Source organism: Hypanus sabinus, chromosome 1 (genome assembly GCF_030144855.1).
Source record: "Hypanus sabinus isolate sHypSab1 chromosome 1, sHypSab1.hap1, whole genome shotgun sequence".
Taxonomy (NCBI): Eukaryota; Metazoa; Chordata; class Chondrichthyes; order Myliobatiformes; family Dasyatidae; genus Hypanus; species Hypanus sabinus.
The window spans coordinates 53,008,651-53,080,739 of record NC_082706.1 but is presented as its reverse complement, the minus strand read 5'-3'; positions in this window follow the sequence as shown (position 1 = coordinate 53,080,739).

Here is a 72,089-nt window from a genome sequence, read left to right as displayed (position 1 = left end):
GCAGTGACAGAGATTAGTCCTGGAGGAACACACGGCGACACAGTGACAAAGATTAGTCCTGGAGTAACACACGGGGACACGGAGACAGAGATTAGTCCTGGAGTAACACACTGGGACACAGCGACAGAGATTACTTCTGGAGCAACACACAGTGGCAGCAACGGAGATTAGTCCTGGATGACTCACTGGGTCATTTTGACAGAGATTAGTCCTGGATAACACACAGGGAAACGGTGACAGAGATAAGTCCTCTAGTAACACATGGGGACACAGTGACAGAGATCAGTCCTGGAGTAAAACACAGGGACACAGTGATAGAGATTAGTCCGGGTGTAACACACGGGGAAAGTGACTGACTTTAGTCCTGGAGTAACACACGGGGACACAGTGAAAGAGAATAGTCCTGGAGTAACACACGGGGACACAGTGACAGAGATTACTCCAGGAGTAACACACGGGGACACAGTGACAGAGTTTAGTCCTGGAGTAACACACTGGGACACAGTGACAGAGATTAGTCCTGGAGTAACACACGGGGACACAGTGAAAGAGATTACTCCTGGAGTAACACTCAGGGACACAGTGACAGAGATTAGTCCTGGTGTAACACACGGCGTCACAGTGAAAGAATTTAGTCCTGGAGTATCTCACAGGGACACAGTGACAGAGATTAGTCCTGTATTAACACACAGGGTCTCAGTGATAGAGATTAGTCGTTGAGTAACACACGGGGACACAGTGACAGAGATTAGTCCAGGAGTAATACACGGGGTCACAGTGACAGAGATTAGTCCTGGAGTAATACACGGGGTCACAGTGACGGAGATTAGACCTGGATTAACACACAGGGACACAGTGACAGACATTAGTCCTGGAGTAACACACGAGGACACAGTGACATATTCCTGGAGTAACACACTTGGACACAGTGACAGAGATTACTCCTGATGTAACACACAGGGAAACAGTGACAGAGATTAGTCCTGGAGTAACACATGGGGACACAGTGACAGAGATTAGAGCTGGAGTATCACACAGGGACACAGTGACTGTGATTAGTCCTAGATTAACACACGGGGAAACAGTGGCAGAGTTTATTCCCGGAGTAACACACAGGGATGCAGTGACAGAGATTATTTCTGGAGCAACGCACAGGGGCAGCAACGGAGATTAGTCCTGTATGACACACGGGGACATTGTGACAGAGATTAGTCCTGGAGTAACACATGGGGACACAGTGACAGAGATTAGTCCTGGAGTAACACACGGGGACGCGGAGACAGAGATTAGTCCTGGAGTAACAGACAGGGACACAGCGACAGAGATTATTTCTGGAGGAACACACTGTGTCAGCAACGGAGATTAGTCCTGCATGACACACTGGGACATTGTAACAGAGATTAGTCCTGGAGTAACACACAGGGACACAGTGACAGAGATTAGTCCTGGAGCAACACTCAGTGGCGGCAACGGAGATTAGTCCTGCATGACACACTGGGACATGTTGACAGAGATTAGTTCTGGATTAACTCACAGGGAAACAGTGACAGAGATTAGTCCTGGAGTAACACACAGGACACAGTGACAAAGATTAGTCCTGGAGTAACACACGGGGACACAGTGACAGAGATTAGTCCTGGAGTAACACACAGGGACACAGTGACAGAGATTAGTCCTGGAGTAACACACCGGGATACAGTGACAGAGATTCGTCCTAGATTAACACACAGCGACACAGTGACAGAGATTAGACCTGGAGTAACACACAGGGACACCGTGACTGTGATTAGTCCTAGATTAACACACGGGGAAACAGTGGCAGGGTTTATTCCTGGAGTAACACACAGGGACGCAGTGACAGAGATTACTCCAGGAGTAACACACGGGGACACAGTGACAGAGTTTAGTCCTGGAGTAACACACAGGGCCACAGTGACAGAGATTAGTCCTGGATTAACACACAGAGACACAATGACAGAGATTTATCCTGGAGTAACACACGGGGACACAGTGAAAGAGATTAGTCCTGTAGTAACACACAGGGACACAGTGACAGAGATTAGTCCTGGAGTAACACACCGGGATATAGTGACAGAGATTAGTCCTATATTAACACACAGGGACACAGTGACAGAGATTAGTCCTGGAGTAACACACGGCAAAACAGTGGCAGAGTTTAGTCCTGGAGTAACACACAGGGACACAGTGACATAGTCCTGGAGTAACACACTGGGACACAGTGACAGAGATTAGTCCTGGAGTAACACACGGGGACACAGTGAAAGAGATTACTCCTGGAGCAACACACAGGGATACAGTGACAGAGATTAGTCCTGGATTAACACACCGGGACACAGTGACAGAGATCAGTCCTGGAGGAACACACGGGGACACAGTGACATAGTACTGGAGTAACACACTGGGAGACAGTGACAGAGATTAGTCCTGGAGTAACACACAGGGACACAGTGACAGAGAATAGTCCTGGTGTAACACACGGCGTCACAGTGAAAGAATTTAGTCCTGGAGTATCTCACAGGGACACAGTGACAGAGATTAGTCCTGTATTAACACACAGGGTCTCAGTGATAGAGATTAGTCGTTGAGTAACACACGGGGACACAGTGACAGAGATTAGTCCTGGAGTAATACACGGGGTCACAGTGACAGAGATTAGACCTGGAGTAACACACGGGGACACAGTGACAGAGATTAGTCCTGGAGTAATACACGGGGTCACAGTGACGGAGAGTAGACCTGGATTAACACACAGGGACACTGTGACAGACATTAGTCCTGGAGTAACACACGAGGACACAGTGACATATTCCTGGAGTAACACACTTGGACACAGTGACAGAGATTACTCCTGATGTAACACACAGGGAAACAGTGACAGAGATTAGTCCTGGAGTAACACATGGGGACACAGTGACAGAGATTAGACCTGGAGTAACACACTGGGACACAGTGACTGTGATTAGTCCTAGATTAACACACGGGGAAACAGTGGCAGAGTTTATTCCCGGAGTAACACACAGGGATGCAGTGACAGAGATTATTTCTGGAGCAACGCACAGGGGCAGCAACGGAGATTAGTCCTGTATGACACACGGGGACATTGTGACAGAGATTAGTCCTGGAGTAACACATGGGGACACAGTGACAGAGATTTGTCCTGGAGTAACACACGGGGACACATTGACAGAGATTAGTCCTGGAGTAACACACGGGGACGCGGAGACAGAGATTAGTCCTGGAGTAACAGACAGGGACACAGCGACAGAGATTATTTCTGGAGGAACACACTGTGTCAGCAACGGAGATTAGTCCTGCATGACACACTGGGACATTGTAACAGAGATTAGTCCTGGAGTAACACACAGGGACACAGTGACAGAGATTAGTCCTGGAGCAACAATCAGTGGCGGCAACGGAGATTAGTCCTGCATGACACACTGGGACATGGTGACAGAGATTAGTTCTGGATTAACTCACAGGGAAACAGTGACAGAGATTAGTCCTGGAGTAACACACGGGTTCACAGTGACAGAGATTAGTCCTGGATTAACACACAGGACACAGTGACAGAGATTAGACCTGGAGTAACACACGGGGACACAGTGACAGAGATTAGTCCTGGAGTAACACACGGGGACACAGTGACAGAGATTAGTCCTGGATTAACACACAGGGACACAGTGAAAGAGATTAGTACTGGAGTAACACACCGGGATACAGTGACTGTGATTAGTCCTAGATTAACACACGGGGAAACAGTGGCAGAGTTTATTCCTGGAGTAACACACAGGGACGCAGTGACAGAGATTATTTCTGGAGCAACACAGAGGGGCAGCAACGGAGATTAGTCCTGTATGACACACTGGGACATTGTGACAGAGATTAGTCCTGGATTAACTGACAGGGACACAGTGACAGAGATTAGTCCTGGAGTAACACACGGGGACACAGTGACAGAGATTAGTCCTGGAGTAACACACTGGGACACAGTAATAGAGATTAGTCCTGGAGTAACACACGGGGACACAGTGACAGAGATTAGTCCTGGAGTAACACACAGGGACACAGTGACAGAGATTAGTCCTGGATTAACACACAGGGACACAGTGACAGAGATTAGACCTGGAGTAACACACACGGACACAGTGACTGTAATTAGTCCTGGATTAACACACGGGGAAACAGTGGCAGAGTTTAGTCCTGGATTAACACACAGGGACACAGTGACAGAGATTAGACCTGGAGTAACACACGGGGACACAGTGACTGTGATTACTCCTGGATTAACACACGGGGAAACAGTGGCAGCGTTTAGTCCTGGAGTAACACACGGGGACACAGTCACATAGTCCTGGAGTAACACCCTGGGACAAAGTGACAGAGATTAGTCCTGGTGTAACACACGGGGACACAGTGACAGAGATTAGTCCTGTAGTAACACACAGGGACACAGTGACAGAGATTAGACCTGGATTAACACAGAGACACACAGTGACAGAGATTAGTCCGGGAGTAACACACGGGGACAGTCACTAAGTTTAGTTCTGGAGTATCACACGGGGACACAGTGACAGAGATTACTCCAGGAGTAACACACTGGGACACTGTGATAGTTTTTAGTTCTGGAGTAACACACAGGAACACAGTAACAAAGATTAGTCCTGGATTAACACACAGAGACACAGTGACAGAGATTAGTCCTGGATTAACACACCGGGACACAGTGACAGAGATTTGTCCTGGAGTAACACACGGGGACACAGTGAAAGAGATTACTCCTGTAGTAACACACAGGGACACAGTGACAGAGATTTGTCCTGGAGTAACACACAGGGACACAGTGATAGAGATTAGTCCTGGAGTAACACACGGGGACACAGTGACAGAGATTAGTCCTGGAGTAACACACGGGGACACAGTGACCGTGATTAGTACTGGAGTAATACACGGGGTCGCAGTGATAGAGATTAGTCCATTAGGAATACACGGCGACACAGTGACAGAAGATTAGTCCTGGAGTAACACACGGGGACACAGTGACCGTGATTAGTACTGGAATAACACACGGGGTCGCAGTGATAGAGATTAGTCCTGGAGGAACAAACGGCGACACAGTGACAAAGATTAGTCCTGGAGTAACACGCGGGGACACGGAGACAGAGATTAGTCCTGGAGTAACACACAGGGACACAGCGACAGAGATTATTTCTGGAGCAACACACAGTGGCAGCAACAGAGATTAGTCCTGGATAACACACAGGGAAACGGTGACAGAGATAAGTACTCTAGTAACACACCGGGATACAGTGACAGAGATTAGTCCTAGATTAACACACAGGGACACAGTGACAGAGATTAGACCTGGAGTAACACCAGGGACACAGTGACTGTGATTAGTCCTAGATTAACACACGGGGAAACAGTGGCAGAGTTTATTCCTGGAGTAACACACAGGGACGCAGTGACAGAGATTATTTCTGGAGCAACACACAGGGGCAGCAATGGAGATTAGTCCTGTAGGACACACTGGGACATTGTGACAGAGATTAGTCCTGGATTAACAGACAGGGACACAGTGACAGAGCTTAGTCCTGGAGTAATACACGGGGTCACAGTGACAGAGATTAGACCTGGATTAACACACAGGGCCACAGTGACAGAGGTTAGTCCTGGATTAACAGACAGGGACACAGTGACAGAGATTAGTCCTGGAGTAACACACCGGGATATAGTGACAGAGATTAGTCCTAGATTAACACACAGGAACACAGTGACAGAGATTAGTCCTGGAGGAACACACGGGGACACAGTGACATAGTACTGGAGTAACACACTGGGAGACAGTGACAGAGATTAGTCCTGGAGTAACACACAGGGACACAGTGACAGAGATTAGACCTGGTGTAACACACGGCGTCACAGTGAAAGAGTTTAGTCCTGGAGTATCTCTCTGCGACACAGTGACAGAGATTAGTCCTGCATTAACACACAGGGTCTCCGTGATAGAGACTAGTCGTTGAGTAACACACGGGCACACAGTGACAGAGATTAGTCCTGGAGTAATACATGGGGTCACAGTGACAGAGATTAGACCTGGAGTAACACACGGGGACACAGTGACAGAGATTAGTCCTGGAGTAATACACGGGGTCACAGTGACAGAGATTAGACCTGGATTAACACACAGGGACACAGTGACAAACATTAGTCCTGGAGTAACACACGAGGACACAGTGACATAGTCCTGGAGTAACACACTTGGACACAGTGACAGAGATTACTCCTGGTGTAACACACAGGGACACAGTGACAGAGATTAGTCCTGGAGTAACACACGGGGACACGGAGACAGATATTAGTCCTGGAGTAACAGACAGGGACACAGCGACAGAGATTATTTCTGGAGGAACACACTGTGTCAGCAACGGAGATTAGTCCTGCATGACACACTGGGACATTGTAACAGAGATTAGTCCTGGAGTAACACACAGGGACACAGTGTTAGAGATTAGTCCTGGAGCAGCACACGGGGACACAGTGTCAGAGATAAATCCAGGATTAACACATGGGGACACAGTGACAGAGATTAGTCCTGGAGCAACACTCAGTGGCGGCAACGGAGATTAGTCCTGCATGACACACTGGGACATGGTGACAGATATTAGTCCAGGAGTAACACACAGGGTTGGTGACAAAGATTAGTCCTGGAGTGACTCTTGGAGACATGGTGACAGAGCTTAGTTCTGTAGTGAGACACTGCGGCACAGTGACAGGGCTTAGACCTGGTGTAACACATAGGGAAACTGTGACAGAGCTTAGTCCTGGAGTAACACGTAGGGATCTGTGACAGTGATTAGTACTGGAGTAACATATGGGGACAGAGTGACAGAGATTAGTCCTGGAGTAACATATGGGGACACAGTGATAGAAATTAGTCCTGGAGAATCATATGGAGATACAGTGACAGCGATTAGACCCAGAGTAACACAGGGACACAGTGACAGAGATTAGTCTTGAAGTAACACTGAGTTATACAGTGACTGGGATTAGCCCTGGAGTAACACACAGGGACACAGTGACAGAGATTAGTCCTGGACTAACACACACGGACACAGTGATAGAGATTAGTCGTGGAGTAACACACTGGGACACTGTGACAGAGCTTAGTCCTGGAGTAACATATTGGGAAATAGTGACTGTGATTAATCCTGGAATTACACACGGGGACACAGAGACAGATATTAATCATGGAGCAACACACAGGGACACAGTGACAGTGCTTAGTTCTGGAGTAACACTCTGGGACACAGTGACAGAGCTTAGTCCTGGAGTAACATATTGGGAAATAGTGACAGTGAGTAGTCCTGGAGTTACACACGGGTACACAGTGACAGATATTAGTCCTGGAGTAACACACTTGGACACAGTGACAGAGATTAGTCCTGGAGTAACACACAGGGACAGTGACAGAGATTAGTCCTGGAGTAACACACTGGGACAGAGTGACAGAGGTTAGTCTTGGAGTAACAAATGGGGACACAGTTACAGAGATTAGTCCAGGTGTAACACACAGGGACAGTGACAGAGTATAGTTCTGGTGAAACAGTTGTAGACACGGTGACACAGATTAGTCCTGGAGTAACAGATGTGGACACAGTGACAGAGAATAGTCATGGAGTAACACATGGGGACACAGTGACAGAGATTAGTCCTGGAGTAACACATTTGGACACAGTGACATTGACTAGTCCAGGAGTAACACACAGTGCCAGAGAACGGTCTGGAGTAACACACAGGTACAGTGACAGAGATTAGTGCTGGAGTAACACACAGGGACACAGTGACAGAGCTTAGTCTTGGAGTAACACACAGGGACACAGTGACAGAGCTTAGTCCTGGATTAACACACGGGGACAAAGTGACAGATATTAGTCCTGGAGTAACATGCAGGGGGACAGTGCCAAAGATTAGTCCTGAAGTAACACATGGGGCACATTGACAGAGGGTAGTCCTGGACTAACACACACGGACACAGTGATAGAGATTAGTCATGGAGTAACACACAGGGACACAGTGAAAGAGATTAGACCTGGAGTAACATACAGGGACAATGACAGAGATTTGCCCTGGAGTAACATACAGGGGGACAGTGACGAAGATCAGTCCTGAAGTAACACATGGGGCACAGTGACAGAGATTAGTCCTGGACTAACACACACGGACACAGTGATAGAGATTAGTCGTGGAGTTACACACGGGGACACAGAGACAGATATTAGTCCTGGAGTAACACACAGGGACACAGTGACAGTGCTTAGTCCTGGAGTAACACACTTGGACACAGTGACATTGACTAGTCCAGGAGTAACACACAGTGCCAGAGAAGGGTCTGGAGTAACCCACAGGGACAGTGACAGAGATTAGTCCTGGAGTAACACACAGGGACACAGTGACAGAGCTTAGTCCTGGAGTAACACACGTGGACACAGTGACAGATATTAGTCCTGGAGTAACATGCAGTGAGACAGTGCCAAATATTAGTCCTGAAGTAACACATGGGGGACAGTGACAGAGATTATTCATGGAGTAACATACAGGGACAGTGACAGATATTAGTCATGGAGTAACACACAGGGACACAGTGACAGTGATTAGTTCTGTAGTAACACACTGGGACACAGTGACAGAGCTTAGTCCTGGAGTAACATATTGGGAAATAGTGACAGTGATTAATCCTGGAGTTACACACGGGGACACAGAGACAGATATTAGTCATGGAGTAACACACAGGGACACAGTGACAGTGCTTAGTTCTGGAGTAACACACTGGGACACAGTGACAGAGCTTAGTCCTGGAGTAACATATTGGGAAATAGTGACAGTGAGTAGTCCTGGAGTTATACACGGGTACACAGTGACAGATATTAGTCCTGGAGTTATACACGGGTACACAGTGACAGATATTAGTCCTGGAGTAACACACTTGGACACAGTGACAGAGATTAGTCCTGGAGTAACACACAGGGACAGTGACAGAGATTAGTCCTGGAGTAACACACTGGGACAGAGTGACAGAGCTTAGTCCTGGAGTAACATATTGGGAAATAGTGACTGTGATTAATCCTGGAATTACACACGGGGACACAGAGACAGATATTAATCATGGAGCAACACACAGGGACACAGTGACAGTGCTTAGTTCTGGCGTAACACTCTGGGACACAGTGACAGAGCTTAGTCCTGGAGTAACATATTGGGAAATAGTGACAGTGAGTAGTCCTGGAGTTACACACGGGTACACAGTGACAGATATTAGTCCTGGAGTAACACACTTGGACACAGTGACAGAGATTAGTCCTGGATTAACACACGGGGACAAAGTGACAGATATTAGTCCTGGAGTAACATGCAGGGGGACAGTGCCAAAGATTAGTCCTGAAGTAACACATGGGGCACATTGACAGAGGGTAGTCCTGGACTAACACACACGGACACAGTGATAGAGATTAGTCATGGAGTAACACACAGGGACACAGTGAAAGAGATTAGACCTGGAGTAACATACAGGGACAATGACAGAGATTTGCCCTGGAGTAACATACAGGGGGACAGTGACGAAGATCAGACCTGAAGTAACACATGGGGCACAGTGACAGAGATTAGTCCTGGACTAACACACACGGACACAGTGATAGAGATTAGTCGTGGAGTTACACACGGGGACACAGAGACAGATATTAGTCCTGGAGTAACACACAGGGACACAGTGACAGTGCTTAGTCCTGGAGTAACACACTTGGACACAGTGACATTGACTAGTCCAGGAGTAACACACAGGGACAGTGACAGAGATTAGTCCTGGAGTAACACACTGGGACAGAGTGACAGAGGTTAGTCTTGGAGTAACAAATGGGGACACAGTTACAGAGATTAGTCCAGGTGTAACACACAGGGACAGTGACAGAGTATAGTTCTGGTGAAACAGTTGTAGACACGGTGACACAGATTAGTCCTGGAGTAACAGATGTGGACACAGTGACAGAGAATAGTCATGGAGTAACACATGGGGACACAGTGACAGAGATTAGTCCTGGAGTAACACATTTGGACACAGTGACATTGACTAGTCCAGGAGTAACACACAGTGCCAGAGAAGGGTCTGGAGTAACACACAGGTACAGTGACAGAGATTAGTGCTGGAGTAACACACAGGGACACAGTGACAGAGCTTAGTCTTGGAGTAACACACAGGGACACAGTGACAGAGCTTAGTCCTGGATTAACACACGGGGACAAAGTGACAGATATTAGTCCTGGAGTAACATGCAGGGGGACAGTGCCAAAGATTAGTCCTGAAGTAACACATGGGGCACAGTGACAGAGGGTAGTCCTGGACTAACACACACGGACACAGTGATAGAGATTAGTCATGGAGTAACACACAGGGACACAGTGAAAGAGATTAGACCTGGAGTAACATACAGGGACAATGACAGCGATTTGCCCTGGAGTAACATACAGGGGGACAGTGACGAAGATCAGTCCTGGAGTAACACACAGGGACACAGTGACAGTGCTTAGTCCTGGAGTAACACTCTTGGACACAGTGACATTGACTAGTCCAGGAATAACACACAGTGCCAGAGAAGGGTCTGGAGTAACCCACAGGGACAGTGACAGAGATTAGTCCTGGAGTAACACACAGGGACACAGTGACAGAGCTTAGTCCTGGAGTAACACACGTGGACACAGTGACAGATATTAGTCCTGGAGTAACATGCAGTGAGACAGTGCCAAAGATTAGTCCTGAAGTAACACATGGGGGACAGTGACAGAGATTATTCATGGAGTAACATACAGGGACAGTGACAGATATTAGTCATGGAGTAACACACAGGGACACAGTGACAGTGATTAGTTCTGGAGTAACACACTGGGACACAGTGACAGAGCTTAGTCCTGGAGTAACACATTGGGAAATAGTGACAGTGATTAATCCTGGAGTTACACACGGGGACACAGAGACAGATATTAGTCATGGAGTAACACACAGGGACACAGTGACAGTGCTTAGTTCTGGAGTAACACACTGGGACACAGTGACAGAGCTTAGTCCTGGAGTAACATATTGGGAAATAGTGACAGTGAGTAGTCCTGGAGTTATACACGGGTACACAGTGACAGATATTAGTCCTGGAGTTATACACGGGTACACAGTGACAGATATTAGTCCTGGAGTAACACACTTGGACACAGTGACAGAGATTAGTCCTGGAGTAACACACAGGGACAGTGACAGAGATTAGTCCTGGAGTAACACACTGGGACAGAGTGACAGAGTTTAGTCTAGGAGTAAAAAACGGGGACACAGTTACAGAGATTATTCCAGGTGTAACACACAGGGACAGTGACAGAGTATAGTTCTGGTGTAACAGTTGTAGACACGGTGACACAGATTAGTCCTGGAGTAACAGATGTGGACACAGTGACAGAGAATAGTCATGGAGTAACACACAGGGACACAGTGAAAGAGATTAGTCCGGGCGTAACACTCGGGGACTGTGACTGAGTTTAGTCCTGGAGTAACACACGGGGACACAGTGACAGAGATTAGTCCTGGAGTATCACACGGGGACACAGTGACAGAGATTACTCCAGGAGTAACAAACGGGGACACAGTGATAGTTTTTAGTCCTGGAGTAACACACAGGGACACAGTGAAAGAGATTAGTCCTTGGGTATCTCACAGGGACACAGTGACAGAGATTAGTCCTGGATTAAAAATCAGGGACACAGTGATAGAGATTAGTCGTGGAGTAACACATGGGGACACAGTGACAGAGATTAGTCCTGGAGTAACACACAGGGACACAGTGATAGAGATTAGTCCGGGTGTAACACACGGGGAAAGTGACTGACTTTAGTCCTGGAGTTACACACGGGGACACAGAGACAGATATTAGTCATGGAGAAACACACAGGGACACAGTGACAGTGCTTAGTTCTGGAGTTACACACTGGGACACAGTGACAGAGCTTAGTCCTGGAGTAACATATTGAGAAATAGTGACAGTGAGTAGTCCTGGAGTTATACACGGGTACACAGTGACAGATATTAGTCCTGGAGTAACACACTGGGACAGAGTGACAGAGCTTAGTCTTGGAGTAACAAATGGGGACACAGTTACAGAGATTAGTCCAGGTGTAACACACAGGGACAGTGACAGAGTATAGTACTGGTGAAACAGTTGTAGACACGGTGACACAGATTAGTCCTGGAGTATCAGATGTGGACACAGTGACAGAGAATAGTCATGGCGTAACACATGGGGACACAGTGACAGAGATTAGTCCTGGAGTAACACACTTGGACACAGTGACATTGACTAGTCCAGGAGTAACACACAGTGCCAGAGAAGGGTCTGGAGTAACACACAGGGACAGTGACAGAGATTAGTCCTGAAGTAACACATGGGGCACAGTGACAGAGGGTAGTCCTGGAGTAACACACGGGGACACAGTGACAGAGATTAGTCCTGGAGTAACACACGGGGACACAGTGACAGAGATTAGTCCTGGAGTAACACACAGGGACACAGTGATAGAGATTAGTCCTGGAGTAACACAAGGGGACACAGTGACAGAAATTAGTGCTGGAGTAACACACGGGGACACAGTGACCGTGATTAGTACTGGAGTAACACACGGGGTCGCAGTGATAGAGATTAGTCCTGGAGGAACACACGGCGACACAGTGACAGAGATTAGTCCTGGAGTAACACACGGGGACACAGTGACCGTGATTAGTACTGGAATAACACACGGGGTCGCAGTGATAGAGATTAGTCCTGGAGGAACACACGGCGACACAGTGACAAAGATTAGTCCTGGAGTAACACACGGGGACACGGAGACAGAGAATAGTCCTGGAGTAACACACAGGGACACAGCGACAGAGATTATTTCTGGAGCAATACACAGTGGCAGCAACGGAGATTAGTCCTGGATGACTCACTGGGACATTTTGACAGAGATTAGTCCTGGATAACACACAGGGAAACGGTGACAGAGATAAGACCTCTAGTAACACACGGGGACACAGTGACAGACATCAGTCCTGGAGTAAAACACAGGGACACAGTGATCGAGATTAGTCCGGGTGTAACACACGGGGAAAGTGACTGACTTTAGTCCTGGAGTTACACACGGGGACACAGAGACAGATATTAGTCATGGAGAAACACACAGGGACACAGTGACAGTGCTTAGTTCTGGAGTTACACACTGGGACACAGTGACAGAGCTTAGTCCTGGAGTAACATATTGAGAAATAGTGACAGTGAGTAGTCCTGGAGTTATACACGGGTACACAGTGACAGATATTAGTCCTGGAGTAACACACTGGGACAGAGTGACAGAGCTTAGTCTTGGAGTAACAAATGGGGACACAGTTACAGAGATTAGTCCAGGTGTAACACACAGGGACAGTGACAGAGTATAGTTCTGGTGAAACAGTTGTAGACACGGTGACACAGATTAGTCCTGGAGTAACAGATGTGGACACAGTGACAGAGAATAGTCATGGAGTAACACATGGGGACACTGTGACAGAGATTAGTCCTGGAGTAACACACTTGGACACAGTGACATTGACTAGTCCAGGAGTAACACACAGTGCCAGAGAAGGGTCTGGAGTAACACACAGGGACAGTGACAGAGATTAGTCCTGAAGTAACACATGGGGCACAGTGACAGAGGGTAGTCCTGGACTAACACACACGGACACAGTGATAGAGATTAGTCATGGAGTAACACACAGGGACACAGTGAAAGACATTAGACCTGGAGTAACAAACAGGGACAATGACAGAGATTTGCCCTGGAGTAACATACAGGGGGACAGTGACGAAGATCAGTCCTGAAGTAACACATGGGGCACAGTGACAGAGATTAGTCCTGGACTAACACACACGGACACAGTGATAGAGATTAGTCGTGGAGTTACACACGGGGACACAGAGACAGATATTATTCCTGGAGTAACACACAGGGACACAGTGACTGTGCTTAGTCCAGGAGTAACACACTTGGACACAGTGACATTGACTAGTCCAGGAGTAACACACAGTGCCAGAGAAGGGTCTGGAGTAACACACAGGGACAGTGACAGAGATTAGTCCTGGAGTAACACACAGGGACACAGTGACAGATATTAGTGTTGGAGTAACATGCAGTGAGACAGTGACAAAGATTAGTCCTGAAGTAACACATGGGGGACAGTGACAGAGATTATTCATGGAGTAACATACAGGGACAGTGACAGAGATTTGTCCTGGAGTAACATACAGGGACACAGTGACAGTGCTTAGTCCTGTAGTAACATACAGGGGGACAGTGACGAAGATCAGTCCTGAATTAACACATGGGGCACAGTGACAGAGATTAGTCCTGGACTAACACACACGGACACAGTGATAGAGATTAGTCGTGGAGTAACACACTGGGACACAGTGACAGAGCTTAGTCCTGTAGTAACATATTGGGAAATAGTGACAGTGATTAATCCTGGAGTTACAAACGGGGACACAGAGACAGATATTAGTCATGGAGTAACACACAGGGACACAGTGACAGTGCTTAGTTCTGGAGTAACACACTGGGACACAGTGACAGAGCTTAGTCCTGGAGTAACATATTGGGAAATAGTGACAGTGATTAATCCTGGAGTTACACACGGGGACACAGAGACAGATATTAGTCATGGAGTAACACACAGGGACACAGTGACAGTGCTTAGTTCTGGAGTAACACACTTGGACACAGTGACAGAGATTAGTCCTGGAGTAACACACAGGGACAGTGACAGAGATTAGTCCTGGAGTAACACACTGGGACAGAGTGACAGAGCTTAGTCTAGGAGTAACAAATGGGGACACAGTTACAGAGATTATTCCAGGTGTAACACACAGGGACAGTGACAGAGTATAGTTCTGGTGTAACAGTTGTAGACACGGTGACACAGATTAGTCCTGGAGTAACAGATGTGGACACAGTGACAGAGAATAGTCATGGAGTAACACACAGGGACACAGTGAAAGAGATTAGTCCGGGCGTAACACTCGGGGACAGTGACTGAGTTTAGTCCTGGAGTAACACACGGGGACACAGTGACAGAGATTAGTCCTGGAGTATCACACGGGGACACAGTGACAGAGATTAGTCCTGGATTAAAAATCAGGGACACAGTGAATGAGATTAGTCGTGTAGTAACACATGGGGACACAGTGACAGAGATTAGTCCTGGAGTAACACACAGGGACACAGTGATAGAGATTAGTCCTGGAGTAACACAAGGGGACACAGTGACAGAAATTAGTCCTGGAGTTACACACGGGGACACAGAGACAGATATTAGTCATGGAGTAACACACAGGGACACAGTGACAGTGCTTAGTTCTGGAGTTACACACTGGGACACAGTGACAGAGCTTAGTCCTGGAGTAACATATTGGGAAATAGTGACAGTGAGTAGTCCTGGAGTTATACACGGGTACACAGTGACAGATATTAGTCCTGGAGTAACACACTGGGACAGAGTGACAGAGCTTAGTCTTGGAGTAACAAATGGGGACACAGTTACAGAGATTAGTCCAGGTGTAACACACAGGGACAGTGACAGAGTATAGTTCTGGTGAAACAGTTGTAGACACGGTGACACAGATTAGTCCTGGAGTAACAGATGTGGACACAGTGACAGAGAATAGTCATGGAGTAACACATGGGGACACAGTGACACAAGATTAGTCCTGGAGTAACACACTGGGACAGAGTGACAGAACTTAGTCTAGGAGTAACAAATGGGGACACAGTTACAGAGATTATTCCAGGTGTAACACACAGGGACAGTGACAGAGTATAGTTCTGGTGAAACAGTTGTAGACTCGGTGACACAGATTAGTCCTGGAGTAACAGATGTGGACACAGTGACAGAGAATAGTCATGGAGTAACACATGGGGACACAGTGACAGAGATTAGTCCTGGAGTAACACACTGGGACAGAGTGACAGAGCTTAGTCTAGGAGTAACAAATGGGGACTCAGTTACAGAGATTATTCCAGGTGTAACACACAGGGACAGTGACAGAGTATAGTTCTGGTGTATCAGTTGTAGACACGGTGACACAGATTAGTCCTGGAGTAACAGATGTGGACAAAGTGACAGAGAATAGTCATGGAGTAACACACAGGGACACAGTGAAAGAGATTAGTACGGGCGTAACACTCGGGGACAGTGACTGAGTTTAGTCCTGGAGTAACACACGGGGACACAGTGACAGAGATTAGTCCTGGAGTATCACTCGGGGACACAGTGACAGAGATTAGTCCTGGATTAAAAATCAGGGACACAGTGATAGAGATTAGTCGTGGAGTAACACATGGGGACACAGTGACAGAGATTAGTCCTGGAGTAACACACAGGGACACAGTGATAGAGATTAGTCCTGGAGTAACACAAGGGGACACAGTGACAGAAATTAGTGCTGGAGTAACACACGGGGACACAGCGACCGTGATTAGTACTGGAGTAACACACGGGGTCGCAGTGATAGAGATTAGTCCTGGAGGAACACACGGCGACACAGTGACAGAGATTAGTCCTGGAGTAACACACGGGGACACAGTGACCGTGATTAGTACTGGAATAACACACGGGGTCGCAGTGATAGAGATTAGTCCTGGAGGAACACACGGCGACACAGTGACAAAGATTAGTCCTGGAGTAACACACGGGGACACGGAGACAGAGAATAGTCCTGGAGTAACACACAGGGACACAGCGACAGAGATTATTTCTGGAGCAATACACAGTGGCAGCAACGGAGATTAGTCCTGGATGACTCACTGGGACATTTTGACAGAGATTAGTCCTGGATAACACACAGGGAAACGGTGACAGAGATAAGACCTCTAGTAACACACGGGGACACAGTGACAGACATCAGTCCTGGAGTAAAACACAGGGACACAGTGATCGAGATTAGTCCGGGTGTAACACACGGGGAAAGTGACTGACTTTAGTCCTGGAGTTACACACGGGGACACAGAGACAGATATTAGTCATGGAGAAACACACAGGGACACAGTGACAGTGCTTAGTTCTGGAGTTACACACTGGGACACCGTGACAGAGCTTAGTCCTGGAGTAACATATTGAGAAATAGTGACAGTGAGTAGTCCTGGAGTTATACACGGGTACACAGTGACAGATATTAGTCCTGGAGTAACACACTGGGACAGAGTGACAGAGCTTAGTCTTGGAGTAACAAATGGGGACACAGTTACAGAGATTAGTCCAGGTGTAACACACAGGGACAGTGACAGAGTATAGTTCTGGTGAAACAGTTGTAGACACGGTGACACAGATTAGTCCTGGAGTAACAGATGTGGACACAGTGACAGAGAATAGTCATGGAGTAACACATGGGGACACAGTGACAGAGATTAGTCCTGGAGTAACACACTGGGACAGAGTGACAGAACTTAGTCTAGGAGTAACAAATGGGGACACAGTTACAGAGATTATTCCAGGTGTAACACACAGGGACAGTGACAGAGTATAGTTCTGGTGAAACAGTTGTAGACACGGTGACACAGATTAGTCCTGGAGTAACAGATGTGGACACAGTGACAGAGAATAGTCATGGAGTAACACACAGGGACACAGTGAAAGAGATTAGTCCGGGCGTAACACTCGGGGACAGTGACTGAGTTTAGTCCTGGAGTAACACACGGGGACACAGTGACAGAGATTAGTCCTGGAGTATCACACAGGGAGACAGTGACAGAGATTAGTCCTGGATTAACACACAGGGCCACAGTGACAGAGATTAGTCCTGGATTAACACACAGAGACACAATGACAGAGATTTGTCCTGGAGTAACACACAGGGACACAGTGAAAGAGATTAGTCCTGTAGTAACACACAGGGACACACTGACAGAGATTAGTCCTGGAGTAACACACCGGGATATAGTGACAGAGATTAGTCCTAGATTAACACACAGGGACACAGTGACAGAGATTAATCCTGGAGTAACACACGGCAAAACAGTGGCAGAGTTTAGTCCTGGAGTAACACACAGGCACACAGTGACATAGTCCTGGAGTAACACACTGGGACACAGTGAAAGAGATTACTCCTGGAACAACACACAGGGATACAGTGACAGAGATTAGACCTGGATTAACACACAGGGACACAGTGACAGAGATTAATCCTGGAGGAACACATGGGGACACAGTGACAGAGATTAGTCCTGGTGTAACACACGGCGTCACAGTGAAAGAATTTAGTCTTGGAGTATCTCACAGGGACACAGTGACAGAGATTAGTCCTGTATTAACACACAGGGTCTCAGTGATAGAGATTAGTCGTTGAGTAACACACGGGGACACAGTGACAGAGATTAGTCCTGGAGTAATACACGGGGTCACAGTGACAGAGATTAGACCTGGAGTAACACACGGGGACACAGTGACAGAGATTAGGCCTGGAGTAATACACGGGGTCACAGTGACGGAGAATAGACCTGGATTAACACACAGGGACACAGTGACAGACATTAGTCCTGGAGTAACACACGAGGACACAGTGACATATTCCTGGAGTAACACACTTGGACACAGTGACAGAGATTACTCCTGGTGTAACACACAGGGAAACAGTGACAGAGATTAGTCCTGGAGTAACACATGGGGACACAGTGACAGAGATTAGAGCTGGAGTATCACACAGGGACACAGTGACTGTGATTAGTCCTAGATTAACACAGGGAAACAGTGGCAGAGTTTATTCCCGGAGTAACACACAGGGAGGCAGTGACAGAGATTATTTCTGGAGCAACGCACAGAGGCAGCAACGGAGATTAGTCCTGTATGACACACGGGGACATTGTGACAGAGATTAGTCCTGGAGTAACACACGGGGACATTGTGAAGAGATTAGTCCTGGAGTAACACATGGGGACACAGTGACAGAGATTTGTCCTGGAGTAACACACGGGGACGCGGAGACAGAGATTAGTCCTGGAGTAACAGACAGGGACACAGCGACAGAGATTATTTCTGGAGGAACACACTGTGTCAGCAACGGAGATTAGTCCTGCATGACACACTGGGACATTGTGACAGAGATTAGTCCTGGAGTAACACACAGGGACACAGTGACAGAGATTAGTCCTGGAGTAACACACGGGGACACAGTGACAGAGATTAGTCCTGGAGTAACACACGGGGTCACAGTGACAGTGGTTAGTCCTGGATTATCACACAGGGACAGAGTGACTGAGATTAGTCCTGGATTAACATAAAGGGAAACAGTGACAGAGATTAGTCCTGGAGTAACACACAGGGACACAGTGACAGAGATTAGACCTGGAGTAACACACGGGGACACAGTGACTGTGATTAGTCCTGGATTAACACACGGGGAAACAGTGGCAGAGTTTAGTCCTGGAGTAACACACGGGGACACAGTCACATAGTCCTGGAGTAACACCCTGGGACAAAGTGACAGAGATTAGTCCTGGTGTAACACACGGGGACACAGTGACAGAGATTAGTCCTGTAGTAACACACAGGGACACAGTGACAGAGATTAGACCTGGATTAACACAGAGACACACAGTGACAGAGATTAGTCCTGGAGTAACACACAGGGACACAGTGACAGAGATTAGTCCTGGAGTAACACATGGGGACACAGTGACAGAGATTAGTCCTGGAGCAACACTCAGTGGCGGCAACGGAGATTAGTCCTGCATGACACACTGGGACATGAAGACAGAGATTATTTCTGGATTAACTCACAGGGAAACAGTGACAGAGATTAGTCCTGGAGTAACACACGGGTTCACAGTGACAGAGATTAGTCCTGGATTAACACAGACACAGTGACAGAGATTAGTCCTGGAGTAACACACAGGGACACAGTGAAAGAGATTAGTCCTGGAATAACACACCGGGATACAGTGACAGAGATTAGTCCTAGATTAACACACAGCGACACAGTGACAGAGATTAGACCTGGAGTAACACACAGGGACACAGTGACTGTGATTAGTCCTAGATTAACACACGGGGAAACAGTGGCAGAGTTTATTCCTGGAGTAACACACTGGGACACAGTAATAGAGATTAGTCCTGGAGTAACACACGGGGACACAGTCACATAGTCCTGGAGTAACACCCTGGGACAAAGTGACAGAGATTAGTCCTGGTGTAACACACGGGGACACAGTGACAGAGATTAGTCCTGTAGTAACACACAGGGACACAGTGACAGAGATTAGACCTGGATTAACACAGAGACACACAGTGACAGAGATTAGTCCTGGAGTAACACACAGGAACAGAGTGACAGAGATTAGTCCTGGAGTAACACATGGGGACACAGTGACAGAGATTAGTCCTGGAGCAACACTCAGTGGCGGCAACGGAGATTAGTCCTGCATGACACACTGGGACATGGTGACAGAGATTAGTTCTGGATTAACTCACAGGGAAACAGTGACAGAGATTAGTCCTGGAGTAACACACGGGTTCACAGTGACAGAGATTAGTCCTGGATTAACACACAGGACACAGTGACAGAGATTAGTCCTGGAGTAACACACGGGGACACAGTGACAGAGATTAGTCCTGGAGTAACACACGGGGAGACAGTGAAAGAGATTAGTCCTGTAGTAACACACAGGGACACAGTGACAGAGATTAGTCCTGGATTTACACACAGGGACACAGTGAAAGAGATTAGTCCTGGAGTAACACACCGGGATACAGTGACAGAGATTAGTCCTAGATTAACACACAGCGACACAGTGACAGAGATTAGACCTGGAGTAACACACGGGGACACAGTGACTGTGATTAGTCCTGGATTAACACACGGGGAAACAGTGGCAGAGTTTAGTCCTGGAGTAACACACGGGGACACAGTGACTGTAATTAGTCCTGGATTAACACACGGGGAAACAGTGGCAGAGTTTAGTCCTGGAGGAACACACGGCGACACAGTGACAAAGATTAGACCTGGAGTAACACACGGGGACACAGTGACTGTGATTAGCCCTGGATTAACACACGGGGAAACAGTGGCAGAGTTTAGTCCTGGAGTAACACACGGGGACACAGTCACATAGTCCTGGAGTAACACCCTGGGACAAAGTGACAGAGATTAGTCCTGGTGTAACACACGGGGACACAGTGACAGAGATTAGTCCTTTAGTAACACACAGGGACACAGTGACAGAGATTAGACCTGGATTAACACAGAGACACACAGTGACAGAGTTTAGTCCTGGAGTAACACACAGGAACACAGTGACAGAGATTAGTCCTGGAGTAACACATGGGGACACAGTGACAGAGATTAGTCCTGGAGCAACACTTAGTGGCGGCAACGGAGATTAGTCCTGCATGACACACTGGGACATGGTGACAGAGATTAGTCCTGGAGTAACACACAGGGACGCAGTGACAGAGATTATTTCCGGTGCAACACACAGGGGCAGCAACGGAGATTAGTCCTGTATGACACACTGGGACATTGTGACAGATATTAGTCCTGGATTAACTGACAGGGACACAGTGACAGAGATTAGTCCTGGAGTAACTCACGGGGTCACAGTGACAGAGGTTAGTTCTGGATTAACACACAGGGACACAGTGACAGAGATTAGTCCTGGATTAACCTACAGTGAAACAGTGACAGAGATTAGTCCTGGAATAACACACTGGGACACAGTAATAGAGATTAGTCCTGGAGTAACACAAGGGGACACAGTGACAGAGATTAGTCCTGGAGTAACACACAGGGACACAGTGACAGAGATTAGTCCTGGATTAACACACAGGGACACAGTGAAAGAGATTAGTCCTGGAGTAACACACCGGGATACAGTGACAGAGATTAGTCCTAGATTAACACACAGGGACACAGTGACAGAGAATAGACCTGGAGTAACACACGCGGACACAGTGACTGTATTTAGTCCTGGATTAACACACGGGGAAACAGTGGCAGAGTTTAGTCCTGGATTAACACACAGGGACACAGTGACAGAGATTAGACCTGGAGTAACACACGGGGACACAGTGACTGTGATTAGTCCTGGATTAACACACGGGGAAACAGTGGCAGAGTTTAGTCCTGGAGTAACACAAGGGGACACAGTCACATAGTCCTGGAGTAACACCCTGGGACAAAGTGACAGAGATTAGTCCTGGTGTAAAACACGGGGACACAGTGACAGAGATTAGTCCTGTAGTAACACACAGGGACACAGTGACAGAGATTAGACCTGGATTAACACAGAGACACACAGTGACAGAGATTAGGCCTGGAGTAACACACAGGGACACAGTGACAGAGATTAGTCCTGGAGTAACACATGGGGACACAGTGACAGAGATTAGTCCTGGAGCAACACTCAGTGGCGGCAACGGAGATTAGTCCTGCATGACACACTGGGACATGGTGACAGAGATTAGTTCTGGATTAACTCACAGGGAAACAGTGACAGAGATTAGTCCTGGAGTAACACACGGGTTCACAGTGACAGAGATTATTCCTGGATTAACACACAGGACACAGTGACAGAGATTAGTCCTGGAGTAACACACGGTGACACAGTGACAGAGATTAGTCCTGTAGTAACACACAGGGACACAGTGACAGAGATTAGACCTGGATTAACACAGAGACACACAGTGACAGAGATTAGTCCTGGAGTAACACACAGGGACACAGTGACAGAGATTAGTCCTGGAGTAACACATGGGGACACAGTGACAGAGATTAGACCTGGAGCAACACTCAGTGGCGGCAACGGAGATTAGTCCTGCATGACACACTGGGACATGATGACAGAGATTCGTTCTGGATTAACTCACAGGGAAACAGTGACAGAGATTAGTCCTTGAGTAACACACGGGTTCACAGTGACAGAGATTAGTCCTGGATTAACACACAGGACACAGTGACAGAGATTAGTCCTGGAGTAACACAGGGGGACACAGTGACAGAGATTAGTCCTGGAGTAACACACGGGGACACAGTGAAAGAGATGAGTCCTGTAGTAACACACAGGGACACAGTGACAGAGATTAGTCCTGGATTAACACACAGGGACACAGTGAAAGAGATTAGTCCTGGAGTAACACACCGGGATACAGTGACAGAGATTAGTCCTAGATTAACACACAGCGACACAGTGACAGAGATTAGACCTGGAGTAACACACAGGGACACAGTGACTGTGATTAGTCCTAGATTAACACACGGGGAAACAGTGACAGAGATTATTTCTGGAGCAATACACAGGGGCAGCAACGGAGATTAGTCCTGTATGACACACTGGGACATTGTGACAGAGATTAGTCCTGGATTAACTGACAGGGACACAGTGACGGAGATTAGTCCTGGAGTAACTCACGGGGTCACAGTGACAGAGGTTAGTCCTGGATTAACACACAGGGACACAGTGACAGAGATTTGTCCTGGATTAACCTACAGTGAAACAGTGACAGAGATTAGTCCTGGAGTAACACACCGGGATACAGTGACAGAGATTAGTCCTAGATTAACACACAGCGACACAGTGACAGAGATTAGACCTGGAGTAACACACAGGGACACAGTGACTGTGATTAGTCCTAGATTAACACACGGGGAAACAGTGGCAGAATTTATTCCTGGAGTAACACAGAGGGACGCAGTGACAGAGATTATTTCTGGAGCAATACACAGGGGCAGCAACGGAGATTAGTCCTGTATGACACACTGGGACATTGTGACAGAGATTAGTCCTGGATTAACTGCCAGGGACACAGTGACAGAGATTAGTCCTGGAGTAACACACGAGGACACAGTGACATATTCCTGGAGTAACACACTTGGACACAGTGACAGAGATTACTCCTGGTGTAACACACAGGGAAACAGTGACAGAGATTAGTCCTGGAGTAACACACAGGGACACAGTGACAGAGATTAGTCCTGGATTAACACACAGGGACACAGTGAAAGAGATTAGTCCTGGAGTAACACACCGGGATACAGTGACAGAGATTAGTCCTAGATTAACACACAGGGACACAGTGACAGAGATTAGACCAGGAGTAACACACGCGGACACAGTGACTGTAATTAGTCCTGGATTAACACACGGGGAAACAGTGGCAGAGTTTTGTCCTGGATTAACACACAGGGACACAGTGACAGAGATTAGACCTGGAGTAACACACGGGGACACAGTGACTGTGATTAGTCCTGGATTAACACACGGGGAAACAGTGGCAGAGTTTAGTCCTGGAGTAACACACGGGGACACAGTGACTGTAATTAGTCCTGGATTAACACACGGGGAAACAGTGGCAGAGTTTAGTCCTGGAGGAACACACGGCGACACAGTGACAAAGATTGGACCTGGAGTAACACACGGGGACACAGTGACTGTGATTAGCCCTGGATTAACACACGGGGAAACAGTGGCAGAGTTTAGTCCTGGAGTAACACACGGGGACACAGTCACATAGTCCTGGAGTAACACCCTGGGACAAAGTGACAGAGATTAGTCCTGGTGTAACACACGGGGACACAGTGACAGAGATTAGTCCTTTAGTAACACACAGGGACACAGTGACAGAGATTAGACCTGGATTAACACAGAGACACACAGTGACAGAGTTTAGTCCTGGAGTAACACACAGGGACACAGTGACAGAGATTAGTCCTGGAGTAACACATGGGGACACAGTGACAGAGATTAGTCCTGGAGCAACACTCAGTGGCGGCAACGGAGATTAGTCCTGCATGACACACTGGGACATGGTGACAGAGATTAGTCCTGGAGTAACACACAGGGACGCAGTGACAGAGATTATTTCCGGTGCAACACACAGGGGCAGCAACGGAGATTAGTCCTGTATGACACACTGGGACATTGTGACAGATATTAGTCCTGGATTAACTGACAGGGACACAGTGACAGAGATTAGTCCTGGAGTAACTCACGGGGTCACAGTGACAGAGGTTAGTTCTGGATTAACACACAGGGACACAGTGACAGAGATTAGTCCTGGATTAACCTACAGTGAAACAGTGACAGAGATTAGTCCTGGAGTAACACACTGGGACACAGTAATAGAGATTAGTCCTGGAGTAACACACGGGGACACAGTGACAGAGATTAGTCCTGGAGTAACACACAGGGACACAGTGACAGAGATTAGTCCTGGATTAACACACAGGGACACAGTGAAAGAGATTAGTCCTGGAGTAACACACCGGGATACAGTGACAGAGATTAGTCCTAGATTAACACACAGGGACACAGTGACAGAGAATAGACCTGGAGTAACACACGCGGACACAGTGACTGTATTTAGTCCTGGATTAACACACGGGGAAACAGTGGCAGAGTTTAGTCCTGGATTAACACACAGGGACACAGTGACAGAGATTAGACCTGGAGTAACACACGGGGACACAGTGACTGTGATTAGTCCTGGATTAACACACGGGGAAACAGTGGCAGAGTTTAGTCCTGGAGTAACACACGGGGACACAGTCACATAGTCCTGGAGTAACACCCTGGGACAAAGTGACAGAGATTAGTCCTGGTGTAACACACGGGGACACAGTGACAGAGATTAGTCCTGTAGTAACACACAGGGACACAGTGACAGAGATTAGACCTGGATTAACACAGAGACACACAGTGACAGAGATTAGGCCTGGAGTAACACACAGGGACACAGTGACAGAGATTAGTCCTGGAGTAACACATGGGGACACAGTGACAGAGATTAGTCCTGGAGCAACACTCAGTGGCGGCAACGGAGATTAGTCCTGCATGACACACTGGGACATGGTGACAGAGATTAGTTCTGGATTAACTCACAGGGAAACAGTGACAGAGATTAGTCCTGGAGTAACACACGGGTTCACAGTGACAGAGATTATTCCTGGATTAACACACAGGACACAGTGACAGAGATTAGTCCTGGAGTAACACACGGTGACACAGTGACAGAGATTAGTCCTGTAGTAACACACAGGGACACATTGACAGAGATTAGACCTGGATTAACACAGAGACACACAGTGACAGAGATTAGTCCTGGAGTAACACACAGGGACACAGTGACAGAGATTAGTCCTGGAGTAACACATGGGGACACAGTGACAGAGATTAGTCCTGGAGCAACACTCAGTGGCGGCAACGGAGATTAGTCCTGCATGACACACTGGGACATGATGACAGAGATTAGTTCTGGATTAACTCACAGGGAAACAGTGACAGAGATTAGTCCTGGAGTAACACACGGGTTCACAGTGACAGAGATTAGTCCTGGATTAACACACAGGACACAGTGACAGAGATTAGTCCTGGAGTAACACAGGGGGACACAGTGACAGAGATTAGTCCTGGAGTAACACACGGGTTCACAGTGACAGAGATTAGTCCTGGATTAACACACAGGACACAGTGACAGAGATTAGTCCTGGAGTAACACACGGGGACACAGTGAAAGAGATTAGTCCTGGATTAACACACGGTGACACAGTGACAGAGATGAGTCCTGTAGTAACACACAGGGACACAGTGACAGAGATTAGTCCTGGATTAACACACAGGGACACAGTGAAAGAGATTAGTCCTGGAGTAACACACCGGGATACAGTGACAGAGATTAGTCCTAGATTAACACACAGCGACACAGTGACAGAGATTAGACCTGGAGTAACACACAGGGACACAGTGACTGTGATTAGTCCTAGATTAACACACGGGGAAACAGTGACAGAGATTATTTCTGGAGCAATACACAGGGGCAGGAACGGAGATTAGTCCTGTATGACACACTGGGACATTGTGACAGAGATTAGTCCTGGATTAACTGACAGGGACACAGTGACAGAGATTAGTCCTGGAGTAACTCACGGGGTCACAGTGACAGAGGTTAGTCCTGGATTAACACACAGGGACACAGTGACAGAGATTTGTCCTGGATTAACCTACAGTGAAACAGTGACAGAGATTAGTCCTGGAGTAACACACCGGGATACAGTGACAGAGATTAGTCCTAGATTAACACACAGCGACACAGTGACAGAGATTAGACCTGGAGTAACACACAGGGACACAGTGACTGTGATTAGTCCTAGATTAACACACGGGGAAACAGTGGCAGAGTTTATTCCTGCAGTAACACACAGGGACGCAGTGACAGAGATTATTTCTGGAGCAATACACAGGGGCAGCAACGGAGATTAGTCCTGTATGACACACTGGGACATTGTGACAGAGATTAGTCCTGGATTAACTGACAGGGACACAGTGACAGAGATTAGACCTGGAGTAACACACGAGGACACAGTGACATATTCCTGGAGTAACACACTTGGACACAGTGACAGAGATTACTCCTGGTGTAACACACAGGGAAACAGTGACAGAGATTAGTCCTGGAGTAACACACAGGGACACAGTGACAGAGATTAGTCCTGGATTAACACACAGGGACACAGTGACAGAGATTAGTCCTAGATTAACACACAGGGACACAGTGACAGAGATTAGACCAGGAGTAACACACGCGGACACAGTGACTGTAATTAGTCCTGGATTAACACACGGGGAAACAGTGGCAGAGTTTTGTCCTGGATTAACACACAGGGACAGAGTGACAGAGATTAGACCTGGAGTAACACACGGGGACACAGTGACTGTGATTAGTCCTGGATTAACACACGGGGAAACAGTGGCAGAGTTTAGTCCTGGAGTAACACACGGGGACACAGTCACATAGTCCTGGAGTAACACCCTGGGACAAAGTGACAGAGATTAGTCCTGGTGTAACACACGGGGACACAGTGACAGAGATTAGTCCTGTAGTAACACACAGGGACACAGTGACAGAGATTAGACCTGGATTAACACAGAGACACACAGTGACAGAGATTAGGCCTGGAGTAACACACAGGGACACAGTGACAGAGATTAGTCCTGGAGTAACACATGGGGACACAGTGACAGAGATTAGTCCTGGAGCAACACTCAGTGGCGGCAACGGAGATTAGTCCTGCATGACACACTGGGACATGGTGACAGAGATTAGTTCTGGATTAACTCACAGGGAAACAGTGACAGAGATTAGTCCTGGAGTAACACACGGGTTCACAGTGACAGAGATTATTCCTGGATTAACACACAGGACACAGTGACAGAGATTAGTCCTGGAGTAACACACGGTGACACAGTGACAGAGATTAGTCCTGTAGTAACACACAGGGACACAGTGACAGAGATTAGACCTGGATTAACACAGAGACACACAGTGACAGAGATTAGTCCTGGAGTAACACACAGGGACACAGTGACAGAGATTAGTCCTGGAGTAACACATGGGGACACAGTGACAGAGATTAGTCCTGGAGCAACACTCAGTGGCGGCAACGGAGATTAGTCCTGCATGACACACTGGGACATGATGACAGAGATTAGTTCTGGATTAACTCACAGGGAAACAGTGACAGAGATTAGTCCTGGAGTAACACACGGGTTCACAGTGACAGAGATTAGTCCTGGATTAACACACAGGACACAGTGACAGAGATTAGTCCTGGAGTAACACAGGGGGACACAGTGACAGAGATTAGTCCTGGAGTAACACACGGGGACACAGTGAAAGAGATGAGTCCTGTAGTAACACACAGGGACACAGTGACAGAGATTAGTCCTGGATTAACACACAGGGACACAGTGAAAGAGATTAGTCCTGGAGTAACACACCGGGATACAGTGACAGAGATTAGTCCTAGATTAACACACAGCGACACAGTGACAGAGATTAGACCTGGAGTAACACACAGGGACACAGTGACTGTGATTAGTCCTAGATTAACACACGGGGAAACAGTGACAGAGATTATTTCTGGAGCAATACACAGGGGCAGGAACGGAGATTAGTCCTGTATGACACACTGGGACATTGTGACAGAGATTAGTCCTGGATTAACTGACAGGGACACAGTGACAGAGATTAGTCCTGGAGTAACTCACGGGGTCACAGTGACAGAGGTTAGTCCTGGATTAACACACAGGGACACAGTGACAGAGATTTGTCCTGGATTAACCTACAGTGAAACAGTGACAGAGATTAGTCCTGGAGTAACACACCGGGATACAGTGACAGAGATTAGTCCTAGATTAACACACAGCGACACAGTGACAGAGATTAGACCTGGAGTAACACACAGGGACACAGTGACTGTGATTAGTCCTAGATTAACACACGGGGAAACAGTGGCAGAGTTTATTCCTGGAGTAACACACAGGGACGCAGTGACAGAGATTATTTCTGGAGCAATACACAGGGGCAGCAACGGAGATTAGTCCTGTATGACACACTGGGACATTGTGACAGAGATTAGTCCTGGATTAACTGACAGGGACACAGTGACAGAGATTAGTCCTGGAGTAACACACGAGGACACAGTGACATATTCCTGGAGTAACACACTTGGACACAGTGACAGAGATTACTCCTGGTGTAACACACAGGGAAACAGTGACAGAGATTAGTCCTGGAGTAACACACAGGGACACAGTGACAGAGATTAGTCCTGGATTAACACACAGGGACACAGTGACAGAGATTAGTCCTAGATTAACACACAGGGACACAGTGACAGAGATTAGACCAGGAGTAACACACGCGGACACAGTGACTGTAATTAGTCCTGGATTAACACACGGGGAAACAGTGGCAGAGTTTTGTCCTGGATTAACACACAGGGACAGAGTGACAGAGATTAGACCTGGAGTAACACACGGGGACACAGTGACTGTGATTAGTCCTGGATTAACACACGGGGAAACAGTGGCAGAGTTTAGTCCTGGAGTAACACACGGGGACACAGTCACATAGTCCTGGAGTAACACCCTGGGACAAAGTGACAGAGATTAGTCCTGGTGTAACACACGGGGACACAGTGACAGAGATTAGTCCTGTAGTAACACACAGGGACACAGTGACAGAGATTAGACCTGGATTAACACAGAGACACACAGTGACAGAGATTAGTCCTGGAGTAACACACAGGAACACAGTGACAGAGATTAGTCCTGGAGTAACACTTGGGGACATGGTGACAGATGTTAGTCCTGGAGTAACACACAGCGAAACAGTGACAGAGATTAGTCCTGGAGCAACACTCAGTGGCGGCAACGGAGATTAGTCCTGCATGACACACTGGGACATGGTGACAGAGATTAGTTCTGGATTAACTCACAGGGAAACAGTGACAGAGATTAGTCCTGGAGTAACACACGGGTTCACAGTGACAGAGATTAGTCCTGGATTAACTCACAGGACACAGTGACAGAGATTAGTCCTGGAGTAACACACGGGGACACAGTGACAGAGATTAGTCCTGGAGTAACACACAGGGACACAGTGAAAGAGATTAGTCCTGGAGTAACACACAGGGACACAGTGACAGAGATTAGTCCTGGAGGAACACACGGCGACACAGTGACAAAGATTAGACCTGGAGTAACACACGGGGACACAGTGACTGTGATTAGTCCTGGATTAACACACAGGGACACAGTGACAGAGATTAGACCTGGATTAACACAGAGACAGACAGTGACAGAGATTAGTCCTGGAGTAACACACAGGGAAACAGTGACAGAGATTAGTCCTGGAGTAACACACGGGTTCACAGTGACAGAGATTAGTCCTGGATTAACACACAGGACACAGTGACAGAGATTAGTCCTGGAGTAACACACGGGGACACAGTGACAGAGATTAGTCCTGGAGTAACACACAGGGACACAGTGAAAGAGATTAGTCCTGGAGTAACACACCGGGATACAGTGACAGAGATTAGTCCTAGATTAACACACAGCGATACAGTGACAGAGATTAGACCTGGAGTAACACACAGGGTCACAGTGACTGTGATTAGTCCTAGATTAACACACGGGGAAACAGTGGCAGAGTTTATTCCTGGAGTAACACACAGGGACGCAGTGACAGAGATTATTTCCGGTGCAACACACAGGGGCAGCAACGGAGATTAGTCCTGTATGACACACTGGGACATTGTGACAGAGATTAGTCCTGGATTAACTGACAGGGACACAGTGACAGAGATTAGTCCTGGAGTAACTCACGGGGTCACAGTGACAGAGGTTAGTTCTGGATTAACACACAGGGACACAGTGACAGAGATTAGTCCTGGATTAACCTACAGTGAAACAGTGACAGAGATTAGTCCTGGAGTAACACACTGGGACACAGTAATAGAGATTAGTCCTGGAGTAACACACGGGGACACAGTGACAGAGATTAGTCCTGGAGTAACACACAGGGACACAGTGACAGAGATTAGTCCTGGATTAACACACAGGAACACAGTGAAAGAGATTAGTCCTGGAGTAACACACCGGGATACAGTGACAGAGATTAGTCCTAGATTAACACACAGGGACACAGTGACAGAGAATAGACCTGGAGTAACACACTCGGACACAGTGACTGTAATTAGTCCTGGATTAACACACGGGGAAACAGTGGCAGAGTTTAGTCCTGGAGTAACACACGGGGACACAGTCACATAGTCCTGGAGTAACACCCTGGGACAAAGTGACAGAGATTAGTCCTGGTGTAACACACGGGGACACAGTGACAGAGATTAGTCCTGGTGTAACACACAGGGACACAGTGACAGAGATTAGACCTGGATTAACACAGAGACACACAGTGACAGAGATTAGTCCTGGAGTAACACACAGGGACACAGTGACAGAGATTAGTCCTGGAGTAACACATGGGGACACAGTGACAGAGATTAGTCCTGGAGCAACACTCAGTGGCGGCAACGGAGATTAGTCCTGCATGACACACTGGGACATTGTGACAGAGATTAGTCCTGGATTAACACACAGGACAGAGTGACAGAGATTAGTCCTGGAGTAACACACGGGGACACAGTGACAGAGGTTAGTCCTGGAGTAACACACGGGGACACAGTGAAAGAGATGAGTCCTGTAGTAACACACAGGGACACAGTGACAGAGATTAGTCCTGGATTAACACACAGGGACACAGTGAAAGAGATTAGTCCTGGAGTAACACAACGGGATACAGTGACAGAGATTAGTCCTAGATTAACACACAGCGACACAGTGACAGAGATTAGACCTGGAGTAACACACGGGGACACAGTGACTGTGATTAGTCCTGGATTAACACACGGGGAAACAGTGGCAGAGTTTAGTCCTGGAGTAACACACGGGGACACAATCACATAGTCCTGGAGTAACACCCTGGGACAAAGTGACAGAGATTAGTCCTGGTGTAACACACGGGGACACAGTGACAGAGATTAGTCCTGTAGTAACACACAGCGACACAGTGACAGAGATTAGACCTGGATTAACACAGAGACACACAGTGACAGAGATTAGTCCTGGAGTAACACACAGGGACACAGTGACAGAGATTAGTTCTGGTGTAACACACGGCGTCACAGTGAAAGAATTTAGTCCTGGAGCATCTCACAGGGACACAGTGACAAAGATTAGTCCTGTATTAACACACAGGGTCTCAGTGATAGAGATTAGTAGTTGAGTAACACACGGGGACACAGTGACAGAGATTAGTCCTGGAGTAATACACGGTGTCACAGTGACAGAGATTAGACCTGGAGTAACACACGGGGACACAGTGACAGAGATTAGTACTGGAGTAATACACGGTGTCACAGTGACGGAGATTAGACCTGAATTAACACACAGGGACACAGTGACAGACATTAGTCCTGGAGTAACACACGAGGACACAGTGACATATTCCTGGAGTAACACACTTGGACACAGTGACAGAGATTACTCCTGGTGTAACACACAGGGAAACAGTGACAGAGATTAGACCTGGAGTAACACATGGGGACACAGTGACAGAGATTTGTCCTGGAGTAACACACGGGGACACATTGAAAGAGATTAGTACTGGAGTAACACACGGGGACGCGGAGACAGAGATTAGTCCTGGAGTAACAGACAGGGACACAGCGACAGAGATTATTTCTGGAGGAACACACTGTGTCAGCAACGGAGATTAGTCCTGCATGACACACTGGGACATTGTAACAGAGATTAGTCCTGGAATAAAACACAGGGACACAGTGATAGAGATTAGTCCTGGAGCAACACACGGGGACACAGTGTCAGAGAAAAATCCGGGATTAACACATGGGGACACAGTGTCAGAGATTAGTCCTGGAGCAACACTCAGTGGCGGCAACGGAGATTAGTCCTGCATGACACACTGGGACATGGTGACAGAGATTAGTTCTGGATTAACTTACAGGGAAACAGTGACAGAGATTAGTCCTGGAGTAACACACGGGTTCACAGAGATAGAGATTCTCCTGGAGAAACACACGGCGACACAGTGACAGAAGATTAGTCCTGGAGTAACACACGGGGACACAGTGACCGTGATTAGTACTGGAATAACACACGGGGTCGCAGTGATAGAGATTAGTCCTGGAGGAACACACGGCGACTCAGTGACAAAGATTAGTCCTGGAGTAACACACGGGGACACGGAGACAGAGATTAGTCCTGGAGTAACACACAGGGACACAGCGACAGAGATTATTTCTGGAGCAACACACAGTGGCAGCAACGGAGATTAGTCCTGGATGACTCACTGGGACATTTTGACAGAGATTAGACCTGGAGTAACACACGGGGACACAGTGACAGAGATTAGTACTGGAGTAATACACGGTGTCACAGTGACGGAGATTAGACCTGAATTAACACACAGGGACACAGTGACAGACATTAGTCCTGGAGTAACACACGAGGACACAGTGACATATTCCTGGAGTAACACACTTGGACACAGTGACAGAGATTACTCCTGGTGTAACACACAGGGAAACAGTGACAGAGATTAGTCCTGGAGTAACACATGGGGACACAGTGACAGAGATTTGTCCTGGAGTAACACACGGGGACACATTGAAAGAGATTAGTACTGGAGTAACACACGGGGACGCGGAGACAGAGATTAGTCCTGGAGTAACAGACAGGGACACAGCGACAGAGATTATTTCTGGAGGAACACACTGTGTCAGCAACGGAGATTAGTCCTGCATGACACACTGGGACATTGTAACAGAGATTAGTCCTGGAATAACACACAGGGACACAGTGATAGAGATTAGTCCTGGAGCAACACACGGGGACAGAGTGTCAGAGAAAAATCCGGGATTAACACATGGGGACACAGTGTCAGAGATTAGTCCTGGAGCAACACTCAGTGGCGGCAACGGAGATTAGTCCTGCATGACACACTGGGACATGGTGACAGAGATTAGTTCTGGATTAACTCACAGGGAAACAGTGACAGAGATTAGTCCTGGAGGAACACACGGGTTCACAGTGACAGAGATTAGTCCTGGATTAACACACAGGACACAGTGACAGAGATTAGTCCTGGAGTAACACACAGAGACACAGTGACAGAGATTAGTCCTGGAGTAACACACGGGGACACAGTGAAAGAGATGAGTCCTGTAGTAACACACAGGGACACAGTGACAGAGATTAGTCCTGGATTAACACACAGGGACACAGTGACAGAGATTAGTCCTGGATTAACACACAGGGACACAGTGAAAGAGATTAGTCCTGGAGTAACACACCGGGATACAGTGACAGAGATTAGTCCTAGATTAATACACAGCGACACAGTGACAGAGATTAGACCTGGAGTAACACACAGGGACACAGTGACTGTGATTAGTCCTAGATTAACACACGGGCAAACAGTGGCAGAGTTTATTCCTGGAGTAACACACAGGGACGCAGTGACAGAGATTATTTCTGGAGCAACACACAGGGGCAGCAACGGAGATTAGTCCTGTATGACACACTGGGACATTGTGACAGAGATTAGTCCTGGATTAACTGACAGGGAAACAGTGACAGAGATTAGTTCTGGATTAACACACAGGGACACAGTGACAGAGATTAGTCCTGGATTAACCTACAGTGAAACAGTGACAGAGATTAGTCCTGGAGTAACACACTGGGACACAGTAATAGAGATTAGTCCTGGAGTAACACACGGGGACACAGTGACAGAGATTAGTCCTGGAGTAACACACAGGGACACAGTGACAGAGATTAATCCTGGATTAATACACAGGGACACAGTGAAAGAGATTAGTCCTGGAGTAACACACCGAGATACAGTGACAGAGATTAGTCCTAGATTAAAACACAGGGACACAGTGACAGAGATTAGTCCTGGAGTAACACACAGGGACACAGTGAAAGAGATTAGTCCTGGATTAACACACGGGGAAACAGTGGCAGAGTTTTGTCCTGGATTAACACACGGGGAAACAGTGGCAGAGTTTAGTCCTGGAGTAACACACGGGGACACAGTCACATAGTCCTGGAGTAACACCCTGGGACAAAGTGACAGAGATTAGTCCTGGTGTAACACACAGGGACACAGTGACAGAGATTCGACCTGGATTAACACAGAGACACACAGTGACAGAGATTAGACCTGGATTAACACAGAGACACACAGTGACAGAGATTAGTCCTGGAGTAACACACAGGGACACAGTGACAGAGATTAGTCCTGGAGTAACACACAGGGACACAGTGAAAGAGATTAGTCCTGGAGTAACACAACGGGATACAGTGACAGAGATTAGTCCTGGTGTAACACACAGGGACACAGTGACAGAGATTCGACCTGGATTAACACAGAGACACACAGTGACAGAGATTAGTCCGGGAGTAAGACACGGGGACAGTGACTGAGTTTAGTCCTGGAGTATCACACGGGGACACAGTGACAGAGATTACTCCAGGCGTACCACACGGGGACACTGTGATAGTTTTTAGTCCTGGAGTAACACACAGGAACACAGTAACAAAGATTAGTCCTGGATTAACACACAGAGACACAGTGACAGAGATTAGTCCTGGATTAACACACCGGGGCACAGTGACAGAGATTTGTCCTGGAGTAACACACGGGGACACAGTGAAAGAGATTAGTCCTGGAGTAACACACAGGGACACAGTGATAGAGATTAGACCTGGAGTAACACACGGGGACACAGTGACAGAGATTAGTCCTGGAGTAACACACGGGGACACAGTGACCGTGATTAGTACTGGAGTAACACACGGGGTCGCAGTGATAGAGATTAGTCCTGGAGGAACACACGGCGACTCAGTGACAAAGATTAGTCCTGGAGTAACACACGGGGACACGGAGACAGAGATTAGTCCTGGAGTAACACACAGGGACACAGCGACAGAGATTATTTCTGGAGCAACACACAGTGGCAGCAACGGAGATTAGTCCTGGATGACTCACTGGGACATTTTGACAGAGATTAGTCCTGGATAACACACGGGGACACAGTGACAGAGATTAGTCCTGGAGTAACACACGGGGACACAGTGAAAGAGATGAGTCCTGTAGTAACACACAGGGACACAGCGACAGAGATTAGTCCTGGATTAACTCAAAGGGACACAGTGAAAGAGATTAGTCCTGGAGTAACACAACGGGATACAGTGACAGAGATTAGTCCTAGATTAACACACAGCGACACAGTGACAGAGATTAGACCTGGAGTAACACACGGGGACACAGTGACTGTGATTAGTCCTGGATTAACACACGGGGAAACAGTGGCAGAGTTTAGTCCTGGAGTAACACACGGGGACACAATCACATAGTCCTGGAGTAACACCCTGGGACAAAGTGACAGAGATTAGTCCTGGTGTAACACACAGGGACACAGTGACAGAGATTAGACCTGGATTAACACAGAGACACACAGTGACAGAGATTAGTCCTGGAGTAACACACAGGGACACAGTGACAGAGATTAGTCCTGGTGTAACACACGGCGTCACAGTGAAAGAATTTAGTCCTGGAGCATCTCACAGGGACACAGTGACAAAGATTAGTCCTGTATTAACACACAGGGTCTCAGTGATAGAGATTAGTAGTTGAGTAACACACGGGGCACAGTGACAGAGATTAGTCCTGGAGTAATACACGGTGTCACAGTGACAGAGATTAGACCTGGAGTAACACACGGGGACACAGTGACAGAGATTAGTACTGGAGTAATACACGGTGTCACAGTGACGGAGATTAGACCTGAATTAACACACAGGGACACAGAGACAGACATTAGTCCTGGAGTAACACACGAGGACACAGTGACATATTCCTGGAGTAACACACTTGGACACAGTGACAGAGATTACTCCTGGTGTAACACACAGGGAAACAGTGACAGAGATTAGTCCTGGAGTAACACATGGGGACACAGTGACAGAGATTTGTCCTGGAGTAACACACGGGGACACATTGAAAGAGATTAGTACTGGAGTAACACACGGGGACGCGGAGACAGAGATTAGTCCTGGAGTAACAGACAGGGACACAGCGACAGAGATTATTTCTGGAGGAACACACTGTGTCAGCAACGGAGATTAGTCCTGCATGACACACTGGGACATTGTAACAGAGATTAGTCCTGGAATAACACACAGGGACACAGTGATAGAGATTAGTCCTGGAGCAACACACGGGGACACAGTGTCAGAGAAAAATCCGGGATTAACACATGGGGACACAGTGACAGAGATTAGTCCTGGAGCAACGCACCGGGACACAGTGTCAGAGAAAAATCCGGGATTAACACATGGGGACACAGTGTCAGAGATTAGTCCTGGAGCAACACTCAGTGGCGGCAACGGAAATTAGTCCTGCATGACACACTGGGACATGGTGACAGAGATTTGTTCTGGATTAACTCACAGGGAAACAGTGACAGATATTAGTCCTGGAGTAACACACGGGTTCACAGAGATAGAGATTAGTCCTGGAGGAACACACGGCGACACAGTGACAGAAGATTAGTCCTGGAGTAACACACGGGGACACAGTGACCGTGATTAGTACTGGAATAACACACGGGGTCGCAGTGATAGAGATTAGTCCTGGAGGAACACACGGCGACTCAGTGACAAAGATTAGTCCTGGAGTAACACACGGGGACACGGAGACAGAGATTAGTCCTGGAGTAACACACAGGGACACAGCGACAGAGATTATTTCTGGAGCAACACACAGTGGCAGCAACGGAGATTAGTCCTGGATGACTCACTGGGACATTTTGACAGAGATTAGACCTGGAGTAACACACGGGGACACAGTGACAGAGATTAGTACTGGAGTAATACACGGTGTCACAGTGACGGAGATTAGACCTGAATTAACACACAGGGACACAGTGACAGACATTAGTCCTGGAGTAACACACGAGGACACAGTGACATATTCCTGGAGTAACACACTTGGACACAGTGACAGAGATTACTCCTGGTGTAACACACAGGGAAACAGTGACAGAGATTAGTCCTGGAGTAACACATGGGGACACAGTGACAGAGATTTGTCCTGGAGTAACACACGGGGACACATTGAAAGAGATTAGTACTGGAGTAACACACGGGGACGCGGAGACAGAGATTAGTCCTGGAGTAACAGACAGGGACACAGCGACAGAGATTATTTCTGGAGGAACACACTGTGTCAGCAACGGAGATTAGTCCTGCATGACACACTGGGACATTGTAACAGAGATTAGTCCTGGAATAACACACAGGGACACAGTGATAGAGATTAGTCCTGGAGCAACACACGGGGACAGAGTGTCAGAGAAAAATCCGGGATTAACACATGGGGACACAGTGTCAGAGATTAGTCCTGGAGCAACACTCAGTGGCGGCAACGGAGATTAGTCCTGCATGACACACTGGGACATGGTGACAGAGATTAGTTCTGGATTAACTCACAGGGAAACAGTGACAGAGATTAGTCCTGGAGTAACACACGGGTTCACAGTGACAGAGATTAGTCCTGGATTAACACACAGGACACAGTGACAGAGATTAGTCCTGGAGTAACACACGGGGACACAGTGACAGAGATTAGCCCTGGAGTAACACACGGGGACACAGTGAAAGAGATGAGTCCTGTAGTAACACACAGGGACACAGTGACAGAGATTAGTCCTGGATTAACACACAGGGACACAGTGAAAGAGATTAGTCCTGGAGTAACACACCGGGATACAGTGACAGAGATTAGTCCTAGATTAATACACAGCGACACAGTGACAGAGATTAGACCTGGAGTAACACACAGGGACACAGTGACTGTGATTAGTCCTAGATTAACACACGGGCAAACAGTGGCAGAGTTTATTCCTGGAGTAACACACAGGGACGCAGTGACAGAGATTATTTCTGGAGCAACACACAGGGGCAGCAACGGAGATTAGTCCTGTATGACACACTGGGACATTGTGACAGAGATTAGTCCTGGATTAACTGACAGGGACACAGTGACAGAGATTAGTTCTGGATTAACACACAGGGACACAGTGACAGAGATTAGTCCTGGATTAACCTACAGTGAAACAGTGACAGAGATTAGTCCTGGAGTAACACACTGGGACACAGTAATAGAGATTAGTCCTGGAGTAACACACGGGGACACAGTGACAGAGATTAGTCCTGGAGTAACACACAGGGACACAGTGACAGAGATTAATCCTGGATTAACACACAGGGACACAGTGAAAGAGATTAGTCCTGGAGTAACACACCGAGATACAGTGACAGAGATTAGTCCTAGATTAACACACAGGGACACAGTGACAGAGATTAGACCTGGAGTAACACACGCGGACACAGTGACTGTAATTAGTCCTGGATTAACACACGGGGAAACAGTGGCAGAGTTTTGTCCTGGATTAACACACGGGGAAACAGTGGCAGAGTTTAGTCCTGGAGTAACACACGGGGACACAGTCACATAGTCCTGGAGTAACACACAGGGACACAGTGACAGAGATTCGACCTGGATTAACACAGAGACACACAGTGACAGAGATTAGTCCGGGAGTAACACACGGGGACAGTGACTGAGTTTAGTCCTGGAGTATCACACGGGGACACAGTGATAGTTTTTAGTCCTGGAGTAACACACAGGAACACAGTAACAAAGATTAGTCCTGGATTAACACACAGAGACACAGTGACAGAGATTAGTCCTGGATTAACACACCGGGGCACAGTGACAGAGATTTGTCCTGGAGTAACACACGGGGACACAGTGAAAGAGATTAGTCCTGGAGTAACACACAGGGACACAGTGATAGAGATTAGACCTGGAGTAACACACGGGGACACAGTGACAGAGATTAGTCCTGGAGTAACACACGGGGACACAGTGACCGTGATTAGTACTGGAGTAACACACGGGGTCGCAGAGATAGAGATTAGTCCTGGAGGAACACACGGCGACACAGTGACAGAAGATTAGTCCTGGAGTAACACACGGGGACACAGTGACCGTGATTAGTACTGGATTAACACACGGGGTCGCAGTGATAGAGATTAGTCCTGGAGGAACACACGGCGACTCAGTGACAAAGATTAGTCCTGGAGTAACACACGGGGACACGGAGACAGAGATTAGTCCTGGAGTAACACACAGGGACACAGCGACAGAGATTATTTCTGGAGCAACACACAGTGGCAGCAACGGAGATTAGTCCTGGATGACTCACTGGGACATTTTGACAGAGATTAGACCTGGAGTAACACACGGGGACACAGTGACAGAGATTAGTACTGGAGTAATACACGGTGTCACAGTGACGGAGATTAGACCTGAATTAACACACAGGGACACAGTGACAGACATTAGTCCTGGAGTAACACACGAGGACACAGTGACATATTCCTGGAGTAACACACTTGGACACAGTGACAGAGATTACTCCTGGTGTAACACACAGGGAAACAGTGACAGAGATTAGTCCTGGAGTAACACATGGGGACACAGTGACAGAGATTTGTCCTGGAGTAACAGACAGGGACACAGCGACAGAGATTATTTCTGGAGGAACACACTGTGTCAGCAACGGAGATTAGTCCTGCATGACACACTGGGACATTGTAACAGAGATTAGTCCTGGAATAACACACAGGGACACAGTGATAGAGATTAGTCCTGGAGCAACACACGGGGACACAGTGTCAGAGAAAAATCCGGGATTAACACATGGGGACACAGTGTCAGAGATTAGTCCTGGAGCAACACTCAGTGGCGGCAACGGAGATTAGTCCTGCATGACACACTGGGACATGTTGACAGAGATTAGTTCTGGATTAACTCACAGGGAAACAGTGACAGAGATTAGTCCTGGAGTAACACACGGGTTCACAGTGACAGAGATTAGTCCTGGATTAATACACAGGACACAGTGACAGAGATTAGTCCTGGAGTAACACACGGGGACACAGTGACAGAGATTAGCCCTGGAGTAACACACGGGGACACAGTGAAAGAGATGAGTCCTGTAGTAACACACAGGGACACAGTGACAGAGATTAGTCGTGGATTAACACACAGGGACACAGTGAAAGAGATTAGTCCTGGAGTAACACACCGGGATACAGTGACAGAGATTAGTCCTAGATTAATACACAGCGACACAGTGAATGCAATTAGACCTGGAGTAACACACAGGGACACAGTGACTGTGATTAGTCCTAGATTAACACACGGGCAAACAGTGGCAGAGTTTATTCCTGGAGTAACACACAGGGACGCAGTGACAGAGATTATTTCTGGAGCAACACATAGGGGCAGCAACGGAGATTAGTCCTGTATGACACACTGGGACATTGTGACAGAGATTAGTCCTGGATTAACTGACAGTGACACAGTGACAGAGATTAGTTCTGGATTAACACACAGGGACACAGTGACAGTGATTAGTCCTGGATTAACCTACAGTGAATCAGTGACAGAGATTAGTCCTGGAGTAACACACTGGGACACAGTAATAGAGATTAGTCCTGGAGTAACACACGGGGACACAGTGACAGAGATTAATCCTGGATTAACACACAGGGCACAGTGAAAGAGATTAGTCCTGGAGTAACACTCCGAGATACAGTGACAGAGATTAGTCCTAGATTAACACACAGGGACACAGTGACAGAGATTAGACCTGGAGTAACACACGCGGACACAGTGACTGTAATTAGTCCTGGATTAACACACGGGGAAACAGTGGCAGAGTTTTGTCCTGGATTAACACACGGGGAAACAGTGGCAGAGTTTAGTCCTGGAGTAACACACGGGGACACAGTCACATAGTCCTGGAGTAACACCCTGGGACAAAGTGACAGAGATTAGTCCTGGTGTAACACACAGGGACACAGTGACAGAGATTCGACCTGGATTAACACAGAGACACACAGTGACAGAGATTAGTCCGGGAGTAAGACACGGGGACAGTGACTGAGTTTAGTCCTGGAGTATCACACGGGGACACAGTGACAGAGATTATTCCAGGCGTACCACACGGGGACACTGTGATAGTTTTTAGTCCTGGAGTAACACACAGGAACACAGTAACAAAGATTAGTCCTGGATTAACACACAGAGACACAGTGACAGAGATTAGTCCTGGATTAACACACCGGGGCACAGTGACAGAGATTTGTCCTGGAGTAACACACGGGGACACAGTGAAAGAGATTAGTCCTGGAGTAACACACAGGGACACAGTGATAGAGATTAGACCTGGAGTAACACACGGGGACACAGTGACAGAGATTAGTCCTGGAGTAACACACGGGGACACAGTGACCGTGATTAGTACTGGAGTAACACACGGGGTCGCAGAGATAGAGATTAGTCCTGGAGGAACACACGGCGACACAGTGACAGAAGATTAGTCCTGGAGTAACACACGGGGACACAGTGACCGTGATAAGTACTGGAATAACACACGGGGTCGCAGTGATAGAGATTAGTCCTGGAGGAACACACGGCGACTCAGTGACAAAGATTAGTCCTGGAGTAACACACGGGGACACGGAGACAGAGATTAGTCCTGGAGTAACACACAGGGACACAGCGACAGAGATTATTTCTGGAGCAACACACAGTGGCAGCAACGGAGATTAGTCCTGGATGACTCACTGGGACATTTTGACAGAGATTAGTACTGGATAACACACGGGGACACAGTGACAGAGATTAGTCCTGGAGTAACACACGGGGACACAGTGAAAGAGATTAGTCCTGGATTAACACAAAGGGACACAGTGAAAGAGATTAGTCCTGGAGTAACACAACGGGATACAGTGACAGAGATTAGTCCTAGATTAACACACAGCGACACAGTGACAGAGATTAGACCTGGAGTAACACACGGGGACACAGTGACTGTGATTAGTCCTGGATTAACACACGGGGAAACAGTGGCAGAGTTTAGTCCTGGAGTAACACACGGGGACACAATCACATAGTCCTGGAGTAACACCCTGGGACAAAGTGACAGAGATTAGTCCTGGTGTAACACACAGGGACACAGTGACAGAGATTAGACCTGGATTAACACAGAGACACACAGTGACAGAGATTAGTCCTGGAGTAACACACAGGGACACAGTGACAGAGATTAGTCCTGGTGTAACACACGGCGTCACAGTGAAAGAATTTAGTCCTGGAGTATCTCACAGGGACACAGTGACAAAGATTAGTCCTGTATTAATACACAGGGTCTCAGTGATAGAGATTAGTAGTTGAGTAACACACGGGGACACAGTGACAGAGATTAGTCCTGGAGTAATACACGGTGTCACAGTGACAGAGATTAGACCTGGAGTAACACACGGGGACACAGTGACAGAGATTAGTACTGGAGTAATACACGGTGTCACAGTGACGGAGATTAGACCTGAATTAACACACAGGGACACAGTGACAGACATTAGTCCTGGAGTAACACACGAGGACACAGTGACATATTCCTGGAGTAACACACTTGGACACAGTGACAGAGATTACTCCTGGTGTAACACACAGGGAAACAGTGACAGAGATTAGTCCTGGAGTAACACATGGGGACACAGTGACAGAGATTTGTCCTGGAGTAACACACGGGGACACATTGAAAGAGATTAGTACTGGAGTAACACACGGGGACGCGGAGACAGAGATTAGTCCTGGAGTAACAGACAGGGACACAGCGACAGAGATTATTTCTGGTGGAACACACTGTGTCAGCAACGGAGATTAGTCCTGCATGGTACACTGGGACATTGTAACAGAGATTAGTCCTGGAATAACACACAGGGACACAGTGATAGAGATTAGTCCTGGAGCAACACACGGGGACACAGTGTCAGAGAAAAATCCGGGATTAACACATGGGGACACAGTGTCAGAGATTAGTCCTGGAGCAACACTCAGTGGCGGCAACGGAGATTAGTCCTGCATGACACACTGGGACATGGTGACAGAGATTAGTTCTGGATTAACTCACAGGGAAACAGTGACAGAGATTAGTCCTGGAGTAACACACGGGTTCACAGTGACAGAGATTAGTCCTGGATTAACACACAGGACACAGTGACAGAGATTAGTCCTGGATTAACACACAGGACACAGTGACAGAGATTAGTCCTGTAGTAACACACAGGGACACAGTGACAGAGATTAGTCCTGGATTAACTGACAGGGACACAGTGACAGAGATTAGTTCTGGATTAACACACAGGGACACAGCGGCAGAGATTAGTCCTGGATTAACCTACAGTGAAACAGTGACAGAGATTAGTCCTGGAGTAACACACTGGGACACAGTAATAGAGATTAGTCCTGGAGTAACACACGGGGACACAGTGACAGAGATTAGTCCTGGAGTAACACACAGGGACACAGTGACAGAGATTAGTCCTGGATTAACACACAGGGACACAGTGAAAGAGATTAGTCCTGGAGTAACACACCGAGATACAGTGACAGAGATTAGTCCTAGATTAACACACAGGGACACAGTGACAGAGATTAGACCTGGAGTAACACACGCGGACACAGTGACTGTAATTAGTCCTGGATTAACACACGGGGAAACAGTGGCAGAGTTTTGTCCTGGATTAACACACAGGGACACAGTGACAGAGATTAGACCTGGAGTAACACACGGGGACACAGTGACTGTGATTATTCCTGGATTAACACACGGGGAAACAGTGGCAGAGTTTAGTCCTGGAGTAACACACGGGGACACAGTCACATAGTCCTGGAGTAACACCCTGGGACAAAGTGACAGAGATTAGTCCTGGTGTAACACACAGGGACACAGTGACAGAGATTCGACCTGGATTAACACAGAGACACACAGTGACAGAGATTAGTCCGGGAGTAACACACGGGGACAGTGACTGAGTTTAGTCCTGGAGTATCACACGGGGACACAGTGACAGAGATTACTCCAGGAGTACCACACGGGGACACTGTGATAGTTTTTAGTCCTGGAGTAACACACAGGAACACAGTAACAAAGATTAGTCCTGGATTAACACACAGAGACACAGTGACAGAGATTAGTCCTGGATTAACACACCGGGGCACAGTGATAGAGATTTGTCCTGGAGTAACACACGGGGACACAGTGAAAGAGATTAGTCCTGGAGTAACACACAGGGACACAGTGATAGAGATTAGACCTGGAGTAACACACGGGGACACAGTGACCGTGATTAGTACTGGAGTAACACACGGGGTCGCAGAGATAGAGATTAGTCCTGGAGGAACACACGGCGACACAGTGACAGAAGATTAGTCCTGGAGTAACACACGGGGACACAGTGACCGTGATTAGTACTGGAATAACACACGGGGTCGTAGTGATAGAGATTAGTCCTGGAGGAACACACGGCGACTCAGTGACAAAGATTAGTCCTGGAGTAACAAACGGGGACAAGGAGACAGAGATTAGTCCTGGAGTAACACACAGGGACACAGCGACAGAGATTATTTCTGGAGCAACACACAGTGGCAGCAACGGAGATTAGTCGTGGATGACTCACTGGGACATTTTGACAGAGATTAGTCCTGGATAACACACGGGGACACAGTGACAGAGATTAGTCCTGGAGTATCACACAGGGACACAGTGACAGAGATTAGTCCTGGATTAACACACAGGGACACAGTGAAAGAGATTAGTCCTGGAGTAACACAACGGGATACAGTGACAGAGATTAGTCCTAGATTAACACACAGCGACACAGTGACAGAGATTAGACCTGGAGTAACACACGGGGACACAGTGACTGTGATTAGTCCTGGATTAACACACGGGGAAACAGTGGCAGAGTTTAGTCCTGGAGTAACACACGGGGACACAATCACATAGTCCTGGAGTAACACCCTGGGACAAAGTGACAGAGATTAGTCCTGGTGTAACACACGGGGACACAGTGACAGAGATTAGTCCTGTAGTAACACACAGGGACACAGTGACAGAGATTAGACCTGGATTAACACAGAGACACACAGTGACAGAGATTAGTCCTGGAGTAACACACAGGGACACAGTGACAGAGATTAGTCCTGGTGTAACACACGGCGTCACAGTGAAAGAATTTAGTCCTGGAGTATCTCACAGGGACACAGTGACAAAGATTAGTCCTGTATTAATACACAGGGTCTCAGAGATAGAGATTAGTAGTTGAGTAACACACGGGGACACAGTGACAGAGATTAGTCCTGGAGTAATACACGGTGTCACAGTGACAGAGATTAGACCTGGAGTAACACACGGGGACACAGTGACAGAGATTAGTACTGGAGTAATACACGGTGTCACAGTGACGGAGATTAGACCTGAATTAACACACAGGGACACAGTGACAGACATTAGTCCTGGAGTAACACACGAGGACACAGTGACATATTCCTGGAGTAACACACTTGGACACAGTGACAGAGATTACTCCTGGTGTAACACACAGGGAAACAGTGACAGAGATTAGTCCTGGAGTAACACATGGGGACACAGTGACAGAGATTTGTCCTGGAGTAACACACGGGGACACATTGAAAGAGATTAGTACTGGAGTAACACACGGGGACGCGGAGACAGAGATTAGTCCTGGAGTAACAGACAGGGACACAGCGACAGAGATTATTTCTGGAGGAACACACTGTGTCAGCAACGGAGTTTAGTCCTGCATGACACACTGGGACATTGTAACAGAGAATTGTCCTGGAATAACACACAGGGACACAGTGATAGAGATTAGTCCTGGAGCAACACACGGGGACACAGTGTCAGAGAAAAATCCGGGATTAACACATGGGGACACAGTGTCAGAGATTAGTCCTGGAGCAACACTCAGTGGCGGCAACGGAGATTAGTCCTGCATGACACACTGGGACATGGTGACAGAGATTAGTTCTGGATTAACTCACAGGGAAACAGTGACAGAGATTAGTCCTGGAGTAACACACGGGTTCACAGTGACAGAGATTAGTCCTGGATTAACACACAGGACACAGTGACAGAGATTAGTCCTGGAGTAACACACGGGGACACAGTGACAGAGATTAGCCCTGGAGTAACACACAGGGACACAGTGACAGAGATTAGTCCTGGATTAACTGACAGGGACACAGTGACAGAGATTAGTTCTGGATTAACACACAGGGACACAGTGGCAGAGATTAGTCCTGGATTAACCTACAGTGAAACAGTGACAGAGATTAGTCCTGGAGTAACACACTGGGACACAGTAATAGAGATTAGTCCTGGAGTAACACACGGGGACACAGTGACAGAGATTAGTCCTGGAGTAACACACAGGGACACAGTGACAGAGATTAGTCCTGGATTAACACACAGGGACACAGTGAAAGAGATTAGTCCTGGAGTAACACACCGAGATACAGTGACAGAGATTAGTCCTAGATTAACACACAGGGACACAGTGACAGAGATTAGACCTGGAGTAACACACGCGGACACAGTGACTGTAATTAGTCCTGGATTAACACACGGGGAAACAGTGGCAGAGTTTTGTCCTGGATTAACACACAGGGACACAGTGACAGAGATTAGACCTGGAGTAACACACGGGGACACAGTGACTGTGATTATTCCTGGATTAACACACGGGGAAACAGTGGCAGAGTTTAGTCCTGGAGTAACACACGGGGACACAGTCACATAGTCCTGGAGTAACACCCTGGGACAAAGTGACAGAGATTAGTCCTGGTGTAACACACAGGGACACAGTGACAGAGATTCGACCTGGATTAACACAGAGACACACAGTGACAGAGATTAGTCCGGGAGTAACACACGGGGACAGTGACTGAGTTTAGTCCTGGAGTATCACACAGGGACACAGTGACAGAGATTACTCCAGGAGTACCACACGGGGACACTGTGATAGTTTTTCGTCCTGGAGTAACACACAGGACCACAGTAACAAAGATTAGTCCTGGATTAACACACAGAGACACAGTGACAGAGATTAGTCCTGGATTAACACACCGGGGCACAGTGACAGAGATTTGTCCTGGAGTAACACACGGGGACACAGTGAAAGAGATTAGTCCTGGAGTAACACACAGGGACACAGTGATAGAGATTAGACCTGGAGTAACACACGGGGACACAGTGACAGAGATTAGTCCTGGAGTAACACACGGGGACACAGTGACCGTGATTAGTACTGGAGTAACACACGGGGTCGCAGAGATAGAGATTAGTCCTGGAGGAACACACGGCGACACAGTGACAGAAGATTAGTCCTGGAGTAACACACGGGGACACAGTGACCGTGATTAGTACTGGAATAACACACGGGGTCGCAGTGATAGAGATTAGTCCTGGAGGAACACACGGCGACACAGTGACAAAGATTAGTCCTGGAGTAACACACGGGGACACGGAGACAGAGATTAGTCCTGGAGTAACACACAGGGACACAGCGACAGAGATTATTTCTGGAGCAATACACAGTGGCCGCAACGGAGATTAGTCCTGGATGACTCACTGGGACATTTTGACAGAGATTAGTCCTGGATAACACACAGGGAAACGGTGACAGAGATAAGTACTCTAGTAACACACGGGGACACAGTGACAGAGATCAGCCCTGGAGTAAAACACAGGGACACAGTGATAGAGATTAGTCCGGGTGTAACACACGGGGAAAGTGACTGACTTTAGTCCTGGAGTAACACACGGGTACACAGTGACAGAGATTACTCCATGAGTAACACACGGGGACACAGTGAAAAAGATTAGTCCTGTAGTAACACACAGGGACACAGTTACCGAGATTAGTCCTGGAGTAACACACCGGGATATAGTGACAGAGATTAGTCCTAGATTAACACACAGGGACACTGTGACTGAGATTAGTCCTGGAGTAACACACGGCAAAACAGTGGCAGAGTTTAGTCCTGGAGTAACACACAGGAACACAGTGACAGAGATTAGTCCTGGAGGAACACACGGGGACACAGTGACATAGTACTGGAGTAACACACTGGGAGACAGTGACAGAGATTAGTTATGGAGTAACACACAGGGACACAGTGACGGAGATTAGTCCTGGTGTAAGACACGGCGTCACAGTGAAAGAGTTTAGTCCTGGAGTATCTCACTGGGACACAGTGACAGAGATTAGTCCTGTATTAACACACAGGGTCTCCGTGATAGAGACTAGTCGTTGAGTAACACATGGGGACACAGTGACAGAGATCAGTCCTGGAGTAATACACGGGGTCACAGTGACAGAGATTAGACCTGGAGTAACACACGGGGACACAGTGACAGAGATTAGTCCTTGGAGTAATACACGGGGTCACAGTGACAGAGATTAGACCTGGATTAACACACAGGGACACAGTGACAGACATTAGTCCTGGAGTAACACACGAGGACACAGTGACATAGTCCTGGAGTAACACACTTGGACACAGTGACAGAGATTACTCCTGGTGTAACACACAGGGACACAGTGACAGAGATTAGTCCTGGAGTAACACATGGGGACACAGTGACAGAGATTTGTCCTGGAGTAACACACGGGGACACATTGACAGAGATTAGTCCTGGAGTAACACACGGGGACACGGAGACAGAGATTAGTCCTGGAGTAACAGACAGGGACACAGCGACAGAGATTATTTCTGGAGGAACACACTGTGTCAGCAACGGAGATTAGTCCTGCATGACACACTGGGACATTGTAACAGAGATTAGTCCAGTAGTAACACACAGGGACACAGTGTTAGAGATTAGTCCTGGAGCAACACACGGGGACACAGTGTCAGAGATAAATCCGGGATTAACACACAGGGACACAGTGTTAGAGATTAGTCCTGTAGTAACACTCAGGGACACAGTGACAGAGATTAGTCCTGGAGTAACACACCGGGATATAGTGACAGAGATTAGTCCTAGATTAACACACAGGGACACTGTGACAGAGATTAGTCCTGGAGTAACACACGGCAAAACAGTGGCAGAGTTTAGTCCTGGCGTAACACACAGGAACACAGTGACAGAGATTAGTCCTGGAGGAACACACGGGGACACAGTGACATGGTACTGGAGTAACACACTGGGAGACAGTGACAGAGATTAGTCCTGGAGTAACACACAGGGACACAGTGACAGAGATTAGTCCTGGTGTAACACACCGGCGTCACAGTGAAAGAGTTTAGTCCTGGAGTATCTCACTGGGACACAGAAACAGAGAATAGTCCTGTATTAACACACAGTGTCTCCGTGATAGAGACTAGTCGTTGAGTAACACACGGGGACACAGTGACAGAGATCAGTCCTGGAGTAATACACGGGGTCACAGTGACAGAGATTAGACGTGGAGTAACACACGGGGACACCGTGACAGAGATTAGTCCTGGAGTAATACACGGGGTCACAGTGACAGAGATTAGACCTGGATTAACAGACAGCGACACAGTGACAGACATTAGTCCTGGAGTAACACACGAGGACACAGTGACATCGTCCTGGAGTAACACACTTGGACACAGTGACAGAAATTACTCCTGGTGTAACACACAGGGACACAGTGACAGAGATTAGTCCTGGAGTAACACATGGGGACACAGTGACAGAGATTTGTCCTGGAGTAACACACGGGGACACATTGACAGAGATTAGTCCTGGAGTAACACACGGGGACACAGAGACAGAGATTAGTCCTGGAGTAACAGACAGGGACACAGCGACAGAGATTATTTCTGGAGGAACACACTGTGTCAGCAACGGAGATTAGTCCTGCATGACACACTGGTACATAGTAACAGAGATTAGTCCTGGAGTAACACACAGGGACACAGTGTTAGAGATTAGTCCTGGAGCAACACACGGGGAGACAGTGTCAGAGATAAATCCGGGATTAACACATGGGGACACAGTGACAGAGATTAGTCCTGGAGCAACACTCAGTGGCGGCAACGGAGATTAGTCCTGCATGACACACTGGGACATGGCGACAGAGATTAGTCCTGGAGTAACACACGGGTTCACAGTGACAGAGATTAGTCCTGGATTAACACACAGGACACAGTGACAGAGATTAGTCCTGGAGTAACACACGGGGACACAGTGACAGAGATTAGTCCTGGAGTAACACACGGGGACACAGAGAAAGAGATTAGTCCTGTAGTAACACACAGGGACACAGTGACAGAGATTAGTCCTGGATTAACACACAGGGACACAGTGACAGAGATTTGACTTGGAGTTACACACAGGGACACAGTGACAGTGATTATTTCTGGAGCAACACACCGGGGCAGCAACGGAGATTAGTCCTGTATGACACACTGGGACATTGTGACAGAGATTAGTCCTGGATTAACAGACAGGGACACAGTGACAGAGATTAGTCCTGGAGTAACACACGGGGACACAGTGACAGAGATTAGTCCTGGAGTAACTCACGGGGTCACAGTGACAGAGGTTAGTCATGGATTAACACACAGGGACACAGTGACAGAGATTAGTCCTGGATTAACCTACAGTGAAACAGTGACAGAGATTAGACCTGGAATAACACACAGGGACACAGTGATAGGGAATAGTCCTGGAGTAACACACGGGGACACAGTGACAGTGATTAGTCCTGGAGTAACACACGGGGACACAGTGACCGTGATTAGTACTGGAGTAACACACGGGGTCGCAGTGATAGAGATTAGTCCTGGAGGAACACACGGCGACACAGTGACAGAAGATTAGTCCTGGAGTAACAGACGGGGATACAGTGACCGTGATTAGTACTGGAATAACACACGGGGTCGCAGTGATAGAGATTAGTCCTGGAGGAACACACGGCGACACAGTTACAAAGATTAGTCCTGGAGTAACACACGGGGACACGGAGACAGAGATTAGTCCTGGAGTAACACACAGGACACAGTGACAGAGATTAGTCCTGGAGTAACACACGGGGACACAGTGACAGAGATTAGTCCTGGAGTAACACACGGGGACACAGTGAAAGAGATTAGTCCTGTAGTAACACACAGGGATACAGTGACAGAGATTAGTCCTGGATTAACACACAGGGACACAGTGACAGAGATTAGACCTGGAGTTACACACAGGGACACAGTGACTGTGATTAGTCCTAGATTATCACACGAGGAAACAGTGGCAGAGTTTATTCCTGGAGTAACACACAGGGACGCAGTGACAGAGATTATTTCTTTAGCAACACACAGGGGCAGCAACGGAGATTAGTTCTGTATGACACACTGGGACATTGTGACAGAGATTAGTCCTGGATTAACAGACAGGGACACAGTGACAGAGATTAGTCCTGGAGTAACACACGGGGACACAGAGACATAGATTAGTCCTGGAGTAACTCACGGGGTCACAGTGACAGAGGTTAGTCCTGGATTAACACACAGGGACACAGTGACAGAGATTAGTCCTGGATTAACCTACAGTGAAACAGTGACAGAGATTAGACCTGGAGTAACACACAGGGACACAGTGATAGGGATTAGTCCTGGAGTAACACACGGGGACACAGTGACAGAGATTAGTCCTGGAGTAACACACGGGGACACAGTGACCGTGATTAATACTGGAGTAACACACGGGGTCGCAGTGATAGAGATTAGTCCTGGAGGAACACACGGCGACACAGTGACAAAGATTAGTCCTGGAGTAACACACGCGGACACGGAGACAGAGATTAGTCCTTGAGTAACACACAGGGACATAGCGACAGAGATTATTTCTGGAGCAACACACAGTGGCAGCAACGGAGATTAGTCCTGGATGACTCACTGGGACATTTTGACAGAGATTAGTCCTGGATAACACACAGGGAAACGGTGACAGAGATAAGTCCTCTAGTAACACACGGGGACACAGTGATAGAGATCAGTCCTGGAGTAAAACACAGGGACACAGTGATAGAGATTAGTCCGGGTGTAACACACGGGGAAAGTGACTGACTTTAGTCCTGGAGTAAAACACGGGGGGACAGTGAAAGAGATTAGTCCTGGATTAACACTCAGAGACACAGTGACAGAGATTTATCCTGGAGTAACACACGGGGACACAGTGAAAGAGATTAGTCCTGTAGTAACACACAGGGACACAGTGACAGAGATTAGTCCTGGAGTAACAGACCGGGATATAGTGACAGAGATTTGTCCTAGATTAACACACAGGGACACAGTGACAGAGATTAGTCCTGGAGTAACACACGGCAAAACAGTGGCAGAGTTTAGTCCTGGAGTAACACACAGGGACACAGTGACATAGTCCTGGAGTAACACACTGGGACACAGTGAAAGAGATTACTCCTGGAGCAACTCACAGGGATACAGTGACAGAGATTAGTCCTGGATTAACACACAGGGACACAGTGACAGAGATTAGTCCTGGAGGAACACACGGGGACACAGTGACATAGTACTGGAGTAACAGACTTGGACACAGTGACAGAGATTACTCCTGGTGTAACACACAGGGAGACAGTGACAGAGATTAGTCCTGGAGTAACACACAGGGACACAGTGACAGAGATTAGTCCTGGTGTAACAGACGGCGTCACAGTGAAAGAGTTTAGTCCTGGAGTATCTCACTGGGACACAGTGACTGAGATTAGTCCTGTATTAACACACAGGGTCTCAGTGATAGAGATTAGTCATTGAGTAACACACGGGGACACAGTGACAGAGATTAGTCCTGGAGTAATACACGGGGTCACAGTGACAGAGATTAGACCTGGAGTAACACACAGGGACACAGTGACAGAGATTAGTCCTGGAGTAATACACGGGGTCACAGTGACAGAGATTAGACCTGGAGTAACACACGGGGACACAGTGACAGACATTAGTCCTGGAGTAACACACGAGGACACAGTGACATAGTCCTGGAGTAACACACTTGGACACAGTGACAGAGATTACTCCTGGTGTAACACACAGGGACACAGTGACAGAGATTAGTCCTGGAGTAACACTTGGGGACACAGTGACAGAGATGTGTCCTGGAGTAACACACGGGGACACATTGACAGAGATTAGTCCTGGAGTAACACACGGGGACACGGAGACAGAGATTAGTCCTGGAGTAACAGACAGGGACACAGCAACAGAGATTATTTCTGGAGGAACACACTGTGTCAGCAACGGAGATTAGTCCTGCATGACACACTGGGACATTGTAACAGAGATTAGTCCTGGAGTAACACACAGGGACACAGTGATAGAGATTAGTCCTGGAGCAACACACGGGGACACAGTGTCAGAGATAAATCCGGGATTAACACATGGGGACACAGTGACAGAGATTAGTCCTGGAGCAACACTCAGTGGCGGCAACGGAGATTAGTCCTGCATGACACACTGGGACATGGTGACAGAGATTAGTTCTGGATTAACTCACAGGGAAACAGTGACAGAGATTAGTCCTGGAGTAACACACGGGTTCACAGTGACAGAGATTAGTCCTGGATTAACACACAGGACAGAGTGACAGAGATTAGTCCTGGAGTAACACACGGGGACACAGTGACAGAGATTAGTCCTGGAGTAACACGCGGGGACACAGTGAAAGAGATTAGTCCTGTAGTAACACACAGGGACACAGTGAAAGAGATTAGTACTGGATTAACACACAGGGACACAGTGACAGAGATTAGACCTGGAGTTACACACAGGGACACAGTGACTGTGATTAGTCCTAGATTATCACACGGGGAAACAGTAGCAGAGTTTATTCCTGGAGTATCACACAGGGACGCAGTGACAGAGATTATTTCTGGAGCAACACACAGGGGCAGCAACGGAGATTAGTCCTGTATGACACACTGGGACATTGTGACAGAGATTAGTCCTGGATTAACAGACAGGGACACAGTGACAGAGATTAGTCCTGGAGTAACACACGGGGACACAGTGACAGATATTAGTCCTGGAGTAACTCACGGGGTCACAGTGACAGAGGTTAGTCCTGGATTAACACACAGGGACACAGTGACAGAGATTAGTCCTGGATTAACCTACAGTGAAACAGTGACAGAGATTAGACCTGGAGTAACACACAGGGACACAGTGATAGGGATTAGTCCTGGAGTAACACACGGGGACACTGTGACAGAGATTAGTCCTGGAGTAACACACGGGGACACAGTGACCGTGATTAGTACTGGAGTAACACACGGGGTCGCAGTGATAGAGATTAGTCCTGGAGGAACACACGGTGACACAGTGACAGAAGATTAGTCCTGGAGTAACACACGGGGACACAGTGACCGTGATTAGTACTGGAATAACACACGGGGTCGCAGTGATAGAGATTAGTCCTGGAGGAACACACGGCGACACAATGACAAAGATTAGTCCTGGAGTAACACACGGGGACACGGAGACAGAGATCAGTCCTGGAGTAAAACACAGGGACACAGTGATAGAGATTAGTCCGGGTGTAACACACGGGGAAAGTGACTGACTTTAGTCCTGGAGTAAAACACGGGGGCACAGTGAAAGAGGTTAGTCCTGGAGTAACACACGGTGACACATTGACAGAGATTTATCCTGGAGTAACACACGGGGACACAGTGAAAGAGATTAGTCCTGGAGTAACACACCGGGATATAGTGACAGAGATTAGTCCTAGATTAACACACAGGGACACAGTGACAGAGATTAGTCCTGGAGTATCACACGGCAAAACAGTGGCAGAGTTTAGTCCTGGAGTACCACACAGGGACACAGTGACATAGTCCTGGAGTAACACACTGGGACACAGTGACAGAGATTAGTCCTGGAGTAACTTACGGGGACACAGTGAAAGATATTACTCCTGGAGCAACTCACAGGGATACAGTGACAGAGATTAGTCCTGGATTAACACACAGGGACACAGTGACAGAGATTAGTCCTGGAGGAACACACGGGGACACATTGACATAGTACTGGAGTAACACACTGGGAGACAGTGACAGAGATTAGACCTGGAGTAACACACAGGGACACAGTGACAGAGATTAGTCCTGGTGTAACAGACGGCGTCACAGTGAAAGAGTTTAGTCCTGGAGTATCTCACTGGGACACAGTGACAGAGATTAGTCCTGTATTAACACACAGGGTCTCAGTGATAGAGATTAGTCATTGAGTAACACACGGGGTCACAGTGACAGAGATTAGACCTGGAGTAACACACAGGGACACAGTGACAGAGATTAGTCCTGGAGTAATACACGGGGTCACAGTGACAGAGATTAGACCTGGAGTAACACACGGGGACACAGTGACAGACATTAGTCCTGGAGTAACACACGAGGACACAGTGACATAGTCCTGGAGTAACACACTTGGACACAGTGACAGAGATTACTCCTGGTGTAACACACAGGGACACAGTGACAGAGATTATTCCTGGAGTAACACATGGGGACACAGTGACAGAGATGTGTCCTGGAGTAACACACGGGGACACATTGACAGAGATTAGTCCTGGAGTAACACACGGGGACACGGAGACAGAGATTAGTCCTGGAGTAACAGACAGGGACACAGCAACAGAGATTATTTCTGGAGGAACACACTGTGTCAGCAACGGAGATTAGTCCTGCATGACACACTGGGACATTGTAACGGAGATTAGTCCTGGAGTAACACACAGGGACACAGTGATAGAGATTAGTCCTGGAGCAACACACGGGGACACAGTGTCAGAGTTAAATCCGGGATTAACACATGGGGACACAGTGACAGAGATTAGTCCTGGAGCAACACTCAGTGGCGGCAATGGAGATTAGTCCTGCATGACACACTTGGACATGGTGACAGAGATTAGTTCTGGAGTAACACACAGGGACACAGTGACAGAGATTAGTCCTGGAGTAACACACGGGTTCACAGTGACAGAGATTAGTCCTGGATTAACACACAGGACACAGTGACAGAGATTAGTCCTGGAGTAACACACGGGGACACAGTGACAGAGATTAGTCCTGGAGGAACACATGGCGACACAGTGACAGAAGATTAGTCCTGGAGTAACACACGGGGACACAGTGACCGTGATTAGTACTGTAATAACACACGGGGTCGCAGTGATAGAGATTAGTCCTGGAGGAACACACGGCGACACACTGACAAAGATTAGTCCTGGAGTAACACACGGGGACACGGAGACAGAGATTAGTCCTGGAGTAACACACAGGACACAGTGACAGAGATTAGTCCTGGAGTAACACACGGGGACACAGTGACAGAGATTAGTCCTGGAGTAACACACAGGGACACAGTGAAAGAGATTAGTCCTGTAGTAACACACAGGGACACAGTGTCAGAGATTAGTCCTGGAGTAACACACAGGGACACAGTGACAGAGATTAGTCCTGGAGTAACACACCGGGATATAGTGACAGAGATTAGTCCTAGATTAACACACAGGGACACAGTGACAGAGATTAGTCCTGGAGTAACACACGGCAAAACAGTGGCAGAGTTTAGTCCTGGAGTAACACACAGGGACACAGTGACATAGTCCTGGAGTAACACACTGGGACACAGTGACAGAGATTAGTCCTGGAGTAACATACGGGGACACAGTGAAAGAGATTACTCCTGGAGCAACTCATAGGGATACAGTGACAGAGATTAGTCCTGGATTAACACACAGGGACACAGTGACAGAGATTAGTCCTGGAGGAACACACGGGATCACAGTGACATAGTACTGGAGTAACACACTTGGACACAGTGACAGAGATTACTCCTTGATGACTCACTGGGACATTTTGACAGAGATTAGTCCTGGATAACACACAGGGAAACGGTGACAGAGATAAGTCCTCTAGTAACACACGGGGACACAGTGACAGAGATCAGTCCTGGAGTAAAACACAGGGACACAGTGATAGAGATTAGTCCGGGTGTAACACACGGGGAAAGTGACTGACTTTAGTCCTGGAGTAACACACGGGGACACAGTGAAAGAGATTAGTCCTGGAGTAACACACAGGGACACAGTGACAGAAATTACTCCAGGAGTAACACACGGGGACACAGTGACAGAGTTTAGTCCTGGAGTAACACACAGGGACACAGTGACAGAGATTAGTCCTGGAGTAACACACCGGGATATAGTGACAGAGATTAGTCCTAGATTAACACACAGGGACACAGTGACAGAGATTAGTCCTGGAGTCACACACGGCAAAACAGTGGCAGAGTTTAGTCCTGGAGTAACACACTGGGACACAGTGACAGAGATTAGTCCTGTAGTAACACACAGGGACACAGTGACAGAGATTAGTCCTGGAGTAACACACCGGGATATAGTGACAGAGATTAGTCCTAGATTAACACACAGGGACACAGTGACAGAGATTAGTCCTGGAGTAACACACGGCAAAGCAGTGGCAGAGTTTAGTACTGGAGTAACACACAGGGACACAGTGACATAGTCCTGGAGTAACACACTGGGACACAGTGACAGAGATTAGTCCTGGAGTAACATACGGGGACACAGTGAAAGAGATTACTCCTGGAGCAACACACAGGGATACAGTGACAGAGATTAGTCCTGGAGGAACACACGGGGACACAGTGACATAGTACTGGAGTAACACACTGGGAGACAGTGACAGAGATTAGTCCTGGAGTAACACACGGGGACACAGTGACCGTGATTAGTACTGGAGTAACACACGGGGTCGCAGTGATAGAGATTAGTCCTGGAGGAACACACGGCGACACAGTGACAAAGATTAGTCCTGGAGTAACACACGGGGACACGGAGACAGAGATTAGTCCTGGAGTAAAACACAGGGACACAGTGATAGAGATTAGTCCCTGTGTAACACACGGGGAAAGTGACTGACTTTAGTCCTGGAGTAAAACACGGGGGCACAGTGAAAGAGGTTAGTCCTGGAGTAACACACGGGGACACAGTGACACAGATTTATCCTGGAGTAACACACGGGGACACAGTGAAAGAGATTAGTCCTGTAGTAACACACAGGGACACAGTGACAGAGATTAGTCCTGGAGTAACACACCGGGATATAGTGACAGAGATTAGTCCTAGATTAACACACAGGGACACAGTGACAGAGATTAGTCCTGGAGTATCACACGGCAAAACAGTGGCAGAGTTTAGTCCTGGAGTACCACACAGGGACACAGTGACATAGTCCTGGAGTAACACACTGGGACACAGTGACAGAGATTAGTCCTGGAGTAACTTACGGGGACACAGTGAAAGATATTACTCCTGGAGCAACTCACAGGGATACAGTGACAGAGATTAGTCCTGGATTAACACACAGGGACACAGTGACAGAGATTAGTCCTGGAGGAACACACGGGGACACAGTGACATAGTACTGGAGTAACACACTGGGAGACAGTGACAGAGATTAGTCCTGGAGTAACACACAGGGACACAGTGACAGAGATTAGTCCTGGTGTAACAGACGGCGTCACAGTGAAAGAGTTTAGTCCTGGAGTATCTCACTGGGACACAGTGACAGAGATTAGTCCTGTATTAACACACAGGGTCTCAGTGATAGAGATTAGTCATTGAGTAACACACGGGGACACAGTGACAGAGATTAGTCCTGGAGTAATACACGGGGTCACAGTGACAGAGATTAGACCTGGAGTAACACACAGGGACACAGTGACAGAGATTAGTCCTGGAGTAATACACGGGGTCACAGTGACAGAGATTAGACCTGGAGTAACACACGGGGACACAGTGACAGACATTAGTCCTGGAGTAACACACGAGGACACAGTGACATAGTCCTGGAGTAACACACTTGGACACAGTGACAGAGATTACTCCTGGTGTAACACACAGGGACACAGTGACAGAGATTAGTCCTGGAGTAATACACGGGGTCACAGTGACAGAGATTAGACCTGGAGTAACACACAGGGACACAGTGACAGAGATTAGTCCTGGAGTAATACACGGGGTCACAGTGACAGAGATTAGACCTGGAGTAACACACGGGGACACAGTGACAGACATTAGTCCTGGAGTAACACACGAGGACACAGTGACATAGTCCTGGAGTAACACACTTGGACACAGTGACAGAGATTACTCCTGGTGTAACACACAGGGACACAGTGACAGAGATTATTCCTGGAGTAACACATGGGGACACAGTGACAGAGATGTGTCCTGGAGTAACACACGGGGACACATTGACAGAGATTAGTCCTGGAGTAACAAACGGGGACACGGAGACAGAGATTAGTCCTGGAGTAACAGACAGGGACACAGCGACAGAGATTATTTCTGGAGGAACACACTGTGTCAGCAACGGAGATTAGTCCTGCATGACACACTGGGACATTGTTACAGAGATTAGTCCTGGAGTAACACACAGGGACACAGTGATAGAGATTAGTCCTGGAGCAACACACGGGGACACAGTGTCAGAGTTAAATCCGGGATTAACACATGGGGACACAGTGACAGAGATTAGTCCTGGAGCAACACTCAGTGGCGGCAACGGAGATTAGTCCTGCATGACACACTGGGACATGGTGACAGAGATTAGTTCTAGAGTAACACACAGGGACACAGTGACAGAGATTAGTCCTGGAGTAACACACGGGTTCACAGTGACAGAGATTAGTCCTGGATTAACACACAGGACACAGTGACAGAGATTAGTCCTGGAGTAACACACGGGGACACAGTGACAGAGATTAGTCCTGGAGGAACACATGGCGACACAGTGGCAGAAGATTAGTCCTGGAGTAACACACGGGGACACAGTGACCGTGATTAGTACTGGAATAACACACGGGGTCGCAGTGATAGAGATTAGTCCTGGAGGAACACACGGCGACACACTGACAAAGATTAGTCCTGGAGTAACACACGGGGACACGGAGACAGAGATTAGTCCTGGAGTAACACACAGGACACAGTGACAGAGATTAGTCCTGGAGTAACACACGGGGACACAGTGACAGAGATTAGTCCTGGAGTAACACACAGGGACACAGTGACAGAGATTAGACATGGAGTTACACACAGGGACACAGTGACTGTGATTAGTCCTAGATTAACACAAGGGGAAACAGTGGCAGAGTTTATTCCTGGAGTAACACACAGGGACGCAGTGACAGAGATTATTTCTGGAGCAACACACAAGGGCAGCAACGGAGATTAGTCCTGTATGACACACTGGGACATTGTGACAGAGATTAGTCCTGGATTAACAGACAGGGACACAGTGACAGAGATTAGTCCTGGAGTAACACACGGGGACACAGTGACAGAGATTAGTCCTGGAGTAACTCACGGGGTCACAGTGACAGAGGTTAGTCCTGGATTAACACACAGGGACACAGTGACAGAGATTAGTCCTGGATTAACCTACAGTGAAACAGTGACAGAGATTAGACCTGGAGTAACACACAGGGACACAGTGATAGGGATTAGTCCTGGAGTAACACACGGGGACACAGTGACAGAGATTAGTCCTGGAGTAACACACGGGGACACAGTGACTGTGATTAGTAATGGAGTAACACACGGTGTCGCAGTGATAGAGATTAGTCCTGGAGGAACGCACGGCGACACAGTGACAGAAGATTAGTCCTAGAGTAACACACGGGGACACAGTGACCGTGATTAGTACTGGAATAACACACGGGGTCGCAGTGATAGAGATTAGTCCTGGAGGAACACACGGCGACACAGTGACAAAGATTAGTCCTGGAGTAACACACGGGGACACGGAGACAGAGATTAGTCCTGGAGTAACACACAGGGACACAGCGACAGAGATTATTTCTGGAGCAACACACAGTGGCAGCAACGGAGATTTGTCCTGGATGACTCACTGGGACATTTTGACAGAGATTAGTCCTGGATAACACACAGGGAAACGGTGACAGAGATAAGTCCTCTAGTAACACACGGGGACACAGTGACAGAGATCAGTCCTGGAGTAAAACACAGGGACACAGTGATAGAGATTAGTCCGGGTGTAACACACGGGGAAAGTGACTGACTTTAGTCCTGGAGTAACACACGGGGACACAGTGAAAGAGATTAGTCCTGGAGTAACACACAGGGACACAGTGACAGAAATTACTCCAGGAGTAACACACGGGGACACAGTGACAGAGTTTAGTCCTGGAGTAACACACAGGGACACAGTGACAGAGATTAGTCCTGGAGTAACACACCGGGATATAGTGACAGAGATTAGTCCTAGATTAACACACAGGGACACAGTGACAGAGATTAGTCCTGGAGTCACACACGGCAAAACAGTGGCAGAGTTTAGTCCTGGAGTAACACACTGGGACACAGTGACAGAGATTAGTCCTGTAGTAACACACAGGGACACTGTGACAGAGATTAGTCCTGGAGTAACACACCGGGATATAGTGACAGAGATTAGTCCTAGATTAACACACAGGGACACAGTGACAGAGATTAGTCCTGGAGTAACACACGGCAAAACAGTGGCAGAGTTTAGTACTGGAGTAACACACAGGGACACAGTGACATAGTCCTGGAGTAACACACTGGGACACAGTGACAGAGATTAGTCCTGGATTAACATGCGGGGACACAGTGAAAGAGATTACTCCTGGAGCAACACACAGGGATACAGTGACAGAGATTAGTCCTGGATTAACACACAGGGACACAGTGACAGAGATTAGTCCTGGAGGAACACACGGGGACACAGTGACATAGTACTGGAGTAACACACTGGGAGACAGTGACAGAGATTAGTCCTGGAGTAACATACGGGGACACAGTGAAAGAGATTACTCCTTGAGCAACACACAGGGATACAGTGACAGTGATTAGTCCTGGATTAACACACAGGGACATAGTGACAGAGATTAGTCATTGAGTAACACACGGGGACACAGTGACAGAGATTAGTCCTGGGGTAATACACGGGGTCACAGTGACAGAGATTAGACCTGGAGTAACACACAGGGAGACAGTGACAGAGATTAGTCCTGGAGTAATACACGGTGTCACAGTGACAGAGATTAGACCTGGAGTAAAACAAGGGGACACAGTGACAGACATTAGTCCTGGAGTAACACACGAGGACACAGTGACATAGTCCTGGAGTAACACACGGGGTCACAGTGACAGAGATTACTCCTGGTGTAACACACAGGGACACAGTGACAGAGATTAGTCCTGGAGTAACACATGGGGACACAGTGACAGAGATGTGTCCTGGAGTACCACACGGGGACACATTGACAGAGATTAGTCCTGGAGTAACACACGGGGACACGGAGACAGGGATTAGTCCTGGAGTAACAGACAGGGACACAGCGACAGAGATTATTTCTGGAGGAACACACTGTGTCAGCAACGGAGATTAGTCCTGCATGACACACTGGGACATTGTAACAGAGATTAGTCCTGGAGTAACACACAGGGACACAGTGATAGAGATTAGTCCTGGAGCAACACACGGGGACACAGTGTCAGAGATAAATCCGGGATTAACACATGGGGACACAGTGACAGAGATTAGTCCTGGAGCAACACTCAGTGGCGGCAACGGAGATTAGTCCTGCATGACGCACTGGGACATGGTAACAGAGATTAGTCCTGGATTAACACACAGGACACAGTGACAGAGATTAGTCCAGGAGTAACACACGGGGACACAGTGACAGAGATTAGTCCTGGAGTAACACACGGGGACACAGTGAAAGAGATTAGTCCTGTAGTAACACACAGGGACACAGTGACAGAGTTTATTCCTGGAGTAACACACAGGGACGCAGTGACAGAGATTATTTCTGGAGCAACAGACAGGGGCAGCAACGGAGATTAGTCCTGTATGACACACTGGGACATTGTGACAGAGATTAGTCCTGGATTAACAGACAGGGACACAGTGACAGAGATTAGTCCTGGAGTAACACACGGGGACACAGTGACAGAGATTAGTCCTGGAGTAACTCACGGGGTCACAGTGACAGAGGTTAGTCCTGGATTAACACACAGGGACACAGTGACAGAGATTAGTCCTGGATTAACCTACAGTGAAACAGTGACAGAGATTAGTCCTGGAGCAACACACGGGGACACAGTGTCAGAGATAAATCCGGGATTAACACATGGGGACACAGTGACAGAGATTAGTCCAGGAGCAACACTCAGTGGCGGCAACGGAGAATAGTCCTGCATGACACACTGGGACATGGTGACAGAGATTAGTCCTGGATTAACACACAGGACACAGTGACAGATATTAGTCCTGGAGTAACACACGGGGACACAGTGACAGAGATTAGTCCTGGAGTAACACACGGGGACACAGTGAAAGAGATTAGTCCTGTAGTAACACACAGGGACACAGTGACAGAGTTTATTCCTGGAGTAACACACAGGGACGCAGTGACAGAGATTATTTCTGGAGCAACACACAGGGGCAGCAACGGAGATTAGTCCTGTATGATACACTGGGACATTGTGACAGAGATTAGTCCTGGATTAACAGACAGGGACACAGTGACAGAGATTAGTCCTGGAGTAACACACGGGGACACAGTGACAGAAATTAGTCCTGGAGTAACACACGGGGACACAGTGACCGTGATTAGTACTGGAGTAACACACGGGGTCGCAGTGATAGAGATTAGTCCTGGAGGAACACACGGCGACACAGTGACAGAAGATTAGTCCTGGAGTAACACACGGGGACACAGTGACCGTGATTAGTACTGGAATAACACACGGGTTCGCAGTGATAGAGATTAGTCATGGAGGAACACACGGCGACACAGTGACAAAGATTAGTCCTGGAGTAACACACGGGGACACAGAGACAGAGATTAGTCCTGGAGTAACACACAGGGACACAGCGACAGAGATTACTTCTGGAGCAACACACAGTGGCAGCAACGGAGATTAGTCCTGGATGACTCACTGGGACATTTTGACAGAGATTAGTCCTGGATAACACACAGGGAAACGGTGACAGAGATAAGTCCTCTAGTAACACACGGGGACACAGTGACAGAGATCAGTCCTGGAGTAAAACACAGGGACACAGTGATAGAGATTAGTCCGGGTGTAACACACGGGGAAAGTGACTGACTTTAGTCCTGGAGTAACACACGGGGACACAGTGAAAGAGATTAGTCCTGGAGTAACACACAGGGACACAGTGACAGAGATTACTCCAGGAGTAACACACGGGGACACAGTGACAGAGTTTATTCCTGGAGTAACACACAGGGACACAGTGACAGAGATTAGTCCTGGAGTAACACACCGGGATATAGTGACAGAGATTAGTCCTAGATTAACACACAGGGACATAGTGACAGAGATTAGTCCTGGAGTCACACACGGCAAAACAGTGGCAGAGTTTAGTCCTGGAGTAACACACAGGGACACAGTGACATAGTCCTGGAGTAACACACTGGGACACAGTGACAGAGATTAGTCCTGTAGTAACACACAGGGACACAGTGACAGAGATTAGTCCTGGAGTAACACACCGGGATATAGTGACAGAGATTAGTCCTAGATTAACACACAGGGACACAGTGACAGAGATTAGTCCTGGAGTAACACACGGCAAAACAGTGGCAGAGTTTAGTACTGGAGTAACACACAGGGACACAGTGACATAGTCCTGGAGTAACACACAGGGACGCAGTGACAGAGATTATTTCTGGAGCAACACACAGGGGCAGCAACGGAGATTAGTCCTGTATGACACACTGGGACATTGTGACAGAGATTAGTCCTGGATTAACAGACAGGGACACAGTGACAGAGATTAGTCCTGGAGTAACACACGGGGACACAGTGACAGAGATTAGTCCTGGAGTAACTCACGGGGTCACAGTGACAGAGGTTAGTCCTGGATTAACACACAGGGACACAGTGACAGAGATTAGTCCTGGATTAACTTACAGTGAAACAGTGACAGAGATTAGTCCTGGAGCAACACACGGGGACACAGTGTCAGAGATAAATCCGGGATTAACACATGGGGACACAGTGACAGAGATTAGTCGAGGAGCAACACTCAGTGGCGGCAACGGAGAATAGTCCTGCATGACACACTGGGACATGGTGACAGAGATTAGTCCTGGATTAACACACAGGACACAGTGACAGAGATTAGTCCTGGAGTAACACACGGGGACACAGTGACAGAGATTAGTCCTGGAGTAACACACGGGGACACAGTGAAAGAGATTAGTCCTGTAGTAACACACAGGGACACAGTGACAGAGTTTATTCCTGGAGTAACACACAGGGACGCAGTGACAGAGATTATTTCTGGAGCAACACACAGGGGCAGCAACGGAGATTAGTCCTGTATGATACACTGGGACATTGTGACAGAGATTAGTCCTGGATTAACAGACAGGGACACAGTGACAGAGATTAGTCCTGGAGTAACACACGGGGACACAGTGACAGAAATTAGTCCTGGAGTAACACACGGGGACACAGTGACCGTGATTAGTACTGGAGTAACACACGGGGTCGCAGTGATAGAGATTAGTCCTGGAGGAACACACGGCGACACAGTGACAGAAGATTAGTCCTGGAGTAACACACGGGGACACAGTGACCGTGATTAGTACTGGAATAACACACGGGTTCGCAGTGATAGAGATTAGTCGTGGAGGAACACACGGCGACACAGTGACAAAGATTAGTCCTGGAGTAACACACGGGGACACAGAGACAGAGATTAGTCCTGGAGTAACACACAGGGACACAGCGACAGAGATTACTTCTGGAGCAACACACAGTGGCAGCAACGGAGATTAGTCCTGGATGACTCACTGGGACATTTTGACAGAGATTAGTCCTGGATAACACACAGGGAAACGGTGACAGAGATAAGTCCTCTAGTAACACACGGGGACACAGTGACAGAGATCAGTCCTGGAGTAAAACACAGGGACACAGTGATAGAGATTAGTCCGGGTGTAACACACGGGGAAAGTGACTGACTTTAGTCCTGGAGTAACACACGGGGACACAGTGAAAGAGATTAGTCCTGGAGTAACACACAGGGACACAGTGACAGAGATTACTCCAGGAGTAACACACGGGGACACAGTGACAGAGTTTATTCCTGGAGTAACACACAGGGACACAGTGACAGAGATTAGTCCTGGAGTAACACACCGGGATATAGTGACAGAGATTAGTCCTAGATTAACACACAGGGACATAGTGACAGAGATTGGTCCTGGAGTCACACACGGCAAAACAGTGGCAGAGTTTAGTCCTGGAGTAACACACAGGGACACAGTGACATAGTCCTGGAGTAACACACTGGGACACAGTGACAGAGATTAGTCCTGTAGTAACACACAGGGACACAGTGACAGAGATTAGTCCTGGAGTAACACACCGGGATATAGTGACAGAGATTAGTCCTAGATTAACACACAGGGACACAGTGACAGAGATTAGTCCTGGAGTAACACACGGCAAAACAGTGGCAGAGTTTAGTACTGGAGTAACACACAGGGACACAGTGACATAGTCCTGGAGTAACACACTGGGACACGGTGACAGAGATTAGTCCTGGAGTAACATACGGGGACACAGTGAAAGAGATTACTCCTGGAGCAACACACAGGGATACAGTGACAGAGATTAGTCCTGGATTAACACACAGGGACACAGTGACAGAGATTAGTCCTGGAGGAACACACGGGGACACAGTGACATAGTACTGGAGTAACACACTGGGAGACAGTGACAGAGATTAGTCCTGGAGTAACACACAGGGACACAGTGACAGAGATTAGTCCTGGATTAACAGACAGGGACACAGTGACAGAGATTAGTCCTGGAGTAACACACGGGGACACAGTGACAGAGATTAGTCCTGGAGTAACTCACGGGGTCACAGTGACTGAGGTTAGTCCTGGATTAACACACAGGGACACAGTGACAGAGATTAGTCCTGGATTAACCTACAGTGAAACAGTGACAGAGATTAGACCTGGAGTAACACACGGGGACACAGTGACAGAAATTAGTCCTGGAGTAACACACGGGGACACAGTGACCGTGATTAGTACTGGAATAACACACGGGTTCGCAGTGATAGAGATTAGTCCTGGAGGAACACACGGCGACACAGTGACAAAGATTAGTCCTGGAGTAACACACGGGGACACGGAGACAGAGATTAGTCCTGGAGTAACACACAGGGACACAGCGACAGAGATTACTTCTGGAGCAACACACAGTGGCAGCAACGGAGATTAGTCCTGGATGACTCACTGGGACATTTTGACAGAGATTAGTCCTGGATAACACACAGGGAAATGGTGACAGAGATAAGTCCTCTAGTAACACACGGGGACACAGTGACAGAGATCAGTCCTGGAGTAAAACACAGGGACACAGTGATAGAGATTAGTCCGGGTGTAACACACGGGGAAAGTGACTGACTTTAGTCCTGGAGTAACACACGGGGACACAGTGAAAGAGATTAGTCCTGGAGTAACACACAGGGACACAGTGACAGAGATTACTCCAGGAGTAACACACGGGGACACAGTGACAGAGTTTAGTCCTGGAGTAACACACAGGGACACAGTGACAGAGATTAGTCCTGGAGTAACACACCGGGATATAGTGACAGAGAGTCCTAGATTAACACACAGGGACACAGTGACAGAGATTAGTCCTGGAGTCACACACGGCAAAACAGTGGCAGAGTTTAGTCCTGGAGTAACACACAGGGACACAGTGACATAGTCCTGGAGTAACACACTGGGACACAGTGACAGAGATTAGTCCTGTAGTAACACACAGGGACACAGTGAAAGAGTTTAGTCCTGGAGTAACACACCGGGATATAGTGACAGAGATTAGTCCTAGATTAACACACAGGGACAGAGTGACAGAGATTAGTCCTGGAGGAACACACGGGTACACAGTGACATAGTACTGGAGTAACACACTGGGAGACAGTGACAGAGATTAGTCCTGGAGTAACACACAGGGACACAGTGACGGAGATTAGTCCTGGTGTAACACACGGCGTCACAGTGAAAGAGTTTAGTCCTGGAGTATCTCACTGGGACACAGTGACAGAGATTAGTCCTGTATTAACACACAGGGTCTCAGTGATAGAGATTAGTCATTGAGTAACACACGGGGACACAGTGACAGAGATTAGTCCTGGGGTAATTCACGGGGTCACAGTGACAGAGATTAGACCTGGAGTAACACACAGGGACACAGTGACAGAGATTAGTCCTGGAGTAATACACGGGTCACAGTGACAGAGATTAGACCTGGAGTAACACACGGGGACACAGTGACATACATTAGTCCTGGAGTAACACACGAGGACACAGTGACATAGTCCTGGAGTAACACACTTGGACACAGTGACAGAGATTACTCCTGGTGTAACACACAGGGACACAGTGACAGAGATTAGTCCTGGAGTAACACATGGGGACACAGTGACAGAGATGTGTCCTGGAGTACCACACGGGGACACATTGACAGAGATTAGTCCTGGAGTAACACACGGGGACACGGAGACAGGGATTAGTCCTGGAGTAACAGACAGGGACACAGCGACAGAGATTATTTCTGGAGGAACACACTGTGTCAGCAACGGAGATTAGTCCTGCATGACACACTGGGACATTGTAACAGAGATTAGTCCTGGAGTAACACACAGGGACACAGTGATAGAGATTAGTCCTGGAGCAACACACGGGGACACAGTGTCAGAGATAAATCCGGGATTAACACATGGGGACACAGTGACAGAGATTAGACCTGGAGCAACACTCAGTGGCGGCAACGGAGATTAGTCCTGCATGACACACTGGGACATGGTGACAGAGATTAGTTCTGGATTAACTCACAGGGAAACAGTGACAGAGATTAGTCCTGGAGTAACACACGGGTGCACAGTGACAGAGATTAGTCCTGGATTAACACACAGGACACAGTGACAGAGATTAGTCCTGGAGTAACACACGGGGACACAGTGACAGAGATTAGTCCTGGAGTAACACACGGGGACACAGTGAAAGAGATTAGTCCTGTAGTAACACACAGGGACACAGTGACAGAGTTTATTCCTGGAGCAACACACAGGGACGCAGTGACAGAGATTATTTCTGGAGCAACACACAGGGGCAGCAACGGAGATTAGTTCTGTATGACACACTGGGACATTGTGACAGAGATTAGTCCTGGATTAACAGACAGGGACACAGTGACAGAGATTAGTCCTGGAGTAACACACGGGGACACAGTGACAGAGATTAGTCCTGGAGTAACTCACGGGGTCACAGTGACAGAGGTTAGTCCTGGATTAACACACAGGGACACAGTGACAGAGAATAGTCCTGGATTAACCTACAGTGAAACAGTGACAGAGATTAGACCTGGAGTAACACACAGGGACACAGTGATAGAGATTAGTCCTGGAGTAACACACGGGGACACAGTGACAGAAATTAGTCCTGGAGTAACACACGGGGACACAGTGACAGACATTAGTCCTGGAGTAACACACGAGGACACAGTGACATAGTCCTGGAGTAACACACTTGGACACAGTGACAGAGATTACTCCTGTAGTAACACACAGGGACACAGTGACAGAGATTAGTCCTGGAGTAACACACAGGGACACAGTGACAGAGATTAGTACTGGATTAACAGACAGGGACACAGTGACAGAGATTAGTCCTGGAGTAACACACGGGGACACAGTGACAGAGATTAGTCCTGGAGTAACTCACGGGGTCACAGTGACAGAGGTTAGTCCTGGATTAACACACAGGGACACAGTGACAGAGATTAGTCCTGGATTAACCTACAGTGAAACAGTGACAGAGATTAGACCTGGAGTAACACACGGGGACACAGTGACAGAAATTAGTCCTGGAGTAACACACGGGGACACAGTGACCGTGATTAGTACTGGAGTAACACACGGGGTCGCAGTGATAGAGATTAGTCCTGGAGGAACACATGGCGACACAGTGACAGAAGATTAGTCCTGGAGTAACACACGGGGACACAGTGACCGTGATTAGTACTGGAATAACACACGGGTTCGCAGTGATAGAGATTAGTCCTGGAGGAACACACGGCGACACAGTGACAAAGATTAGTCCTGGAGTAACACACGGGGACACGGAGACAGAGATTAGTCCTGGAGTAACACACAGGGACACAGCGACAGAGATTACTTCTGGAGCAACACACAGTGGCAGCAACGGAGATTAGTCCTGGATGACTCACTGGGACATTTTGACAGAGATTAGTCCTGGATAACACACAGGGAAATGGTGACAGAGATAAGTCCTCTAGTAACACACGGGGACACAGTGACAGAGATCAGTCCTGGAGTAAAACACAGGGACACAGTGATAGAGATTAGTCCGGGTGTAACACACGGGGAAAGTGACTGACTTTAGTCCTGGAGTAACACACGGG